This window comes from Pogona vitticeps, chromosome 4 (assembly GCF_051106095.1).
Source record: "Pogona vitticeps strain Pit_001003342236 chromosome 4, PviZW2.1, whole genome shotgun sequence".
NCBI lineage: Eukaryota > Metazoa > Chordata > Lepidosauria > Squamata > Agamidae > Pogona > Pogona vitticeps.
Window position 1 is genome coordinate 35,439,730 of NC_135786.1, and position 65,578 is coordinate 35,505,307.

At 39.7% G+C, this 65,578-nt stretch overlaps 2 protein-coding genes across 2 annotated transcripts; one reads left to right on the forward strand and one right to left on the reverse strand.

Annotated features, from left to right (window-relative positions):
- Positions 1 to 2,121: 2,121 nt before the first annotated feature.
- On the forward strand, positions 2,122 to 20,530 carry TLDC2 (TBC/LysM-associated domain containing 2). The gene is made up of 9 exons (XM_078393262.1): positions 2,122 to 2,183; positions 4,942 to 5,051; positions 5,886 to 6,001; positions 10,341 to 10,466; positions 15,905 to 16,069; positions 17,175 to 17,327; positions 18,380 to 18,475; positions 19,370 to 19,443; positions 19,881 to 20,530. Exons 3-9 carry the CDS (start codon positions 5,942 to 5,944, stop codon positions 20,014 to 20,016), a joined length of 810 nt encoding a protein of 269 aa, XP_078249388.1. The 5' UTR covers positions 2,122 to 2,183; positions 4,942 to 5,051; positions 5,886 to 5,941; the 3' UTR covers positions 20,017 to 20,530.
- A 5,244-nt stretch (positions 20,531 to 25,774) lies between these two features.
- Positions 25,775 to 49,012, reverse strand: SAMHD1 (SAM and HD domain containing deoxynucleoside triphosphate triphosphohydrolase 1). The gene is made up of 16 exons (XM_020782412.3): positions 48,708 to 49,012; positions 44,893 to 44,959; positions 43,255 to 43,327; positions 40,578 to 40,738; positions 40,211 to 40,326; positions 38,780 to 38,850; positions 38,374 to 38,529; positions 37,305 to 37,405; positions 35,115 to 35,223; positions 33,950 to 34,041; positions 32,864 to 32,979; positions 31,108 to 31,247; positions 30,146 to 30,256; positions 29,944 to 30,048; positions 29,242 to 29,379; positions 25,775 to 27,805 (listed from the first exon to the last, which is right to left on the reverse strand). Exons 1-16 carry the CDS (start codon positions 48,913 to 48,915, stop codon positions 27,677 to 27,679), a joined length of 1,893 nt encoding a protein of 630 aa, XP_020638071.2. The 5' UTR covers positions 48,916 to 49,012; the 3' UTR covers positions 25,775 to 27,676.
- Between the last annotated feature and the right edge of the window lie 16,566 nt (positions 49,013 to 65,578).

Sequence of the window (65,578 nt, forward strand, 5' to 3'; positions counted from 1 at the left end):
ACCAAACAATTCATAGCTGGTCAATTCATAAATTGTTGTAGTTTGGCTGCAAAGAATGAGGAGAAGGAACTATTACCAAACTTTGCGTCTGTTATTAGTTTTTGTCTGATAAAGCCATCCCGTTAGTGAAACCCTGGGATGAGGCAGCCCTGGTTACTATCAAATCAACTTTCTTCTTCCCTTTTTATTCCTTGACACCCTGTATCAATCCAGAGATTGCAAAGGTTTGGTAGTTAACAAACAAACAAACCGCAGACATTTCTCAATTTTATATTCATCTTTTACAGACATATTTTCTGAGTGACCACCCACTGAATTGTATGCATGTATGCATTGTGATATTTTATTTTCTATCACCCCTATTCACATTATGAAGCTATGAGATGATGATGTCATAATATAAAGTTGAGGAAGACTCTAACATAAACAGCTATTGCATGGTTACCACAAGGAGGATGAATTACAACCAGAACCAACATATGTTCATTTGTTTTATCGCTATAATTTCAAAGTTGTGTAGCTCAACATTTTGTAACATAGAATTTGGACTACCATAGTACAAATTGTTGTTGGTTCTGTTGTTATTAATCTTATGCATAATCCAGATAATATCCAGTAGCTCAATTAGAACTGATACTTGCTTGTTTTGAAACTATCCTTGGTGTTTTTCTCTGTCTGGGATATATACTGTAATTTTGTTTGGCAGAGGCAAAGAGCTGCTATCTCTGTAGAACAACTCTGTCTCAGGTGCAGGCGTGTAAAGAGCTCACCTGGGAGAAAATCAGCACTAACAAGAGAGGCCGCAGATGCAGTGCTCAGCAGCAGAAACATCAAGCCTGGGAGATCAGACATTGCCTAGACAGCCCACTTCCAAAGCATCTATGCTGATGGTTAGGCCAGTGTTCTTTTAGCCATCTCTTCTTGCAGACTGCCAGCAAACGGTTGATTTCAGATAAACCAACTAAGCTGTTTTAGGTGCAGAAAGGGCCTTCTCTCCCTCCCATCCCCATCACCAGAACCAGAAGTATACATTCTACAGCATCACCATCTCCTGATTATTCATTTTTATTTTTGACTGTCTATACTAAAGAGTCACTTTTATGATCTTCTAAGTGCAAAACAGTGGGGAATTTTGGTCTGTTTGCAGCCTTAGTAGGTGTAATAATCACACTCACACAAGGAACAAATGTGTTTGCTTAAGAAGCAATTAAGGTGTCTGAAGAAGTGGGTTTTCATCCATGAAAGCTCACACTTGAAAATGCCACAGTTTTGCCCTCCCCTCCTTTATCCCTGAATTTTAACTAATTTGTACAGGTTTGCTTGTTCAACTCGTGTTCCAAAGGGTGGAGGGAGTACTTTATCCCACCACGGCAGAATGTGTTGTATTCCCTAACTCAAAACACAGAGCACTGGTGTCCATTGGTTAGAGAAGACAGCTCTCTATCCAAAGGGGTATCTAAGGAGCACCCTGATTGTTCTTTGACAGTATCAGAGATATTGCTCCTTTGAAAAGACTGACCAGCCCAAGGCTGATCTCGGCATAAACAGCCATAAGAAAGGAGGATCATAGCCTTGAAATTGCCAGTCCCCACTGAGTACCTAGACAGCAGACTCAACCGACCTACAAGTCATCAGCTCACAGTCTTCCCATTCAAATGAAATGCACTACAACTTTGTTTAAATTATTAATATAATTTTAAAAGTTGCATCTGCACATATATATTAGCATATATATGTTTTATTCAAATTGGTGTCCCATTTTTTAAAAAATTCCTTTTTGGTGACATATATGTGGCCACCTGGTACTTTCCAAAGAGGACTGAAGATTTTAAGAACATTCTTAGGAACTGAACAATATTTTAGTTTTAAGGCCCTGAAGTCACAATATGTAACACAATTATAAACTGTACTATGAACCTAAATAGATATCTGCAAGCTAGCTGAGACTGTAACAATACAGTGGCTTTTCCTGGTAGTCTTGAAAGAGCTCTTCACTCTTGAAATTTCAGCTCTTCCCACCTCTCTTGATGCTGTTCCCCCATCTGTTGTGATGTCACTGTCTGCCTATGTTGAGTTTTCAGCTGAGTCACGAGCTTGCATTTATGCTCTCCCACCTTGCAATAACATCAGAAGACTAGATGGAGGTCCATGGAGCTGTGGGCTTTCTGGCTACTCTGACAAAGGTATGAGACTGACATCCACAGGACACAGGTCTAAGAAATTAGGAAAGTCTAATCTAAAGTCTGAGGCCAATAAGCATCTACATATGTAAAATTATATTACTGCTCCTTATGTATAGCAATACAGTGATGACCTGCAAGATGAATTTAATTCGTTCCACAGGTAATTATTTGCGAAAAATTAATCTTGTGAAATGCGTTTTTCCATAGGAATGCATTGAAATCTAATTAATGCATTCCTATGGGCAACAAAAGTCAGAACAAAGTCAAATTTGGTTTACAAAGGGTTTATTAAGTGCTCTTTAAAGCCATACATATTGTGCAAATGATTTCAAAAATTTCAATCAAAAAACTTTTACCTTTTTAAACATCACAGAAAAACATTTAAAAATCAGCAAACATGAGGCTGGAACAAAAAACGGAAAACATTCTTCTTGCGAGAAACATTTGTCTTGTGAGTCATCAACCCCATTGCCAAAGCCATTTGTCTTGTGAGTTTTTTGTCCTGCAAGGCATTTGTCTTGTGAGGCACCACTGTACATCGGAAGTTCCCTTCTACTGTTAGTGAGACTTTTGCTCCATTTAGCTCAGTGGTTCCCAACTATGGGTCCCCAGATGTTCTTAGACTAAAACTCCCAGAAGCCTTCACCACTAGCTGTGTTGGGCAGGATTTCTGGAAGTTGTAGTCCAAGAACCTCTGGGGACCCAAAGTTGGGAAGCACTGTTCTAGCCCTCCATATGTGTTTTTAGCCTACAATTCCCATCAGGCTGTAGTTAATACTACAAGATAATAGGAACTGTAGTCCAAAAATATTTGGAAGATCAGTTGTTTACTCCTAAGCTAACTAGTCAATATTCACTATTGTTTACTCTGAAAATGAAGAATATTTGGCTCTCCAGATCTTTAAAACTACAGTTCCCATCAGCTTCCCCCAGCATGTCTTATGGTAAGGTATTATGAGCAGTTGCAGGCCAAAACATCTGGATAGCAGAAAGTTCATCACTTATAGGCTGAAATCCTCTTGAGAAACAACATATGTGTAACTTGATGTTACACAAGCGGTAATACTCATCATGCCAGGGTGGAAGTACTATTCATTAAGCAGCAGGTGTATAGTTCAATCAGTCAAAGGAGGAACTGCACAGTCAATTGCATGATCAAATTGTGCAGTCTTCAATGCTTGGGCACACTTACACAGGCATAAAGTTATGCTGTGCCTAGACCAATGGTTCCCAACCTTGAGTCCCCAGATGTTCTTGGACTACAACTTCCATATATCCTGGCCAGAATAGCTAGTGGCGACAGCTTCTAGGAATTTTAGTCCAAGAACTAGGGACCCACAGTTGGGAACCATTGACCTAGATAAATAGGATCCTGGCCACAGTCTCTTTCAACTGGAAGCCAGTGGTCTTGGTCAGAGAACTTTGCTTGCTGTCTTGCCTATGATCTCATTATGACACCTTGCAAAATAGCAGCCTGTTGCTAGAAAAGGGCAGGCATATTTTGTTGTTCTTTTATAAAATGGGCCAGTAAACCACAACAATAACAATATGTATAATTTACGACATGCTTTACAATTCTTATCGTCATCTCCATTATGACCTTATCAGGCAAATCATTATTATGTACATTCTTAGGTCATCTCTTTCCAGGAGCTTAGGAACAGGCAACATATTTAACATCAAAACAGAATAATAAACTATAAAAAAGACGTACAAGCCCAGTAAGGTAGAAACTCGCATTATTCTTTGTATCTTGTCAACCAAATCTTTGTTCAACATTTTAGATTTAAGCTTTGCTTCTCATTTAACCATTTGAGTGAAAGTTAGTACTTTCACAAATTGCTCCTGTGTTTAAAAATGAGTTCAAATATTGGTCTGTGAATGAAAATTCTGGATTTTATCCCAGCTGAGTTGGCTGTCCATTAGTCCCTTTGAAATACATTGGCCTTCAGTTGGTCAGCCAGTGGGATATATTGCTTAAAGCACTGAAGCAGAAAAGGAAAAGGCCCAGTTCCCTTAGGCCATGAATCTCATGGTGTGACCATAGTCTATCCTTTAGCCTAAGGAGCTTCAAAGGATTGTTATAAGAATGTAAATGGGAGAAGAATTAGGCATGCTTTTTTAAGCTCTTTGAAAGAAAGGAAGGATATAACTGTGGTAAACAATTAAGAACTTTTTTTAAAAAAATGATTTCAAGTGAAATAAAGCAGGATTGGGCAATATGTGTTCTTCCAGTCTTTCTTGAGGCTTTTGGGGCTCCAGACTACCTCCAAACCCACCAGTATATCCCAGGATGTCCACTCACTTCCTGTTTCAATTCTATCCCCCTCCTTTTTCTCTCTCTCTCTAAAATTTTGGGACTGTGCATGTGACTCACAGTATGCCCTGAGGGAAAAAAACCATTTCTGGGTCACTTGAACCTTCCGACCCATGCACTAAAGCACAACAAATAGTCTAAATCCAACCTATTATTTAAACAGTTAGTCTTCAGCAAAATGTAAGTAAATCCTTAAGTGTCTGGATGCAAAACTCTCTGCCTATATGATTTTCCACCCACCTCCCAATGTATTTTTGTCCTATTATAAAATACTATAGAGGTTTAATTACTAGTGGTGCTCCTGAATATCAGCTTGGGACACAGCCAGGGTTGACATCCAGCAGCGCCAAGGGATTTTTAACAAAGCAATGCTGTATTCGTTATTCTTCCCAGCCTGTTTTTCCACCAGTCTTTCCATTCACTTACTCCACTGGTATATAGAAAATGCAAGATTCCTGCTGGGGAACAGGTGGGAAGAAGACAGGCAAGAAGACCAGGTGAAGAATAGAACAAGAGGCACAACTGCTGCAAACTTCTCAAAGCCCTTGAAGGTAGAGACACCACCAACTCTCAGACAACTTTAACAGTGAAAGAAACTTGCATTGTGGCATTGAGTAACTTGTTTATTTTTGTTTTCAGTTGTACAGACTTCTGCCTTCTGATATTGACCCAAACTGAGGCTTAATCCGTATTAATTCCATCATATTAAATATTTGCCACTTGGCTTACTCAGTAAGCCTATATACGTTGTCCTCTAGAGACAAGGGCAGAATCCTGTTGCTTAGTGTAGTAAATTGTGCTAGAAGAAGCCCATTGAATAAATGGGGATTTAATGAGCCAATTCCTCCATAATTTCCATTTATTCAAGTGGACCTACTCTAACTGCAACTTACTTTAACATATTATGTCACAGTTAGAGTAGGCCCATTTGAATCAAAGGAATTTACAGAGGGGTTGACTCACTAGATCTGCATTGATTCAATGGGCCCACTTGTGTGTCAGTTACTCCACCGAAGAACAAGTTTTTAGCTAAGTAATGACAGTGCATCCACAGAGGGTGGATTAAGAGGAGGAAATGTAGCGCCAGCCTTATCGTACCAAAACGTTTACAGACAATACATACATTGCAACATCATTGTTACAAATGCTAACATTTGAAGCAACCTGTGTGTTGATCCCCAAATAATGGGATCAGCTTGTTGCATGAATGGCAGATGGGGAAGCAAGCAGCCACCCTTCTGGTACAGGTGACAGATTTGACAGGTTGAGCTGGATAGAACTAGGCACAAGTTCATAAGGCATATGAATTTTGTGACTGTTCGGGGGCATTTTCTTTCCAGAGGAGTGAGATCACATAATCAGTAATGCTTTCCTGGAATTTGTAGGGGCTTCTGCAGCAACTCAGCACAGAACAAGCAAAGGCTACTGACTGCTGCTCCTTATGGGAGCATCCCATGTGTACTTTGGAAGAAAATTCCGAAGTAACCCTGTTCAGATAAATGTGAGTATTCTGTAAATATGTCATTTTATTTGAATGCCATGCAAACTGGAATCTTCTTGCAGAAGCATGAAGTTGTGCAGCTGGTCCTGCAGGTGGAATAGATGACTTGGGTCTTTGGTAGGAAAGCCTATAGAGAAAGAGGGGAACCTTCTGGGGACAAGGGCTGTATTTTGTAGGTCAGAAAGAGAGAAAATCATCTTCTTAATGAAAACAGATGCCAGTTTAGATCCTGTTGAATTATCTGCCAGGACAATCTTCCACACATATACAATATTCAGAAGTGAGCCATATTGTGTCCAAAAGAACTTATTCTCAGACAAATTCATGCACTTCAAATATATATGGATAACCATGCATTTACCAAGTTTAATTTTTTTAAGCCCAACATTTTATTAGACCTTTGCCCACTAGTATAATGAATATAGTCAAAGCTATTAACTATATAATATTAAATCCTACCTATAAATATACCATAAACTACTATTTTAACATTAAAAATCTTTATGCCAATTTTAAGAGAGATTGACAGAACAGATTTAAATGGATAAGTGATTTTTCAGCCATTGAACATAGGAGCTCAGATAAGTAGAATGGTTGATGTTATCCAACACAGTAAAGGGTACCTGGTGAGCAGGAGGTAAATTGTGATCTATTGATAGACCACTAGATGACCCTGCAGTACATCTTTTATTGTTTGTGACTCCCCATTGTTTAACAATAGCAACAGCTTTTCTCCCGCAGTCCCCTCATGTTGTTCTAAATGTATTTGCTAGCTTTAATATTTGGGAGGGGGTGACAATATTGTTTTAATATTCCCATTTCCCCTTGAATGATGCCCGTCTTTATCCAGACAGCAACATTGTAAAGTAGTTGGGCTGAGCGACAGAGGCCCAAGTTTACCCACTTGAGTTTCGTCACTCAGAGGGTGAGTCTCTGATCCAGCTTCACTCTCTAGCTATTATACTATGCTGGTGCTCCTTAAGAAAGGTACGGGGAGAAAAACCTGTAAACTAATGTTTGTCACTAAAAACAATTCCTGCACAGAGCATACCATCAGGAGCATCCTGGGTCTTAATTCATGTATCAGTTTGCACCTGGCTGTAGCTTGGTGGTCTTCAGGTTTCTAGTGAAGCAAAAAGTTCATCTTGGGAGCTGAAGGTCTGTTCTTCTCTGTTTGAGGGTAACTAGAGACCAAATGTTGCCTTGATATTCTAGTCAGTGCTCCATAAATAAGGAGGTGGTGGGGTAGAAAACATGAAGCATCACGGTGGCTCCCTAGCACCCCTGTGGCCCTCCAAAACTGCCACCTTTAAATTTCAACTTTTTGAAATATTAGATCGGAAAATCCTCTTGTGCTCCCCCACGGGGTGTGAAGCAAAATTTTGCTATGACTGTAATGCCTCCGGATCCCTCCATTTATTATTATTTTGTTTAAGTCATTAAAAAATGCTAAGACGTTTTTATTTTATTTTATTTTTTTAAAATCTCATTTTATATAAACATGTTACAGCCCTCAAAGGTCCAGAGATGTTCATGTGCAGCCCCAGGCCTCAGGAAATTGCTCTTCATGACTTTTGTTGTACAATGGCCCTATGCTAAATCTGTGTGTATTAGGTCTCTGATTGTCAGCTTTGGCTGTCCTTGCTAATGCCATCCTCTAAATTTAGCACAGTCTTCCCTGAAGGCAGATAGCTGATCTCTTGTTTGTGGAGAGGAAAACAGAATTTTGTTGATTGTCACATCTTGTTTTGGTAGTGGTAGAGCTTAGCAATGATAAATAACAATGATAAATACTCCCTGGAAAGAAAAGTACTCAATAATATTTACTTTAGACTTAATCCCAGTGCAATACAATGTATGTTTACTTAAGAATAGGAAACAATATATTCAGTGAACTTAGTCCTAGGCAAATATACATAGGATTGCAGTTAAATTGCACTGACTCCAAAGAAAGTGGGTATGGGAGTACAAACTCGCAAAATAATTCTATACATGACTGTTCAGGTGTGTGTCCCCTTCAACTCAATTAAACATACTGGCAGGAAATAATATTTGAATTAAGAAACATTTCAAAAGTAACGTGATTTACTTACAAAGTTGTTTTTTGATGTAACAAGTTAACTTTCAAATTACAAAAGTTGTTTGTAAAGGACATTTTCCAGCCTATTTAGGAGCATTTTGTAAAGGCATTTTCAAGTTTTATGCCATTTTCCTGACAATCCTAAGTAGCAAGGGAAATATTGTTTTGCTGGATCTGATATATTTTGGCAATTCCAGGATATCTTTTTGTAAGCGTTACCAGCTTCTGCCGCTGGAGGGCCACTATATTTCTCCACATTCCCCCTCCCCCCCATCTACTGGTAAGTCAATACAATGTGCCAGAAACATATACTGCAACAAATTGTTTTGTGAGTGAAATAGTACTAAGGGTAACAATACTCTGGGTGCCATGAAGTAATCAGTAATGCAGAGTTCTCCTTCATACAAAATGTTTCAGGCTCTGAGACTATCCTGGCTCATTTTTCGAAACTGGCCACAGCAGCATCCAGTCAATGTGAGCTACAGTGTAAAGGAAAATGGCTGCTCAGTACTAAGGAAACACCCAGTCTTAAATGCTAGTGGCACCCGACATGCAAAAATATCTAATTGAGATCTGACAGATTTCTTTAAAAACAAAACAAAAATATTTGGAGAAAGTAGAATTTAGCCCAGAGACGGGGAGATTCACTTCACTTTCTCCCATCCTATGGTCTCTCTCCTCCAAATTACACTCTCCCATGGTTTCTTTTCCAAAAGGATTAAACATACTTTGTGAACGCATGGGGTTGGCACAGGAGCAAGATCCATTCAGGGAGTGGGAAAAAAAGATGACAGGAAATACACTAAAAGCCAGAAGTAGGAACTGTTTCATAACTCAGGGCTATAGCACATGTTTAGCATGTCAAAAGCACCAAGTTCAGTTTCTGTTATCTCCAAGTGTGAAATGTTTCTGTCTGAAATCCGAGAAAGATGCTGTCAGTAACTGTTCAAAGTATTGAATTATATGGCCCATAGTCCAACTTGATATAAGGCGCTTTCCTATCCTCAAAGGGTCCTTCTGCCCCTTATACTCATCTAGTCTGAGTTCCCTTGAGTCTAGCACCTCTGTATTTTCAAACATGGAGACACGACTTAACTCTGTGTAATTGTATCTATCTGAATTCCAGAGTCATTTGTCAGAGGTCTTTCTCACTGTGTTTTGCCTAAGGACAGGGCCTTTTCAGTGATGGCACCATTGCTGTAAAATGTTCTCCCCTCCCCTGTAGGATTTCCTGGCACCTCTGCCATGTTACAGTGACATAAGAGGTTCTAGTACCAGAAGTGCAGGAAGGGGGAACACACTACATCCCCTGCCTGCAACTGGACAAGAGAGCTGTCAACTTTCTGGAAACATATGTCAACATCAAAATACAGCCAATAGAGCTCTCCAATGGGTAATTGATTGAGATTAATGCCTCATTCTGAAGGTTCCTTCCTCAGAGCAAGGTGTTATAAAAGGGACAGCCATGGAAATTGCTTGTGTTGTTTACCTTGATACAGGCTTACTTTCATTAAGCTGCTGATTTTGGCTTATGAAATAACTTTGTCCTACATATCCCTCAACAGTAACTAGTTAGGTTACTTGTAACTAGTTACTTTCGAGCTGTGGATGACCTAGTGAAAAGAAGACCTCTATTTAAATCCCCAGTTACATTCAAATGCCAGGCAACCTTTGTAAAAGGCATTTAGCTCAGCCTACTTTATGAAAATGAAAAATAGTGTTAAACCTCCTTAGAAAAAGGATCCCCTTAGAAAAAGAATGAGATAATGGGAAATAAATAACTAGATTGCTGCTCGGTTCCATATAGAGTTACTCCAGATAAATGTTCTGCTGTATTCAGCATGTGTAGGACAGCCTGTGGAACATTATTGTATCATAGCAAAGTTCCCTGTCCATTCCACACAACCTCCTTGCCAGAAACGAAGTCTGGCTAGTAGAAGACCTTTCTCTAGGAGTAGCTTATGACTGGAATGTGTAAATGTTGGGGTTGATATGGCTCACTTTTCTGGTCCACAAGCTAACCATGTCTTAAACTCCTACTTTCTTAAAAGTTAGGGTTTTGGCCACACTTTCTGTGCTGATCCTCTCTCTTTTTAGGATTTATATAAAGAGTGCAGGTAGACAGATCAATATGGTCTGGAGTACTCGGGTTTGTTTTGTGCTGGTATCTCAGATGACAGCCACTGTACTGCAATAAGAGAGCCTGTTTACAATGAAGGCATAAATTACGCAGTATTTATAGGGGCGTGTTCTTCACAGGCTACTGGCAGACACCTGCTCTCTACTCTTCCTGCCTTGCTATCGGGAAAGAGTGCTTCAATCGTGGACTTCTTTTGGAGGATCACAGAAAGGATGAAAACACCACGATGTGAGTACGTTCTTCTGGTAAGTAATATGGACTATGCTTCTGGGGAAGGGAACGGAAAGGAAGACAGGGATATTTCTAGTCCAGGTTCTACCCAATGGTAATTCTTATTCTAATAATCTATGCAGTTTTATCTATTTGCAGTTGTGGGAAAGGGGCTGTTTCAATCTATTGTCCCTGTGCAGAGCTGTCTGAGTAAAGTTTTTGCCTCCTAAGTGTTTTGGATTATTTCTGTATGAATTCTGCCTGTATCCTAAATCTAGTATTTGAAATGAATGGAACATACATTGCTAACATTAATGGAACTTAAGACCCATTGATTTCAAAACTCAGTAACAAGTCCTCTTCACTCTGGTAAGTCAAGCTCAGTGCTTATGACTGAGCCCAAGGTCACCCAGTAAGCTTAATGGCCAAGTGGGAATTTGAACTCCTGCCTACCAGTTCCTCATCCAACACTGTAATTACTACACCACACTTAGTCTTTCTGGATTTATTATTGAAAGTACAGTACAGTGGGGTCTTGACTTAAGAACGGCTTGAGTTAAGAACATTTTGACTTAAGAACCACTCTCATAGGAAAATATTGACTTGACTTAAGTACTTAGATTTGAGTTAAGAACTGAAAAAAAACCCATGTGGGAGGCAGGGAAAGTGCAAAAAGTGAACTTTCAGTTAACTGTTGGCCAGTGAAAAGGGTGCCTGTCTGCTTCCTCACTCCTCCCAGCGTTTAGAGAGTGGATTGGGAGACGGTCTTCGGACTGCCTGGTACTGTACTGCCTGGACTGTATTTTCCCTGCCTTCCCTGAACCTTTCTTGACCTAAGAAAAAAAGAAACAAAATATCCACCTCTAGTGGTCGAAGGCAGAATAGCAGCTTCCCATTAGTTTCTATGGATGGAAAAGAGCAGATACGGATTAAATGGTTTTCAATGCATTCCTATGGGAAATGCAGATTTGACTAGAGAACTTTTTGACTTGAGAACCGCCTTCCAATACGGATTAAGTTCTCAAGTCAAGACCCCACTGTACTGTATAGTGTGTTGTGATTTTACATTGCTGTGACCTGCAGATAAAGATACAGCTCATGAAAGGCTTAGAGGATGGAAGCCAGAAAGCTAAACAAGAAAGATTGGTTTCCTCCCACATACAACTAAGCGCAGCACCAACTTGTGATTAAACTGTACAGGGATACTATCCATATATACCTCACCACTACAGCCTGTCCACTTCACAGTAAGAGCAGGTGTTGTAAGAAAGAGGTGTGAGGATTACTTTGTGCATATGTATGTGTGTGTGAAATGGTGTGAAACATGAAAAGAATCATCAAAAGAGAAAGGGTCAGGATAGGTCTTCACCCCATACCAAACATTCAGAACTCCTGCCCGAACTTGGTTAATTAAGTTAATGTTAAATGAAATCTAAAGGTTCAGAGACTGGCAGACCCAGATTAAACAAATTGGGATGTTTCCTTGCAAACTTCCAGGCAGCACTGAGATAATGTGAAATCCTTATGCCAGTGTGTTAGCGCTGAATTAGATGTACCTTCTGTGCTGTCACAGTTCCCCACCCTCTTGCTCATCATAGCAAATTTGACAGTATTTGAACTACGCCCTGTAACATGAAACAAATCAGGAGGTCGTAGTCGCAAAGAACAAAATACTTGTTTTTATTTCCTTCTCCTAATATTGAAGGTATGAACTACATCAGATTCATAATGAAGATAATTTAGCAAAGAATAACTTAACTTCATTTGTGATACAACTGGAGCTTTTAAAATTATGGCAGTGTGACCTTACACACATGGACTGAGTGCCAACTTGCACTACATCACACTCTCTGCTGTGGACATTGCAATGATAATGAGGTGTGTGAGAAGAATGTGTTTTATATTACAGACCAGAAGCTTCTAGCACGCAGGTGGCCTGTTTGTTTATTCATTTAAAATATTTTTACACTGCCTTTCTCCTAAGAAAGGACTCAGGGCTTTCATATAACATTAAAACTGAATATTAAAGCTAAATCAGACCTCTCTAGGCATGGGCACAGTTGGTGAGCTAGTTTTAACTGTGTAAAAGCACTCCTGACTACCACTGAAACCTGGTCATCCAGACTCAGAGATAAATCCAGGGGTACAGCTAAACTGTGCACTTGTGTTTTCAGAGGGGGTGTAACGCTATCCAGCACAGGCTGCATCCTTGACCTGCCTTTTGACTAACCAAGAGTAACTCTCTTATCTAAATTAAGTTTCAGTTTATTTGCAATAGTAACTAATTTTTTTTAAAGAAACAAGCAAGTAATTTTATTTTAATGTAACCAATGGTAAGTAACTACTGTATTTTGGAGGCTTTGAAGTTATAACAATGAGCACCCGCACTTTATTCAGAGTATGGGAAGTTACTTTTTAATCAGTTCGAAAGAAAATCATAGATGGGATTATGTTGTACCATTCATACATTCGTATAATACGTTTTTAAAGCATTTTAGTTGTTGCCAGCTTCGATGCCTGTTTTGCCTTCAATCTGTAGTTGTTGTTTGTAAAACACTCAGTTTAACAAGGTGGTATATTGCCTTCGTGGGACGTGATGGCACTGAGGGTTAAACCACAGAAGCCTCTGTGCGGCAAGGTCAGAAGACCAGCAGTCATAAGATCGAATCCATGTGACGGGGTGAGCTCCTGTCGCTTGTCCCAGCTCCTGCCAACCTAGCAGTTTGAAAACATGTAAATGCGAGTAAATAAATAGGTACCACCACGGTGGGAAGGTAATGGCATTCCGTATCTAGTCGCGCTGGCCACATGACCACGGAAACTGTCTACGGACAAACACTGGCTCTATGGCTTGGAAACAGGGATGAGCACTGCGCCCTAGAGTCGGACACGACTGGACTAAATGTCAAGGGAAACCTTTACCTAACCTTTTTATACTACCTTCACAATATTTTTTGCAATTGATAAGGGAGAGACTTTGGAATTCAGGAAGCAGACAAGAATATTATTTTGATAAGGTGAACTAGAGGGCAAAGAGCAGCCTTGATACTGAGGTTTGTGCTGGTTTTCCTCCAGTGCCATTGTTCTTTCAAATTATGACTGGTATCTTTTTTTTCATGGGCCCAGGCAAGTTACCTCAACAAGCATATTACATCACAAACTTCACACTCTCTCTGTGTAATCTCAACCCATATATTCAAAGTGATTGTACTGAGTTTGAGTGAGGGCAATAAAAGCAACTACAAATGCCAACTCTCTGACAATTCCCAGCTGTACTTAAAACAAACACTCTTCCTGCTTTTGGGTGGGTGGAGCTAGGTCCCTAAGCATGTACATGCAGCTGGGATTGTGAGGACTTCTCTCATGTTTTTCTTGGATATTAGCTGGAGTGTCCATGCAGACACCATGTGAACAATTACTGCTCAACAAGACAATAGCTGCCACCAGGAAGTTTCCCTATCTGTTCACACATTGCTTGTCCAGGGGCCACGCAGCTTCGCTGCATCCTGGAAGTCCGCATCTGCTGTCCCAAATGCAGAAACAAGTTGAGTGAGTCCCTTCTTTCCAGAGAACATCATCAAGGCTGTAAAAACCAAATTGTGAATTGTAATGATTTGGGGGAAGTTTTACAGTAGCCAACCCCAGCCTCTCTGCATTTAATTTAGGACAAAGCTATCCGTAGCCACACACTGAAAAATGCATAATGTGGAGAATTTCAATTTTATTTAAGAATAAAGGTAAAGGTTCCCCTTGACAATTTTTTGTCCAGTCTTGTTCGACTCTATTTAAGAATAGGAAAGCCCATTTACTAAAGAAGCAAGAATCCTTTTAGGTAAACCAGTAAGACAATACTAATAAATGAAGGAAAATCCAAACGGCAATAATTCCCAAAAACAAGGACAAGTAAAGACCAAGTAAAAGAACACTTACATGAGAAAATAAGAAAACTAGCTAGACTATTCTATTTACACGGAGGGTGTAAGAACAGACATAGTTAAGTCTCTGAGCTTATGCAAGGTGTCACACAGTCCCCCTTTGCTTAGGGATTCTGCTGTTTTTATACCTTTCTTAATTTTTGGTGGGGTGACAGCTACAGTATTAATTAATCAAGATGGAACTTCCCAGAAGGTGGTCAATTTACAGCTCCCATTTGAAATGCTTAAAAGAATGACCTTGGGCACCTCCTTATCTCTCACAATACCCAGATGACTCATTCTGCAAGCTATCGACTTCCTCTCCTGTCAGTCTTCTTTGTACCCAAGATGGATGAAGACTGGTTTCCTGGCAGAGATGCCATAATTTATATCTCTGTGTTATTAGGCATCTTTGATCTTCTTCATTACCCAATAGTTTGAAGACAGGAGAGAGCACAACCATAGGCTGCCATTACAGTTTACTAAGTTTTGTTCTTAGAAGTCTATCTTTCTTACTTTAGGTTTGATATACCAAACACTAAAAAGGTTAATTGTCATCACACTTAAAGGAGCCAATCTAGAGTATATCTGCAATGCTTCTGAAAAGGATTTTACTGCCTAAAAGATAAAATCCATTGGCCAGCCTACAGTTTGGGTAAAATCAAAGAAAGAGCTTATCTCATAATGGATACACATAACAATTTACATACAGATAAGATCATTATAATTGACAGTTTACATATACATGTTTCTTGGACAAAGTGGATTGGAGGACATGGCTATGGGGGGGTAAAACTCATTAGTTTGGCTGTGTATTATCTTCAGTATCAGAAACAATATGTCTCTGATTAACTGGGGAATATATCAAGAGATATGCTATTATATATGTGTCCTGTTAATGGCTTTCCATAAGCCCCTGACTGGCTACCTTGTGAACAGAACACTGTAAGAGACTAGCCTTTTGTCTGATCCAACAAGGGTCTTCTTACATTCGTAACACACTGAAAACCATCAAACAGCCCACAGATTAACTACATGGTACTAACACTGGGAAGAAGATTCAGCCTTCCCATTTTTGCAAGACAGAAAAATAGAATAAGACACAGGCAAGAGAATATTCTTCTTTTAATCAATAGAACTCTCCAAGCCTTACATTTAGTCCCTACTTGTAGGGTGGCCCTGAAAACATTACCAAGATGTTTTCTAATGGCCCCAAATTACATTGGTGGAGGTTTTAATGAATCACAAACTACAGCCAGTTTGTCCTTTTTGTTAAACTGTTGAAGATTTACTACAACAAAAGATGAAGAGAGGGCTTAGGCTAATTGACTGATCAATTGTATTTCCAACATTTAGGGGGAAGGCTTTGTTCTAGAGAAGACTAATACTCCTTTTAGCAGATTCCTTTATACATCATTTCCTTATCTTTTTACTTTGATGCCTGTCTGTCTTGTAACAACAGGATAGAAGCCCTGGACAATGAGGATTATTCTGTTGCTTCAATAGGAAAGTTGAGTTGTCACATTATTCCTGTTTAACCATGTGCATTCTTATACCAGCCCAGCCTGCTGGAGGAAACCCTGTCGCTTGAGCCCAAGGAAGTTGCTGAGCAGGAGGACCCTGTCAGGCCACCTATAGATGATCCAACTTTGTTCACAGAAGAGTCTCACCTGCCTGTGTTGAATGGGCAAAGCAACATCATGCACTTGGAAGAAATCCAGAAGGTAAATATAGGGCATATCACAGGGGGTCTGGATTTGATGCCTGTCATATGGACTCCTCTGGGTGAGCTTTTTGCCATCGTGCCTCCATGGGCAAGCAATGACAAGGAGCAGCTCAAAACATTTTCCTGTCTTTGTCGAAGGGCTACATGGGGTCTCATTCTGCTTTGAGCCCACGTATAAAAACAGTTGACTGAGTGTTGAATCATATTTCAACACTGGCCTTTCTTTCTTTGTTCATGTCAGAAGCACCACAGTACAATTAATAATATCACCTAATGATGGGCAACATCAAGAGCATTTGGGACAGGTAACTTCAAGTCTTCCTTAGTACATGTTGAGAGGCATAGAATAGATTGACATATGTGTGAATTTATCTGTTCTTCTCTGCACCCACAAATGATTGGTGCAAAATCCCTATTTTTTTAGGTTCACTTTGGTTCTGCCAGTTCTGGTCCACAGACTATTATTTGACTTCCAAGTAATCCAGTTCTTGCGTTACTGGAGCTGGGATTATCTTTCCCCCCACCACCCCATTTTAAGAGGTGGATAATTCTCTCTTTCCACATTATTTTCCTTGCATTCTCTGCTTTTCCTTCAAGATTCACATTGTGGGGGAAAATGTTTCTTTGATTTTAATGTGGGAGAGGCAGAATGATAGGTCAGTATCTTCTCCTGCATCTTGTGGCAACAACACAGCTTAGGAGGCCTAGGTCAGATCCTATGGTACAAGCAGTCCTATCCATTGTGTACATTTCAGCACCTAGAGGTGACTGCTTCACTGTGCCCATTTGTAGGACTGGCCCTGTCAATGACAGAGGTTTTCAATAGGACATGTCCTGACCTACAAATCAGAAGCAGTACCAATGATGTAGTGAAGCTTCCTAAGCTGAAGTCCCTCAGATGTTTTTGAAGGACAACTCCCAGAAGTCCTGGCCAACATAGCTAGTGGTGAAAGCTTCTGGGAGTTTCAGCACATCTGGGGACCAAAGGTAAGGAGCCATTGATGTAGTGGAATAAATATGACTAATTCCTGTGATGAGCAGTTCTAGATAAACTATCAAAGGAGGTGAGGTAAAGATTGACTTTCTCTATATGGTCTCTTTAGCTTGCTCCACATCTGCCTCTGCGAGTGACTGGACACTCATGGAACCTCATCTACTATACAGCAAGAGATGGATTTAGCTTGAAGTCTATGTATCGAAGCATGAGTGACTTGGTCTCTCCTGTATTGTTAGTTATCAGAGACACTGATGGCCAGGTAAACAGAGAGAGATGTAAAAGACAGTAAATCATACCTTATAGCTAGGTAAGTGAGATGTTTATGGGAAATGAGAATGGGAGTTTACTGAGGGTCTGACTATACTTTAAGAAGAATGTGTATTCCTTGTAATTGGACAATTTTTCTCCCACAATTTGTTCTCCTCAGTAATGCATGTTTTGGGAGTCAGCTTTTCAAATTCAGCCTGTTTTTAGCTCTAGTACCCAGTTAGAAAACATACTCTATCCCAGATACACAGCTGAGAAAAACTATGTGATATGACAAACAGGCATATTTCACCACTTGAAATGCATGCCTTTAGTTTGATTGCTGAACACATATGGCTCACACTTACAATTAGAGGAATTGGGCAGAGAAAACTTTTTCCTTTCCAAAACTTTTGATTTTGGCAGTTCATGAGATCCTGCCTACATGAACTTTAGATTTTGGCATCTGGAGATTACAGCAGATTGCAAGGGGGAAATGAGGAGAAAGGAAATATCCACAATGAAAAGGAAATGTTTATGCTGTGAGCTGCGTTCTGTGAGTGCAACTAGTATAACTCCTTGACCTGTAGTAGTGGTAAAGTTGTTTTTCCAGATGCAACTCATCCTAGTGTATGATTCAGAGGCTGCAGTAGGTCTCTGCCACAGAGATTGCCCTGCCAGCTGAGCCAACATTTTGCCCAACACATTTGTTCATCCTTGAGTTACTATTTTATATCTAGATTGATCTTGGGGTCTTAGTATGCATCAGCACATTTCTGATGTCTATTCATGCCTGTGCTAAGCTGAGCAGTCACAAACGTAACAAAAGTTAGATCCCTGCCTGAAATCCTAGACCACTTTATAATCTTTGCAATAGAATGGTACTCTCAGAAAGACCCCCAGGTTTCAATTATAACTTGGAAAGAGATTCTGTAACACCTCTGATGCTTGTACTAAAGGTAATAATAATAATATAAAATATGGGTGGTCACATGTGAACAGACCACTATCTAGCCATGCTTTGTTGCTGTTTAAAACAATTTTCTTTTTTCACATATTTTTCAGATATTTGGTGCCTTTTCTTCCACATCTATCCATCTCAGCAGCTGTTTTTATGGCAATGGGGAAACATTTCTCTTTTCCTTCACTCCACAACTAAAGGTGATTTAAAAATATGTGTGAGCAAACAGTAAGGCAGCTAAACCAAGCACTATAAAAGGCTGCCTTCCTGGACAAACATTCCCGGGAGTAAGTACTACTAAACTCAGCAAAAAAAATACACCTGCATATGTATACATATATATGCTGATGATAGCACTAAAACAACTTGCATCTTTCTTACTTTAGATTTTTGTCCTAATCCTAAACCAGATTGTATTTTCAGTTGTACACAAGTTAATATAATTGCCTTGAGGGCCAAATTCTAACTTGCAAAGGATCTCAAGAACTGCATTCCAGCAGTAGGTGAAGATAAGACCACAGGGCATGGCCAATGCAAAGTGGCAGGACTAAATATAAAGGTTAGCAATTTAGACATTTCCTTACTAATCAAAGGATAGCTCAATTTGATTACATGCTTAATAATTGTTAAATAACAAAATGTTAGGCAGCAAAGCTGAGCTCAGTTCCATGCAACACCTTCCTGGCATTTAAATATCCTCTTACAACAAAGAACCTTCTGGGCCAGATAGAGAAAACAGCTTCCCAGGCTGTACTTAGCTCACAAAGCAGAGGTTCCCCATTCCTGGTTTCATGTGCATAGGAGGTACTAAGAAAATGTTTAGTAAGAGGAACCGGGTTGAAAAGGACAGAACAAACACTGAATAAAGAAACACAACAATGTGTGCTTCTGCACATCAGCTGCTAAAGAACTGGGAATGGAAAAGTGTAGTTGAAACTTAAGTCATGAAGGTAGCCTTCTCATCAGCAATTGGGTAAACAGAAGGTTGTTCTAGGTGGGCTTTTCATCTGATTCACCATGGCTCTTCTTTTTTTACTGCACCTTTTATTACAAAAAGCTTATGTCTACAATATTTTTTTTCTATCCCACTCTAGGTATTTAAATGGACAGGTAAAAATACCTTCTTCATGAAAGGAGATGCAGATGCCCTAGCGATTGGTGGAGGCAGGTGTGTAGCTATGAAAGGTGACAAAGTTTTGACAAAGTGCCTGCACACAACATGCAACACATTCCTTCTTCCAAAGGCATCTGGACCGTGTAAGACAAAATCAGATGTTCACCTTTGCCATAGATACCTCCATGGTATTTCTCAGTTTCATAATATCACACTGAAAGCAGCTACCTACTGTTCTTATCCCTAGCCCACTCTTTGATGGATATACAAGTTGACTCCACATATAACAGGTTGATACTTTCATATGGATCAAGTGAGCATTGAAAAAGCCATTTGTTGTAAACATGACCATTTTTCCTGGATCAGGACTGCTCATCTTCCACAGTAATGCTTTTCAGTTGACTCAAGTAAAAACGCATACTATATCACTATATCATTTTAAGTGTTGCTAATCTCACCACCATCATTGCTGTCTTTTTGTTTATTTACAGTGGCAGGTTTGGCTTGTGGCTAGATGGAGACCTGAACCATGGAGGAAGTCATCCCTGTGAGACATTCAACAATGAGGCATTATCCTTTAAAGAGGAATTTGTCATCCAAGATTTGGAAGTCTGGGCACTCTCTTGAGCCAAAAGGACAGAAATATATTGGATTTCTCATTGTGTGCACATTACAAATGCAAGGCGCAACATCAGCTAGTAGTCTCCTGCAGTGACTTCAGAAATTTTCTTCAAATGACCATAAACTTGTTATGGATTCTTTGTGTGCCCAGAGATTAGCAGAGAAGGAAAAAAAATGATGGATTAACCTACTAGCTTTCACATATTCCAGTCCTCTTCCCTACCATACTATCCATTCCTCCATTTAGTAGTTTTGCCCCCTGCTTCTGAACCTATAATGATGAGTTAAGGGTTTCAATCCTTTCTTAATCATTTTGCTGTTTAAAGCATGGAGTATTTGCTGCCATTTATCTGAAGAGAACCGCCATGATCCTTCATTGCCAAAAGAGGCATCTGCCTTATAGATCCAGTTACTGTCCTAGCTGGAAATCCCATTGTTCTCCTAATTCCCATAGCTGTTACCAGGAGAAGAATATTTGTACAGCCATTAAAATGGGGAAATTAAAGATTCATTCATAGCACTGCATCTTAGTTGTGAGATGACAGACCCCTCTGATGCTCCCTAATGCAACCATACATTTATACAGCAATCTTATTAGCCTTTGATCATATCACCATATATCCCGTGTAAGAATAGATCCATGAGTATGTGAAACACGGAAACATCTCAAGACTAGTCTTGACAGCCCAAATAGACTCACGAGTGGTTGTTTAAAAGAAAAAACAAGCTCTCTCATGTCTAAAACAATAGGATATTTATTGGTGTCATCAGTATTTTGTTTTATGATTCAGATTGGCATACTGCATATACAAACATAGGTTGTTAAACTAGTAATCAGTCTTTCTCTCCCCCCCCCCCTTGCCCCATAAAAACATTTGGGAACATTTAAAGTAATTGTTCTGTTACATGTGAAATTGTTTACTAAGTGTTTAAATGAGACTGAATAATATTTCCCCTTCGTTTTTGTGGGAAACTACATTTTTCTAGCACTTCCTTCGCAATGTTTTGTGTAGAGTAACTACACTCCTTAGCTAACATGCTTTGAATTTGTAATAGAATATGGTGTCATTACTGTAAATCCTTTTGGCACTGCACATGACATCAAAGATAACTGACAAAGAAATCAAGTGCTCCTCACTATGCCACTCCAGCATGGGAGCATTTAAAATGATTTTAAATATAAATTCAATAAAACAATTTTTTAATGATTGGCTCAAGGCCAGCCAGCTAGCCAGCATTGCTTGCCATTGAATGAATACCTCCTTTTATATTCATAGAATATAATATAAAGTGAAGTTAGAAGGGGCCTACAAAGCCATCAAGTTCAACCCCCTGCTCAATGCATGAATACAATCATAGCATATCTGCCAGGTGATTATCCAAGTTTGAATGCCTCCAGTGTTGGAACACTCACCAGCTCCCAAGGTAACTGGGTTCCACTGTCGTACTGCTCCAACAGTTAGGAAGATTTTCCTGATATTCATCCGAAATCTGGCTTCCTTTAACTTAAGTCCATTGTTGCATGTCCTGCACTCTGGGATGATCAAGAACTGTATAACAGATAGCCTTTCAAATATTTGAAATGTGCTATCGTATCACCCCTCAGCCTTCTTTTCTCAAGGCTAAACATCCCCAATTCCTTCAGCCTTTCCTCATAAGGCTTGGTTTCCAACCCCCTGATCATCCTTGTTGCCCTCCTCTGAACTTGTTCCCATTTGTTAGCATCCTTCTTGAAGTGTGGTGTCCAGAACTGGACACAATACTCAAGGTGAGGCCTAACCAGTGCTGAATAGAGTGGGACTAGTACAAACTGTACATCTGTTAATGCAGCCTAAAATAGCATTTGCCTTTTTTGTAACCACATCACAGTGTTGGCTCATATTTAGCTTGTGATCTATGAGAATTCCAAGAGCCTTTTTGCTTGTAGTTTTGCTGAGCCAGGTATCCTCCATCCTGTTACTGTGCAATTGGTTTCTTTTTCCGAGGTGCAGTACTTTGCACTTATCCCTGTTGAATTTCATTCGGTTGTTTTCAGCCCAGTGCGCCATCCTATCAAAGTCATTTTGAACGTTGTTTCTGTCTTAATCTAGGGTATTTGCTATTCCGCCGAACTTGGTGTATCATCTGCAAATTTGACAAGCATTCCCTGCACTCCCTCATCCAAGTAATTAATAAAAATATTGAAGAGCATGGGCCCAGGACTTGTTACCTCCTCCCAGTTAGAGAAGGACCCATTAATCATCTGAGTACAATTCTGTAGCCAGTTGTGTATCCACCTGACACTTGAGCTATACAGCCCACACCTAGTTAGCTTGCTCATCAGTATATCATTGGGCACTTTGTCAAAAGCTTTGCTGATGTCAAGATATACTATGTCTACAGCATTCCCTCTATCTGGGAAGTGGCCTGATCAAAAAAAAATGAGATCAAATTAGTTTGGCAAGATTTGTTCCTGACAAATCCGTGTTGGCTTCTAGATATTACTGCATTGTTTTCAAGGTGCTTGCACAATGACTGCTTTATGATCTGTTCCAGAATTTTGCATGGGATTGATGTCAGGCTGACTAGTCTGTAGTTCCCAGGTTCCTCTTTTTTGACCTTTTTGAAGATAGGGACAACATTGGCCCTCCTCCAGTCCTCTGGCACCTCCCGTTTCCCATGATTTCAAGGAAATAATGGATAGCAGTTCTGAGAGTTCTTCAGCCAGTTCCTTCAGTACTCTCGGATGCAGCTTTTCCGGCCCTGGAGATTTGAATTTGTTCAAGGTGGTAAAGTATTCCTTGACTATTTGTTTATCTATCTCCAGCTGCAATCCTGCCCCCCTCTTACTTGCACTTCCAATTTGTTTGGAAGTTCATAGTCTGTCTTACGGGAAGAGATGGAACTAAAATAGGAACTGAGCACCTGCCTTTTCTTTGTCCTGTTATTTTTCCATCTCCATTGCGGAGCTGCGCCACTATGTCTCATGTTTGTCTTTTGCTACTCACATACCTGAACCCTAACCCTTTTAATTAGCTTGCATTTGTATCAACTTTTAAGTTTTCATCTTGGTTCTTGTCAGTGTGCTTCCCTTTCCTGAGAATGAAAGGACCTGACTTCCCTGTTTGGGGACACTAGAAGGAAGGGGCTATATAAAAAACACCTCCTTATCACTTCACAGGCCTCCTTATCACTTCACAGGGACAGGATGCTGCAATACAGATCCTTGATAACAGCAATGATTAGCAAAGCACTTAAAAATATCTACAGATTGTGACATATTAGAAATCTAGTAGAGATAGCCAAGAATTATTCTTTCAAAAATGTCTCTGAACTGTGTTCAGAAGATAAGCATTATGGTTTTTAATTAATATATGTGTAAATCATTAGGGTGGTTTTTTGTGGGGGATACTGTTAGATTTGTAACTAAAAACAAAAACGAGTATTTAGATTGTACCAGTAGAAAAAGGCTGAACAACAACAAAGCTGCATACTGCCCATAGCCCTCAAACACTTTAAGGCCTCTTTAAAATGGAATAAATATTTTCTCAGCAGAATTGTGCTCTCAACCAGCTTATGAAAAATACAGAACCACTTTTGGTCGTTGTGCTGCTTGCTACAGCAGGGTGCTGGCAGCAAATACAGCACTAGCAACTGCAGAAGGATTCCATGGGTGTGAGATAGTTGCTGTAGTGTGAAAACTGTTCTTTAAGCAGAATGTCAGAAGTGAGCCCAGCTGATAATTTAAAAAGCCTTAGACATTTCAGTAGTCTTTGAAATGGCAGCTTGGTCAAGTCTTAGAAATTTGTCATAGTGAAACTCTAGATTCTTATTAAAATAAAATATGACTACAGTGGTACCTCACTAGATGATGATAATCCGTTCCATTGAAATCGCTGTTTAGCGAAATCATTGTCTTGCGAAAAGCATTTCCCAATTGTAATGCACTGAAACCTGTTTAATGCGTTCCAATGGGGAAGAATCGTCGTTGTCTAGTGAAGATCGGCCATAGGAAAGCCGCTTTGCGAACTGCCGATCAGCTGTTTAAATCACTGTCTTGCGAAGCTTAGGTCCCAAAACATTTGTTTTGCAAGCGCAGAGGAAGCTGTCAAAATCATCTAGCGAAAATCGGTTTGCGAAGCAGGGACCAAACATTGTCCAGCGAAATTCCCCCATAGGAATCACTGTTTTGCAAATTGCTATAGCGATCGCAAAAAGTCAATGTCTAGCGAAAAAGCTGTCATGCGGGGTAACTGTCTAGCGAGGCACCACTTTACTTTTTAAAGTATGATACTGTACTTAGAACTGGCTGTACTGTGTTAAATAAAACATATGAAGACGAATGCAAAAGGGGTCGGAACAGAAGAAAACAGTGTGATGCTTAACAGTGTGACCACACTAGATATATACAGGCAAGGTCCTGTTGCTGATCGCTGTAGCTGCATGATTCAACTGGCTTTTGCATTGAGGTCAATTTGATGATTGTGCTGACAACTGACTACAGTAGTCAAAATGTCATTTGGCTGATGAAATTTTTAAAAGCCCAAGTAATCCCTGAATAGAGGTTTTACTTTGGAGGCATGTCTTAATGTTACATTTAAGGGACTTCTGAAATGGCACTGTACATGGCTTGGCTGTCAGCAAAGACATCTCAGAGGCTTAAGTCTTCTAAGAAATAAGGCTATTTAATGAAATGGCAAAACACGCCCAAGAACTATTGTTCCTACAGTTCTTTAGTGAGAGACTCTAGTTAGAGCTGCCTAACACTAGCAAGTTGCAACTAGAGTAAGCCCACTGCATCAGTGGAGATTTGGCAAGTCAACACCTATGTAAATTCTACCAATTCAGCAGACCTATTCTAGGTGTGACTTGTGATTGGATTTTCTTTGTAATGTACATGTGTTATTCATGTAGAGATATAAAAGCCCTGCTTCTGCAAGCTTGATTCTGGCAAAAACTACCTGAATATTTTCAAAGCTCTCTATTCATCTTAGAGGTATGCGAAGCTGGAGTGTCCTCTCCAGGGCACGAAGCCTGGGTAAAATAATATGGAGAATAGGCTGTCACCCAAGCATCAAATCCCCACTCTCCATGTCACTGAAATAGCCCAATAGAAAGGCAAGAGCCAATACAACTGGTTCCAGCGACGTCGCAGGAGTTGACAGAACACGAACTGCCTCCGGGACTCTGGCTCCGGATTCTTCCTCGAGGTTGATTCCTGAAGCCTTTTCCATCAGTGGATACAGCCACAAGGCAGTGGAGGTTTGAAATCAGAGTTTTCCTTCTCCTAGATGGGCTGCCTCCCAAGGCTGATGAGTCCCATCCACCCGGACTATGTGAATTATTGCTTAAAATACAGTATACCTGTTTAAAAGGATAGTTTTTACCTAATTTTTCAAAGTCATGAGTGACATTCTAAAAATAAGCTTAACATGCATTTAGAGCACGTGTCACCTAAAGTAGTTAAAGACTTCTGTTTGCAAGCATATTTTGCATACCTTTTACTGCAGCTGGTAACTGAAAGGTAAATATGGGCTTAGTTTGCAAGTCTACTGTTTAAGAGTAGATCTCTGAGGAAATTGCCTAACTGCAAGAAGTAAACATTTCCCTTAACATTAAATTGGACATTCACATTCTATAGAATTCTGCACATTCCCAGAGTCTGAGCAGACATCATACATTAAATAGATTTTGCCATTTCTTCCATTATGTTCCAATTGGTTAAGACCAAACATTTGCTTTACCTAAATTAGTTTGTTACAGTAGATTTGGAAGGTAAGTCAAGTTAAACATCAAGGTAAGTTTTTATTACTAAGTCAAAATGAATATAGAGAAAGATTCACACTCAGATATGCAAAATACAGTATTTGTAACATTTACAAGTTTGGAAATTCAGTATTACTTTAGAGATGGGGTGTGTGCGTGGCCTTGTCCCTCTTTATAGTAAAGTGTAACTTAAAGATAGCATTCTGAAAATCTCGGCTGGAAGAGAATGAAACTTTCTCCAAGGATGAAATCCAAGTTCTCACAATTAGCAGCACATTTCTCATATACGAATCATATTTTTTCAGTATAAATTGCACATCATATAATTCAAACAAACAATAAACTATTCTTATCTATGGAAATGTAAGATATTGGCCAAAATCCTGCACTTAGTGTAATAAATCAACTAGAGCAGGCCCACTGAGTTAATGGGGATTTAGTGGGTCACCTCTTCTGTAAATTCCATTGATTCAAAGGGGCATATTCTAACTACGACTTACTATGCTAAAATAAGTTACAGTCAGAGTAGGCCCATTTAAATTCATGGAACCTATGGAGGAGTTGGCTCACTTAAACCCCATTAATTTAATGGGAGTAACATTACTGTGTTTTACTACTAAGAAACAGGATTTTGGCCACTAACTCTGCAATCCTATGGTGGTACAGCAAATACCATCAGAATGTTTGGATCACTCACAGACAAAGGTCTCATCTTGGAAGGGAATATCTAAGAGTCGGATGGTTTCTCTGCACTTGCAAAAATGTTCACAACCTTTGGCTTTTGAACCCCAGTTCTGATAGTATGGAGGGGGGGAGAGAAAGAAAGAAAAAGGAATGGCTCATAGTGCCCAGAGCAGATCATTCCTAGTCCCCAGAAAGGAAACTGAATATGGGTCCACTAATTCAGGAACTGATAAAATGACTTCCTTCGTATCCATTCCAACAGGACTGAAACCATTAAAACAAAAGACACATACATTCCAGAACAGGAAAACAAAAGGTACATGCTGTACAAAATGCTGTACATAAGCCTGGCAAGAAACTGAAAATCTTACGTTTACGTTCTTTACCATTTCCCCACCAGAGTGCTCTGCATCTATTCATTCTAGTTAATTTGAAACATAGGGAGGCAAAATCCCCTTGTAACATGTACATCTTCCTTTAAGATTCTAAACAACTTCTTGCATCTTACATTCAAAGGCTACCATGTACTTAGTAGCTTTACCACTGCCAATATTTCTAATAGTTAATAAAAAAATAAGCAGCAATATTTCAAAATACTTAAAAATATAGTATCTTTGAGTTAATGCACATTCAGCTGTCTCATGACTGAAGGGAATGATGGAGGGTTTTCTAAAATGATCATGTACATTTTCTAATAAAATATAAGGAAAGTGGCATGAGTTCTAGTCTTCCCCCTGCCGAATATTGGTGTTTGTGTCAAGTTTGTGCAACTTGTTGTGCTGAGGTGTGCTGCAATGCACCATCAATTAGCCATGGCAAATTACACAAATCTTAAATGAACAACAAAAGGATTCTGGCCATTTTTATATAGTGTTTTCTCCTGGTAAGTATAGCATGTTGCTGATTTTATGAAATGTGTTAAAACAATAGGCCGGTCTCTCTTTTTAAATTCTATGTATTAAAGATTTTCAGAAGTCAATTCTTACTTCTCTAACGCAACAAGGGGGTATTCAGCTAGTGATGAACGGTGTCTTGGCAATTCGAGAGATTAGGCTGCAAAAGCCACAGCTTTACAATATGTACACTAAGTCATTTTGCCACTGCAGTTTTCCAGAATGAACGGTGCAGACTGATTCTATTATTTTACAAAATACTCTTATTTGAAAACAAAACATGATAAAAATTTATCTGTATTGTTTACATGTTGTGCATATGTTTAAAAAATCATTTTCATAACTCAGTCATTAAAAAGTTTTTTGCATGTTGATGTATTACTGGCTTCCTTTGCACCATTCCTTTCATCATCTTCAATTGTATTCCACCCTGGCTTCATTGGAGTAAGTTCAGGAGCAACCACATCGCCATCCTATCAAAACATCAAATTGAAGAAACTTAGGATTCTGCTGGAAGCCAACTGTTCAATTCTTTCTTTTATCATATCTTATGACGGGCAGAATAAGACATCAAGATGTTTGTTCACACTAAGGTATGCAGACTTTTTTTCTGGACTTCCTTACAGGCTCTCCTGCCTGGGAAATTCTTGGAGCTGTAGTCCAAAAACCACAAATCTATACACTTCTACTTTACATGCTATGTTCCAAGAAGAATCCGCAACTGTGTATCTGTGTCCAAAATACTGTATTTGATGTTTGTGTATGCATTAGAGCATTCATAGACATATTTGCAGCTAACTGATGAAAGTGCTGGTTGTATGGCTAATCCTGTGCACAGGCAGGCACCTGGTATGCACCTAGCAACTATTTGCAATTGGCTGCAATAATTTCTGGAACTGCTCTTAAACATGCACGAACATCTAATAAGATTCTGGACAGTTACACACTATCCTTCCATTCTAAAATGGGAAGAAAGTACAGTGGTGCCCCGCAAGGGGAATGTAATTCATTCTGCGAGAATCGCTGTCTTGCAAAAAATAAAAAAACCACTTGGTAAGCATGGTCATAGAAGAAACCGTCTTGCGAAGCACCATAGCGATCACAAAAACCAATTGTCTTGCGGGGTTTTCCTCCCCCGAGGCAATCGTCTTGCGAGTCACCACTGTAGTGGGTGAATAATGCTGTTCCACATTTATTTGTGATGATATTCCCTCCTTCCTTGAAGGATATATCATAATGTAATTGTATATAGTTAATATCTTCATTTGAAAATTGTGCCATTCACAAAACACAGTAGATGTAAAACTGGTGATAATGTTGTTACAGTTGTTTTTATAATGCAGCTATTGTCGTTCCTAAATTTCTGGGATTGTTAGGGTTCTAAACAGGTCTAACAGCTTGTACTAATCTCTTGTACAGTACTTTAAAGAAATATGGAATTATTCAAGATTCATATGAACATTTTAATAATAGTTTTTAAAAAATCAAGTCTCTTGGGTTGCAACATCTAAATATCATAAATACTTAAAATATGTATAAAAACAGAAACATGTGTTCCCTTCCCACCTACATCCTCCACCTGGGTGGGCAACTGTGGCTCTCTACGTGTTGTCAGATTCTAATTCGCTGTAGCTGACAAAATCAACAATGAAATATGCGCTGACTTGGAAGTTAACAACATCTGAAGGGACACATTTGCTCACCCCTACTTTAAAACAATCTATGGAAAAGTCCATCAGAATGCATAAGAAATAACAGGTACAGGACAAAAGAGATCTCACAAAATCAACTAGATTAGTACCTGTACACACATATTCAGAATCGATTGGCACTCTGTTGTCAATGTTTTTCAAATCTGGAGACAACACACTTCAAATATAAAACCCGTAGTCAGCTAAGGTTTTCTTACCTGTGGTTTAGTGAAATCATTGTTTATGCACCACTGAATGAAATGTTTTGTAGCAAGACAAATAATCTTTTCATCAGTTTTCTTACAATACACTCTGATTAGTTGTTCTGCAAATTTTTCTGGAAGAAGCTTTGAAACCTTAAGACAGAAGGTAAAGAGAATTAAGACAGAAACACCCCTCTCACTTTATAATTTTTTTCAGAGTAAATTCTAGCAGTGAGAATCTTAATGGTGATTTCCATGCCTGTAAATGGCATCATGTAATTTGTGGTGGGCACTGCCACTTATTAACAAGGTGCTGGCTGTATTCCTTTTCATGCACCTGGTCGTATGAGTAGCCCACAACCAGGAACATGACTGGCATCTTGTTAATTAGCAGCAATTCGTTGCAGCAACTTACACTGTTTGATGTATGCATGCCACCAGCTTTCTGGCCAAAGAACTACTTACTATACCACCTTTATTCACGCAGCACTCCAAAATGACATAAAAACAACAATGCTCATTTAAAAGGATGCTAAAGTTTGATGTACAGAAATTTTACTTTAAAGCTAAGTTACAGTCAGCAGTAATAACACAGCTTATGTAGGAATTGTGTTGCTAACTTGCATACCATTTTTCAGACATTTCCACACAGGGTTAGATCATTCTCTGAAAAGCCAGCATAAACTTGTGAGAAATGCCATCTAATCCTCTACTTACTTGTTCTTTTGTAATTTTGACTGCATGATTGATGTCAGATTTACAATAGAAGTGTACGTTATTGACAGGGTTCTTCTCTTTCATTCCATAATCCATATTGATAACCTTCACATAGGCAAATTTAAAAAAATACTTAAGTAAGTTGTGCTTAGTTTGATTTCTTAGAATATATTAAATATTTTCTTAAAAAACACATACTTACATCAACAATAAAGTCTTCAGCTTTCAACGGAACAGCTTGCAATTCAACATCTTCAGGAAGTATTTTTGGCTTAGCCTCAACTATTTCAGCAGATAGTTTATCATACTGCTCCTGGATAGAGGAGAGCTTTTTCACTTTTTGCCTGACATGGAGTGTTACAATCTTTTGATAGTTTTATTCATGGAATTATATGATTTTATTGCTAAGACAGTACAGTATTACTATGATAAAATACTTGTGACTGAAGAGTGAGGTATTCAATATCTTAAATATTAAAGATTCCAATGAGTGGCTTGAGGGATTTGAGATCACTCAAGCAGCCTCAGCCAAATATATCCCCAACAATCACTAAGCAGTCAGCCAGAACACAGTGTGAGCAAACTCTATGCCAGTGGTTCTTAACCTTTGTTACTCGGATGCTTTGGAACTGCAGCTCCCAGAAACCCCAGTCAGGATAGCTGGTGGTGAAGGCTTCTGGGAGTTGCAGTCCAAAACTCCTGAGTAACCCAAGGTTAAGAACCAGTGCTCTATGCTGGTGCTTCCCAACATTGGGTCCCCAGATGTTCTTGGACTAAAACTTCTAGAACCATTCACCACTAGCTATACCGGCCAGGGTTTCTGGGAGTTGCAGTCCTGCTTATTTAACTTATATGCAGAATACATAATGCAAAAGGCAGGACTGGATGAATCCCAAACCAGAATTAAGATTGCCGGAAGAAATATCAACAACCTCCGATATGCAGTGCCACCATGTCCCACTTTTTCATAGCCAGTACTATATGCTAATCTATCATCAAAATTGCCTTCTGTTACTGGATGCTCTGAAATGGAAAGAGCTAGGAAGCTTTTTTTAAGTACCAGCAGTACAACCAAAGTCAGGAATACATTACCCTATGACTGCAGCCAAACAGGTTGGTAACACAGTAAGAATGGAACAATATACTATAGGAAACTGTACCCACCTTTGGGATTTCCTTGCCCTCTGGAGGCTGAGTCTGCCCAAGGTACTTATAGAGATCACGTCTCTCTATTTTACGCAAAATTTCCCGTGCTTCGTTCAGCTCTGGTTTATCAGAGTGGAGGATTGTTAGAAAGATCTCATCTGCCAATATTAAGCAAAAAAATGAGAAGTCACTGAAGCTAGCTGGGCACTGGATTTTACATACTTGAAAAATACAATCTGTGATTTCCCAGATTTGTGTTTTATACATCTGTAATTAGAGCCTAATCCGAATTTTCCCTTGTATATTCATAGAATTCAACCCACAAATAAAACCCACATTCTGTCCTGTTCCAACTATAGGAAACCAAAGTTGATGTCTTTGAATGGTGTCAAGACCGAGACTAAGTGGACCTTCTTCCTCTGACATTAATTTGGAATTAAACAAAGGCCCTTCTTTGGGTCCATCTGCTGAGTAAAAGATACAGACTTTAAGATAGAATGAGTGATGTTTCAGGTTTTCAACATAGAATACTCTATTGCAAAAAATATTGTTCTTAATACTTGCAGGAGTATAAACTCACAAAAATTTGAAATTTTATTTATTTGCATCCCACCCTTCTCCCAGAAACTGAGAATGAGGTAGCCTTTAAAACAAATTATATATATATAGAAAAGAAAATTAAATTAAGACCATTTAAAACATCTAAGTCAAACTAACATTAGTACAGTGGTGCCTCACACAGCGAGGTTAATCCGTTTTGGATTAACCCTCGCTGTGTGAAAGCATCGTTGAACGGGGCAGGAAAAGCCATTGGAACGCATTAAACATGGTTTAATGTGTTCCAACTGGGCCGAATACTCACCGTTCAGCGATGCTTCCCTATGGCCGGCAGCCATTTTAGCGCCCTCCCCTCGCTTAACGAAGGCGCGAAAACGCTGTGCGCGGCCATTTTGGGGCTTCCGGCGGCCATTTTGGACCCGCCGAACCGCTTACCGACCTTTGCTCTGCGATTTTCGCCCTATGTGGGCACCGTTTTGCGATCGCAAAACCGCCCTCGTAGAGCGAATTCATCGCTCTACGAGGCGCCCGTTGTGCAAGGCACCACTGTACATTATAATTTATAATAATAATAATCTTAGCAACTGCAAAGCTGGAAAGGATTCTATGGATCATTGAGCCCAACCCGTCAGGGAGGCCCAGTGGGGAATCGAATTCCCAACCTCTGACTCCACAGCCAGGGACCCAAACCACTGAGTTATCCAGCAGTTCTCTATAATGCAAATAATTAATAAACTAATACATACGGTACAAAACTATCTTTGCCTCCTGGGAACTGAAGGGGTCATTCATCAATAAAGATTCTAATCCTGTGGACCAACCCACTTGCCCGAATGTTTAACCATACAGATGTTTAACCACTTTTCCTCTCCTTGTAGCCCTCCCTCTGTGTACTCCAAAGACTTGGGGCAACGATCCACTGCAATAGGAGATGGTACCAGGAGCTGCTGAAGTTAACAAGATCATGCACACCTTTCTTGCCAGCAGAAACATTCTACAAGGAACTCCCACTACTACCATAAGTGGAATCAAATCTTGGATCCAACCTGTGGTTTCAAACAAAGTATTTCTAATGCATTACTTCAGTGTTAAAGAACCTAGAACGACAGAGTAAATACTTTTAATACCTCCCAAACAGCTGTGATTAGTATATAGGGTGTCAAACCAATGTCTGATACGATCACTACCCATTAATGACTGTAACCATGGCCCATACCTGTTAGCTTAGTGTAGGCTTCCATATCTTGAAGTGCTGTAGAGATCTTGTATTCTTTTCCCCCAGAGCCTTTTATTGTGATATGCGGATCAGCTTTTAACAAGGCATCTGTAATCCTGGTTGAAAACATGAAACAAACAGATATTAATTCATAACTTCAGAATACCTCAAAATCAGGCACTCCAGATTATTTTTGAAAACTGATGTTTCCAAACTAAAATAACCAGAAATTAGCAGAAAGTAGCAATGCTAAACAAAGATTAGTGAAACTCAAACCAAATTTAATTCACACTTTTTGTCAGCAAAAGTATTTATTTTACATCTACTAAAATATATTAAATATTTATTCTAACACTGTCTCTGGTGTACAATGAGCCAGTATATCATATAACAATGAAATCAAGCATTAATAATCAACAGATAACAAAATATAATAAAAATACTAAGAACAAGTGTCATAATAACCTCTGCTAAATGAAGACAGTGATTAAGTAGAAGAGCAGAGTGTCACTCACTTCACCCACTAAGAATAAAAAAAAACTGAGCTACAGACTTGAATTTTAGGGTAGATCAGTTTTGATAATTTGATACAGTAGAAGAGCACATCTGACTAAAACTTAAAGAATAATTTTTAATATAAACACAAATTCTGATGATGCACAACACAGCAGAGAAGGCACCCTTTGTCTTTACAGACACAAACAGCTAAACTACGTGTACAGTGATGCCTTGCAAGATGAAATTAATTCGTTCCGCAAGTAGTATCGTATTGTGAAAAATTTCATCTTGTGAAGCGCGGTACTAACGGTTGTGCGATTTAAGCCAAACCAAAAAAAAGGGAGGGGATTGTCTTGCGAAGCACGGCCACAGAAAAATTCGTCTTGCGAGTCACCAAAATAAATAAATAAATAAAAATTGCAAAATGCTCTCGTCTTGAGTTTTTCATTCCGTGAGGCATTCGTCTTGCGAAGCATCACTGTATCTTCTAAAAGCTAGTTACTAGCAAAAAAATTCACATCTAATCTATTAAAACTCCTATAATTTAAATGACAGCTAGGAATTATTTCATCAGTGACACATACTTACATGGTTTCAATGATGTTGCCAACTTTGTGCTGGTAGGCTCTGCGGTGAAGGCAGTTCCGTGTATGGAACATGTCATACAAATTCCCAACCTCCTAAATTCCAAAATAAAATAGATTAAAACATATAGATGAGAACTAACATACTTATAGCATTTTAAAACATTTCTGGAACAAGTGGTTTAAGTTTAATAAAGTGAAAGGTAAGAAACAAAAAAAGCTGATTAAAACCTGAATCATAAATACCATTTCAAACTAAAGCATGGGAATTATGAATGTTCCATGTACCTTTATAGCTGTTTGCATAATGAGTAAACAAATACCATTTACGAAAAAACAGATGACACGTCTGTAGGTTTCTTAGATTCTGGTTCTAGGAAGACAATTTTTTCAGATTCATGAAATAATTCATGTTGCTTTCAGTACAATAGCTAAAGTTTCAAAGAACAATAGAAGTGCCAGTAATTTCTGGACAGCAGTTAAGCTTACAACCAGATTCAGAAGAAATGTCATGGTTTCCACAGGCTTCAATTTACAAAAACTGAACTGATGAGGACAGGACATTTTGCTTTCTAACCTCTAGGAATAAATGGGACTCCAAATATTAAGAATTATTGTTACAGATATTTAGAACAATCAGATTTGGAAATATTCAGAATTATCTGAATATGGCATTATTTGGTGAATTCTAAATATTTCTGAATCTGAATGCATATCCCTGCTTTAGAGTTGTGTTTCTCAATTTGATAAAGACAGGCAGAGAAGGTTGTTGTAGGTTTTTTGGGCTGTTTGGCTGTGTTCTGGATGCTAAACAGGTCACAAATATCCACAGCATGTCCGAACAGCCCGGAAAACCTACAACAACCATCGGATCCCAGCCGTAAAAGCCTTTGAGAATACACAGGCAGAGACGTTTAGCTGGAATTCAGATTCACAAGAGCCCCATGTACACGGTCATGAAGCTCAATGGGTAGTTTGGACAAGCCACTGCCTTACAGTTTAACCCACCTCATAGCAAGTGATCGACGTGCAAAGTAAGGTAATACTTCCTATTCTGGCTGGAAAGAACAGTAGGAATTAAGTGACTTAACAATAATTGGCAGAATTTTCCAAAATGCCACTGAAAAGATGACTCCACTCTCACTCAAATTTTCCTCAAGGAAGCATACCTTGTCACGGGTACAAATATGTTTTTGCTTTTTCACTTGACAGACCCGGGCAAATTTGATGAATCGTTCATAATCAAAATTATTCTGAATTCCAAGGTGATGACAATCCCTAAACATTCCAAAACCAGAGAAAGTCATTCAGTTATGAATCTGATTCAGTTTTCCAAAATTTGTTATTATAAATACAGAAGAAACATCTTCATATTCATGAGACTGTTTAAAAAACAATTAAAATAGATTAATTAATGCACCAAGAATACTCTTCTGCCAGAAATATATTTTTCAGTAAAAAGTTACAAATATTTTAGTTGCTGTTATCAAGTTGGTGATCATTTCAAGTGTCAATCTGTCATATTCATGACTTATACCAAAAACATCTAAAAGGACTCCCTGGCAATTATATGGAATTTTATGACCAACAATTTGTTCTATATAATATGAAAGCAAATGTCTAAATCAATTGCCAAAATGTATCAATTAACTCTGTTTCAATACATTCCCTAAAAATATGTAGAGTGGTGCCTCGCACGATGTTAATTGGTAAAAAAAAAAAACGTTCTGTGAAACATCGTTCTGTGAAACACCCTTTCCCATAGGAATGCATTGAAAACCGGTTAATCCGTTCCAATTGGAACGGATTGCCGTCCTTAAGCCAAAATCCCCATAGGAAACATCGTTGAGGGAAACGCGGTTCCCCAATTGAAATGCATTGAAGCCGACTCAATGCATTTGAATGGGTTTGCGAAGTCCATTTTCGCTCCTGTTAAAGTGCCTTAAACTGTTTGAAAAGTGTTTTAAATGCTTGCTATCGTTAGCCCACCTCCTGAAACCTATGCAAACTTAATTTGGTGTTGTTCTGAGGCGTCCTTAATTTTTGGTGATTTTTTGTTTTCTCCATTGAAAGCCATTGGACGGACTGTCCAATGGCTTTCAATGGAGAAAACAAAAAATCACCAAAAATTAAGGACGCCTCAGAACAACACCAAATTAAGTTTGCATACATTTCACAAGCTGGACTATCGATGCCAAGCATTTAAAACAGGTTTCAAACAGTTTAAGGCACTTTTACAGGGGCGAAAAGGGACATCGTTGTGCGAAAATTCCCCATAGGAAACATCGTTGTGTGAGGCGGCAAATTTTTCAGGAAAAGCCATCGTTGTGTGAATTTATCGTTGTGTGAGGCACTCGTTGTGCGAGGCACACTGTATTTAATTTGTTAGTACAAATATTGTGCAATGCTTTTAATTTACTTATAAATATTAGTCAATAAAAATTCATGAAGGACATTCAATTATTACTATATATCCCATTCACTTTAAATTTGAACAAACAGAAGTTAATAAAAAAAAATCAAAGCAGCAGAGATGGATATTTTAACTGAAGTATTAAAAGACAAAGAAATTGCTGAAGCTAGAAAAAAGTGGTAACCTTTGTATAATTGGATGAGAGATGAGAACATGAATGGGTTAAAATTATAAGACAGTAGATATGTTATAATTGTAGAGTTTAAAGGCTTAGAAAAAAATGGCAAGGTAAGTGTGAAGCATTTTTATATTTACCCCAGTACCCTGTTCCAAACCCCCTTCGCTGTATTTCCTTACCCGATTGAAAATGGGGGGAAAAAAGAAAAAAATTAACCTTAACAACAAAAACAATAATGTGTCAATATTTAACAAATACTTAGGGTTTTGGTTAAAACTTGTATGTTACATAACACAAGTCAATGTTTTTAATTTTGATTGCCTGTGCCTGGTGTTTATTATTATTACCGTTGTTGTTGTTATGTTAAAACTCGTATGCTACATACTTCCAGTCGATGTTCTATAATTTTGATTGACTGTGCCTAGTGTTTTTGGACGACAACAACAACAACAACAGTATGCTGTTGAGTCACTTTTGACTTATAGGAATCCTTTACAGGGTTTTCTAGGTACGGATCACTTAGAAGTGGTTTACCATTCCCTTCTTCAATGGGCATCCTGGGACTGTGCAGCTTACTCAAGGCCACACAACCTGGCTCTTCTGGGATACATAGTGGGGAACTGAATAGCCAGATACTTAAACCATGAGCTACCCAGCCACTGCTTAATACCTTCGATTAATTGAAAGAAGGTTTGCAAGCACTAGTACACCATGTATTTGCAGCAAAGGCCTTTCAACTGTTTCAAATGACCACCGAAATCTTTGTACCTGGCAAAATAATCCCATTTATCAACATCAATACCATTCCTTTTGTTAGCCACTATCTCATAAAGAAAGCTCTTTTCTTCAGGTCGCCCACGGTAAGGCCACTGGACAAAAAAGAAAAAGAAAAAGGTCAAGTAAATACCACATTGAAATGAACCAGTCCACCATGGCACCAAATTGGTACCGAAGAAAGGTTTTTAGGCAGTAGTTTTCATGTAATGGAACTAATCACATTGCCAATTCTGAGGGTTAAAATATGACTCTGATGATTAAAATCACTTTTTTCAAAATACATACATAATTGTAAATTAAACACTTTTTTCCTGTCCCAGCATATAGGATGACCTATTATGGTGCTATTTGCATGTAACTTTCAGTTAGCACCTAAAAGATCTATGGAGGCAGGCCTCTGCTTGTTCTAGCAGCTGAGCTCAAAGCCATTACATTACAGATTTCAGAAAACCTTGAGAAAAGTTATCTTTTTAACTTACTACTACCAGTGTTCCCTGGCCACCTTGGTTAGAGGCTGAGGGATTCTGGGAACAGCAGTTGAAAAAAAGAAAACTTCACCACAGAACTGGATTTCAGTCTCTTTAATGACTAGTCATATTTTCAGTACTGCAATCCTTCACCCCCGTCTGAGAAGAAGCTGCACCAATCTCAATGGTACTTGCAACATTTTTTTGAGTATGAACTGCTACGACCATGCACCTCTTAACTCAGTACTATCTACTCTGCTCCAGAGTCATAGGTAAACTTTAACATCTCTATTAACCTTTCTCTCCCTGGGACATTTTCTATGCAATGTGTATGCTCTGCTTCTAACCTGGGCCTCTTCCTGCCTTCTCACTTTCCATGTAATCCTCAATATGCAACAGGGCTTAATTTTCCATGCTCCATGCTAGCATTTCAAAAATATGTACACAACCCACCTAAATGAATAAACAGTATTTCATGTATCTTCCATTTTTGGCTCCTGTCTCTTCTGCTGGCCATCCCTAGCCTTTCACAAGGATAACAGCACTTTGCTAACATTTAAACAACATCTGGAGAGGTAGAGAATGAGACTCACCGAAAAATTCTCTCTTTCTGTATCAATGGGTCCTGCTATTTGTTCTTTGATGAAGTCCATATCTTCATTCAGATCAAGGCCATAATATTCCATGACTTGACCCAGCTTGTTGGAAGAGATCAAGTGCTCAAACATATCAACGGAAGTCTTTTCATGCTGTTAAAAATGAGTTTTAGTAGTCTTATCCAGTTAATAACTAACAATAAACATGCACTCAAACACAGTTCCATCAATCCCACCTAATGCAAGCATAGAAACATGTTAAGAATCTTCACTTAGTCTCCCAGTTTATGTCTGGGAACTATAAGAAATTGCTCACAAACAGGCCATAATTCAAACCTAGCAGTTTTTAGAATACTAATTGAATACTATTCACTGTCTATTATTTGGCATGTAGCACACGCACCTTCCATTTGAAGTCTGGACGAGCAAGTGGAATGAATCTTCCATCAAACATATGGGAGAATGGTCCATGACCTAAAAGTAAGAAGCGTGCTGGTCATCCACACAGCTGAGGGAAGTATATATACACTTGTCATATGTATTTGTTTTGGTACTTCTTTCAACAATGGTAATGTGAAACATACGATAAATTTTCAGCCAATTTGATCAAACTCTTCTTTTATTCCCCAGAATGGTTAATAATTTGTTTACTTATTTAAAATATTTTTATCCACCTTAAAAAGGACCTAAGGTAACTTGCAACATTAAAAGATAATATAATAATTATAATGCTGGAAAAATATTATTTAATAATAATAAAAGGCAAGATAATAATCACAATGAAATATCTAACCATAAAACAAAATAACATTTAGCTAAATATAAGTTGCAGCAAGATATCCTGGAAAGGGCAGAATTAAAATAGAATGCTACACAACCACTTATTGAGATGTATTTCACGGTCTTTAGGGAATTCTGGATCTCCCGGGCAGCACCACTGGGAAGGCCCGTTATTTGCATCCACCTCACTTCAGCTCACCTGTAGACATAACATGGAGCAGGACCACCCTAATGCTTGAACTACTACGAAACTAGAATATGTCTAGAACTGGTGGATAGCTCAGTGGCTTAGGACTCTGGCTTGCAGAGCCAGAGGTTGGGAGTTTAATTCCCCACTGTGCCTCCTTGAGAGAGGCTGGACTATATGATTCATAGGGTCCCTTCCAGCTCTGCAGTTCAAAAGTTATTAAAATTCTTATTATTTTATCTGGGCAAATCTTCAGTTTATGAACTCATGATGAGTCGTCAACTGCTATCAAGCAGCTAATATTCTCATCAGGAACATGGAAGTATGCAAGCCTTCTGTCCCAGACACACTGGAGAGGGATGGTCCAGGAAGAAGCTGATCATAGCAATCTGCCGCTGTGGCAGCTGGCATTTTACAGGCAACAACTTAGACATACACAGTCCTCATTTTCTTAACAACTGTATAGCGCATCAAGATCTATTTTCAGTTTTCATTTATACTTAAGTAAAATGAGTGAGAAATGATTAACAAAGTATGCAGATATATCTGTCAAAACATTTTACAACAGTATATATAATACACAACATCAATTCTTATTTGTGGCAACCCTCTCAGATTTTTCTAGCTATAAAGTACTCAGAAGTCCCTCATTCTGGTGGCAATCCAGAACTATTTAGCTAACCCAAGGCCATATACATGTCACGGTACACAACCCCAACACCACACATGTTTCAGGTAATCTCCACTGGATCATCTTGCAGAAACTGGGAATTTTAACTCCCAGCTCTGGGCTCTGCAATCAGATGTTCCAACTCTCTAATCTATACAACCTAGACATACAATTTTGATAACAGAGAAGCAGCTTACCCAAATCATGACAAAGACCAGCAATCTGGACACACAAAATATCCCGCTGATTTATATTCAGTTCTGGTTGCCGCTCTTGCAGGGCCCGAACCAAACAGCCTGCCAGGTGACCAACTCTGTTGAAAGAAGGCAAGAGATGTGCTCAATTTCTTGAATGCTGCATTTACAAAATAAAACACACATCTGCCAGTTCATCATTGCAATACAACAGCAAAACGCTACCAGGTTTATTCAAACTGCTATGCAATTCATGGGACTGTAGTTATTAAAATTCCTAAAATTCACCAACTGTAGAGAGCGAAAGTTGCATATTGCAGTTCAATTAAAAAACACAGAGAAGATCAACAGAGAAGAGTGTACTCTTTACCCAAGAGAATGTTCAAAGCGGTTGTGTGATGCTCCTGGGAAAACATAATAGGTACCACCTAATTGTTTAATGTATCGTAGACGCTGAAATTGAGGTGTGTCAATGATTTTAACAAGAAGAGGATGCATTTCAATGTGACCATGGATTGGGTCATTAAATACCTGAAAAACAAAGAAAATTTAGAACATATGTAATATGTGACCTATGAACACTAACAACATGAACATGTTACAAAAATAAGTCTCTGAAATAGAAAAAAAACTTTACGTTTCTCAAATTTTATGCTGAAATACGGAGACGGTGATGATAGAATGAAAAAAGGTTTTAATCACTTACCAAGTGAGATCAATGCTGCGACTCATACAAAGCTTGGGAAAGTTATTTTGATTACAATGCCCAGAATACCCCAGCCAGAACAATCACTAGGCATATGCACAGTGTGAGGGTTCATTTTCAGGAGCTGTCGGCACCTCCAATAAAGGACGAGACGGTGGTAACAAATCAAACGGTTCTGTGTTTATTGCTACATCAACATTAAGAGGATGGGGGTTCAAAAAGGGGTTCAAAGACTCTTGTAATTCCAAACTCGGTTTCAAAGGTGTCCACAAACTGTTTATGAACGGATTAGTGCTCTCCATGTTCCATGGTCCTGTTAAGGGTTTCACAGCACCAGGAATGGGATTCAGTTCTTCTTCTAAAACAATTAGGAGAACTGTTTCTTCATCCCCGCTCGTCCCCCCAAGATGACCCCTCTCCATCGTCGGCCATCCATGGCCCGGGAAACCCCCCAGCTTCTGTAACTCGGCTATACACCATGCCTTTTTCCTCTCCAACTCACGGGCTATGGCTTCTCTCTCTTCCCTCAGCTTTCGTCTGCACTCCTTGGTCTCCGTCTCTCCCCAATACGAGGGACGAGGCTTGAGACCCAGCTGACGTCTCTTCTCAGCCTCCTCGTGTGGGACCCACACCTGCTCCCACTTGTGGGTCCACAGATCTTCCATCCAGATCCATTCCCAACCGCCTCGTATCTCTTCCCTCTTTTCCCTTATATCTCCTACCGCCGCTTCGATCTCCTCCCTCTTTTTTCCCGCCAAAGTTCCCCCGGACCTGGGGGCAATGTTTAACTCTTTCAGGGCTGACACGAGGTCGCTAGTGTCTACCCCTTTATTCTTCGTAGGGGGTTCTGAGGTTTCTTTCCCCCAATCAGGGGTCTCCACTCCCTTCTCTTCCCGACGCGGTGGTGTAGGAGGTGGAGATGTTTGAGTGTGTTGGGACCTCGACAGGAGCGACGGCACTCCTACCAGGGCCTCCATCTTGGGGGCCTCACACACAGTGCTATAGTCTCAAAAGACCTATACCAATGCAAAATACAAAAACAGGATAGAGAATTCTCAGGTTTCTAACAGAACTGGAAGCTTATTTGAGTAAACTAGCAAATGATGGAATAGCTAACAATCTAAACATGCCTTTTCCTTCTTTCTGTCCTCAAACTATATCTGTATTTTGTCTCATGTACAAGTGAGAGTTTTCAAAAATTTGTTACATTTACAACTCACACATCATCCATGGTCAAGTTAGTGCATGGAGCTCTCCCCTTCTCTACCTTATTCACAACAGCATTCTGAGATAGGTCAGGCCAAGACTGTGACTGCCCCACAAAATCATGCAATGAGTTTCATGGGGAAACAGGGATGTAAACCAGGTTTCTTGCCTCAAAGCCCAGTTAACCACTACACTACACTAGCTCTATTCCCAAGTCTTATTTTATAGATGTTGGTCCAGATTTGTCCATCCACAAACAAAAGGGATGCTTCTACTCTCTGAAATAACCATGATACAACCAAAAGGCTCCTAGCAAATAATTTTTGCCAGTTTCACTGCAGCCCCAGAGCTATGTCTGAAGCTGACCTGGAGGCTTCCCCATGCTTGCAATAACCCTTGCTGGCTTCCCATGTAAGCTGCACGCAGTCACCAAAACTGTCTCGGTGAGCACTTGATTACTCACATCATTCCTCACACAACATCTTTCACAGCAGACCACAATCCAAGCATCTGTTGGGTGGACATGGAGGAGCATGACCCTCTTCTGGAGGTGGAGCGAGGTCTGACCTTCTCCACACAAGCAAGAAAAGCCTTGAAACGTTGAGAACATGTTGGTACTATCTGGAACAATCACCTCTTCTGAAGACATCTCACTGTGCAGGGATGGTAGTGTAAACCTTCCCATGCTTGTACATGGCTAAGAAAAAGTGCCTGTATGTGTAGCTGTTTATATAAGGCAGTGACAGAGCGTGTACAGTCTGTTGTTTTTAGAGCAGGTACAGTACAACGTCAGGGAAGACTAAATGTCTGGCGCCCAACCCACTGCCACATGTAGCCTTCAGGAGCAAAGAAGTTGCCAACCCTATATCTACTGGCTGTTACTCTCCTACCACACTCCTTTATAATACTTGCCAGACTCTTACATGGGAGGGGAGCTTCTGTCATTGCTGCACACCAATAACTGTAGCATATCAGCTTATCTCCTAAGCAGTATCTAGAAAGGCAACTTTTATTCCCTTCTGGGTTTATTTTGTTTAGCTGGCATCACAGTTCGAGAAGAAAAAGATCAGTAAAGACTATGTCCAAAAACAGACACCAACCAATCTTTCAAATTAATGTAAACTTTTTCTCTCACCTTCATTATGTCAGCATGACTTAATGTTAGTTTGTTCAGACAATCCAGAAGCTTCACTCTCACTCCTATATGACTGAAAAAAATCAAGCAGATTATCAGGTTAAATTAACAGTTCAATATTTTATTTAACATGGAACTTAACTTTAAATATAACTATTGCAACTATAAATGTTTCCACACCAGTTTGCAAAAGATTTTCAAAAAAGGAAGAAATTATTTTTTACAAACTGCAGCAATTGTGAAAAATAGTGGATTTACAAACAATTCCTTTATTTATATTTTCCACATTAACTATAGTAAAGATAAAGACATATGCATATTTCCGCATCCTCTAGGTATAAACTGTGCCAACAGTCTACCATAATGAGAAAACCAAATATAAGCATATGCTATATTCATGTTAATACCCAGTTAAAAAGACAATCAAATAAAATTTCAACATTTCATTTAACAGTTTCATATTAGCTATAATAAAGAAAAAAGTATATGGATTTTCCAGCTCCTCTAGCTATAATCTGTGCCAACTGTTTGCCATCATAAGAGAATACATATAAGCATATACAGTGGGGTCTCGACTTACGAACTTAATCCGTATTGGAAGGCAGTTCTCAGGTCGAAAAGTTCTTAAGTCGAATCTGCATTTCCCATAGGAATGCATTGAAAACCATTTAATCCGTATCTGCTCTTTTCGTCCATAGAAACTAATGGGAAGCTGCTATTCCGCCTTCTGCCACTAGAGGGGGATATTTTTTTCTTTTTTTCCTTTTAACCTAAGATGACTTAGCTTAAAAAAAAGGAAAAAAAGAGTTCGTAACTCGAATCTAAGTTCGTAAGTCGAGTCCATATATTCCTATGAGAGCGGTTCATAAGTCGAAACGTTCGTATGTCGAGCTGTTCGTAAGTCGAGACCCCACTGTACCATATTCATGCTGATGCTGTTAAAAAGATAATCAAATATGATTACAATATTACACTTAAACTTTTTAATAATAATAATAATAATAATAATAATAATAATAATAATAATAATAATAATAATAATAATAATAATAATAATATATTGTCATTGTAAGTACAGTGGTGCCTCGCACAACGATGTTAATTGATTAAAAAAAAACGTTCTGTGAAACATCGTTCTGTGAAACACCATTTCCCATAGGAATGCATTGAAAACCAGTTAATCCGTTCCAATTGGAACGGATTGCCGTCCTTAAGCAAAAATCCCCATAGGAAACATCGTTGAGGGAAACGCGGTTCCCCAATTGAAATGCATTGAAGCCGACTCAATGCATTTGAATGGGTTTGCAAAGTCCATTTTCGCTCCTGTAAAAGTGCCTTAAACTGTTTGAAAAGTGTTTTAAATGCTTGCTATCGTTAGGCCACCTCCTGAAACCTACGCAAACTTAATTTGGTGTTGTTCTGAGGCGTCCTTAATTTTTGGTGATTTTTTGTTTTCTCCATTGAAAGCCACTGGACGGTCCGTCTAAAGCTCTTTGCCTTTGTTTACTTAGCAGCAGCACTGTTAAGAGATCAACATCATGATCACATCTGTTTTTGTTTAACAATCATACAAAGACTGAATCAGCTGTTAAAAGCAGAATTACTCATTTTGGAACTAAAATACAAATTTACCCTTACCTAATTCCCATTTCGGTAAGATGAGATTCTGTGAGGAAAAGCACTGAGGAACCACTGATTTGATTTTCTAAGGAATATAAGAAAGAGTTGTTAACTTCTTAAATACATTCCTGAAATTATATCTCAAAATTAATTGGACAAATATTATACAAAAACCAAGAAAAATATTAAGCATAAGAATGTTGTACAACATTAATATATCATTCTAAATTACTGTACTGTATCTGAAGTACACCGTTGACCAGTGGCCTTACAGCTTTTGTTGCACTTTCACTTCCCACCAGTCTCAGCTAGCTTTGCCAATAGTAAGCGAAAAGAGAAAGAGAGTATGTCACAATCCGAGGAGTCCTAAGGTCCCTCAATCCCACACCATACTCTCATTTTGTTATGAAAAAGTTCTACTCCTAAAAGAGTAAGTAACATTGACAAAATTGTATTTAAAGGACAATAACTGAGGCCTCTAATTCTGAAATGTACAATACTGTAGTCCTCAAAGAGAAAACATTAATGTTTAGGACACAGGTGTTTCATAACAGCAGTTTACCTATTTACTTACTTACTCGGATTTTAACCCAAGGCTACCTATTCTATTAAGCATAGTGAGATGTCTACCTCATATAGCCAATTCCCAAAGCTGACATAATTATGCCTCCTTCCATGCCAGGAAAACACCAGATATTACTCTACGGAGATTCTCTGAGCCGAAGGGGGAGGACAAGAATTTATTTATGTAGTACAGAAATAAAAATATCTTAAAATAGAGGAAAATGTGCTTTTAAGGCCTAAAACAGGCCAACTTCTTTCAACTCTCTCTCTACAAACACACACACACACACACACCTCTGTAGGAAAGACAAGACAATAGAAGAAAATGAACCACACTGTTAAAGGCCCTAACGTCTTTTAAAAATGTTATGTGCCATCAAGTCATTTCCAACTACTGTAATGGCAACCGTAACAGGGTTTTCAAGGCATGCGAGATATCCAGGGAGTGTTACTCCATTGGCATACCTCACTGAGTAGGATTTAAACCCACTCCTTGTCCAACACTCTCCACAACACTGGCTCTCAATAATATCAGTGGGACAACAGTAAGTTTAATAGGAAGGGACGATTTTTGCAAAGTTAAACGACTTCCTCTGCATTGCAATGGAATGTTACAGGAAGAAGGAAAAGAAATAAATGTTCCTGTTTTCTAGACACTACCCTCCATACCATGCCAAGTTACAGGAAAATTATCAGAGCATTTTGGAATGGGGAAGGTAAAGAAGAATTATTTCTCTGCACAAATATACCCTAAAACATTTCTTCCTTACTTCTGCAGTCCCTGCAAAGATTATTGTAAGATTCCAGTAATATTAAGAGCTCAGACCAGATTACTACTACTCCCAACACAATGTTGAGGTTGCCTCTGGATTCGTTCATTCAGAAACTTAATTCCACCTCACTCTGGTTTAACACAAACTCTGATAAGGAATTCAAAAGAAATCTGAAGTTAGTTCACTGCTTTATGGTTTTTAATTGATCCAAGTAAAATGAATTACTACATTTTTCTGTTTGGGTTCCTCCTCACAGAACAGAACAGCACAAGACATTCCAAGAATGTCAAGATAAGGAAGTAGTACTCCCCTCACTTTTTAAACTCTGAAACTGATTCTATTCCTCAGCTCAGCAAACAGAAAAATACTGCATTTCTACACCCTATTCCCTTTGGATGATCAACTGGGATATCTGGAAATGACAGTTTTTTACTCCCTGTAGTTCATTTCCAAATTTTGTTCTTATACACTATACACCTCCAGGTTCTTGTCTCAGATTTTGAACTAAAGATATAGTAGTAGTCATAAAAGGTAGCCCAGCCAAGAATATTTGCATACACCCTCTGAAAAGCCCTTTTCCAAGTATCTTATAAAAATCAAGACTGGAAATACTATCCCCAATGACTGGAAGTTGAGTCATAGTAACTAGATTTCTTTCTTATTAGGCTCAAATGTTTTGCTACTCATCCAAGCAGCTTCTTCAGTTCCAACCTAAGAAAGAAGTCTAATTGCCACGACTCAAACTTCCAGATAACTTCTGGAACTTCTCAGTCATCACCTTATCTTCACAGATAATTTAATAAACAAAAGTGATATGAAAACAGCTTATCAATAGGTGCAATATCAAACTTATCTCCTAGCCACTCAAAGCTTGTAATGTTACAGGTTACTGGCTCAATTTACACATGCAGACCCCTTGTTCCATAAAGATTAAAGAGAGAAATGATCAACAAACATTGCGTTTGGTAACAAAAATTATAGCACTTTCTCTCGGCTAGATAAAGAAGGAAAGAATTCATCATTAGAGAATTTGAAATCTAATTACATGCTGTAATTAGGAAACTGACAATGAGCAACAAGGACTGCCAAGCAGGAAATTCAACAGAAGAATTCCTTTATCAAAAACTACACAATGTGTCCAGAACTCTGGGCAATTTTTCAAGATCTCTAAATCACCTCATCTAGTAAAAAAGAGGTGGGGATCAACTGGGTTACCCACTCTTCAGTGACTCAACACAATATTTTTTTTCAGAGGAATTACTAGTGAGCACAGTGGCTTTGTTTCTGAGTAATCATGAGCAAGATTGCAGTTTTAGAATCTCATGCTGTAAAAAATTTGCTTTGTGTTTTAACCTGCCACAGGAACTCTTTCTTCTCTTTTATTCTGTATCCAACACAGGAAGGAAACCAGCAACCTTCAAGGTCTACCAGGGAGATTTTTTTTCTTAAAGGGAAAACAACTGCATGAGTATAATAAAAACAATTAACAATCCTATGACACCTTTAACTAGTTTCACTTGGCATCAGTTTTTATAATCCTTACTCAGTGCCTTCCCTCAGCTGTAACATGGTCCATGATAAAAAGCATCTGCTCTGAGAGCTTTGAGATGAAGGCATCACTTCGATTTCTCAGTCAAAACCAAAACAGTTCTTATCCAGGAAAGCTCGCACTAAAATCTAGCTGTTCGAGTCTTTAAGGTGCTATAATATCTGTAAAGATTCTCAGTCATCCAGGTGAGATTATCTGGAAGTTGAGTTATGGCAACTGGACTTCTTTCTTGTTAGGCTGAAACGTTTCACTATTCATCCAAGTAGCTTCTTTAGTCCGAAGAAGCGACTTGGATGAGCAGTGAAATGTTTCAACCTAACAAGGAAGAACTCCAGTTGCCATGACTCAACTTCCATTTAAGGTGCCATGTTTTTGTCTCTATTTTTTTTCAATTTTGTTTTGATTTTCTCAACAGACTACTTGCAGGGGATGGGTATAATTATTTGGTTTAATTTGAGATTATCCCGAGGAGCCCAACGGTATTCAAATTCCGTGCAGTTTTGGGACAACTCAGCGACCTGGACCACGAGGCTGCAAGTTCAATTCCCACCTGCTGCTCCCAGCAGAAAGGCCGACTTTATGTACCCTTGGCGACGGTGCAGGTCTCACAAATATCTCTGGAAGAAGGGATTAATAAACCACTTTTTTGTGTACTTCAGGCCTAGAAACCGGAATCAACTGGACCGCACGTTATCTTCTATTTTTCCCCCACTACTCTGACTTAAGCAGCCAACTCCAGCCTCGTGGAGCTGCACAGGATCCCGTCTACCGACTCCTTCGCCTCCCCTCGAACCCTTCACAAAGTAAAATGAAAGAAAGAGCAAACGGGAGCGTCCCCTCCGCGCCTGCTAATTCGGCGGCAGCAAAAGTTGAAATTCCCGGCGAGCGTTCCCGTAACGTGGCAGCGGCGGGGCCCCGCCTTCCCTTCGATTCCTTTTCCCGCTCACCTTGCAGGCAGCGCAACAACGCCGGGTCGTTGAATCCTTTGCTGCGGAGGAAATCACACAGCTGGTCGGTGTCCCATTCTCGGGGATGGAGCCCGCCGGGATCAGCAACCGGCCCTAAAACACCGCGTTTTTCCGGTGTGTGCAACCCCTCGGCCGGGCTTGCCGGCCGAGCGCGCTTCAGAGCCGCTTCCCCCTTACGGTTCCACATTGTGTGGGCGGCGATTTTTAAGGCACCAGTGCGCAGGCTCCCTCACCACCCGTCCGCTCCAGCGAGCCGACTGACCTGACTGACGCCTGGCTTCGTCGCTGTGCCGCTAGAAACCGACCTCCTGCCGGCAGCGGGGGGGGGGGGGGTCATGTGACACCAATCCTCCTATCAAGGGAACGGTGGGGAGGGGGACAGGCGGCCGAAAAGATTTGCTGCCGTCCCTGCTGTCTCTGCGGGAGGAAGATGGCCTTGCGAATAGCTGGGTTCCTTTGGTGGACCAGCCGCGTGGTTTGAGCGGGCTTTAATGGTTGAGGCTGGAAATAAGCTGAGAATGGGGCTGAGCTGACTGGACTGAGACGATATAACAACAAAACCAGCAGCGAAGCAACACCTTTTTAGTGATGACTACAATTCTACCAAAAAATGTGAAAGACAGTTTTATACAGATGTTTAAAAGATAATGTGGCGTACAAAATTAGAGGGGAAATCCGGGCCTCATACCTCTGAAGTTATCCTTTGGGGTTTCTTTCCTTCATGAAGATGTTTAAGGCTGACCATTGAGATGTTCAATAAAATTATGGTCACTGTGTGAACAACAATGGTTTCTGGGAGGGCAGCCCTGCTAGTTTCTTGCAGCAAAATCAAGAGTTTGTTTGGTATGAGTTTTCATGGAATAAATAAGCAAAAACAGTTCGTCTGCTGAAAATAGATCAAGCTTTGTGCATTAACGGGGTTGCCAGTTCTCAGGGTTCCAACGGAAATAAGAGAATGTTAGCCTGCTTCTGAGGTACAGTGTTTAAAACAAGGGTAAATCTTCAGAATGAGGGACCAAACGTCTGACATTCAGACCATTCTTATCAGAAGGCACAGACTTGGTATCTTGGCACTTATTCCTTCATATAAGGAGCAGTTCCATATTTAGTACAGTATTTAAAGTACTGTAGGTTTATTTTCAAGAATAAATGGAACATAATTACAAAAAGCAATTTTACAACAACAATGTGTGTTAATGAAGTACTTGTACTCTATTAAGTCACTTCACAATATTGCCAAATCAAAAAAAAGGAAAGCTTTTGGTTCATTCCCAGCAATCACATGAGTTCAAAGTGGTCCAAAAGAGAATGATCTTGTCCACACTAAAAAGAATAAGAAAAAGAAGCAGCCCGTGCCAGGGCCCAGAATGGTACAGGGAGGACTACACTGGGGGCGGGTGGTTGGTTGGGGGGCTAGTTTGCTCCAAAAAAGATGGTCTGATCACTATCTTTAGGAGTTACCCAGTCAGTTCCTGCAATGGACCAGAGAGTAGGCTAAATGCCCATGCAGTCAGCTGCGTAGATTGAACATGATACCACCCAACACCTAATGGAACATTAGTCTTTACAGTATTTGCAATGGGTAAATACAATATCTGCCCTTGAATAGTAAAAAATACATTATTATTGTACAGAGAATAACCGTATTTCATAGGCTGATACTTATATAGCAGTGGCCTTCCTTCTGTATTTTGCCATATTGACCAAAATCCTCTTGTGTAAAGTTACAGCCACACAGATGATATCATCAGCCAGAAGCTTTTATCACTTATTTCTTATTCCACTCCCCCCAGGTTCTGAGGTTCCCTTGGAATCCCATTTAACGTGGGGAAGTATTTATGGGCCTCAGCAGTGTGAGGAAGTTTAATACACATATAAAAAGCCCTTTAATATATATCTAAAAAGTGGAACCAGCAGGACTGATTTTTTTCATATTGCAGCTCCCTCCACCATCCTGTGGCTCTCAAAGGCTTGCCTAGGTCAAAATAGATTAGAGAGCCTTGGAACCCTGGGTGGAGACAGGAAACTTTAAATTAAATTAAAGCATATTTGTGAGTGGTGACATCATTGTCATTTACACCTGTGTAGCTGCTGTACAGGATTTCTGCCACTGATTTAAACCAGGTATATAGTGAGATAAGTGCAAAAAAAAACAGAGATATTTCAGAAAGCATAGTGACTATTTTGTTTATGCATAGCAGCAGTAATAACACCAACAACAATTTTTGTTGTAATTTTTATATTTGTTTTACTAAAGCAAGAGTTTTTAAAGTTGAAATTCTCACATTTCACTTATACCATTATATGTAATTTTAAAAGTTTTAAAGTCATGTAGGTGCTATATGAAATCTGCCTTTTCTTGTGCTGTAACAGACTAACATGGCTACCTGCTAAATTACTGAAAAAGCATGACAAACATTAGGGGTGGTGGTACAATTTGCATAATTCATTCATGAAGAAAGAATAACTAAAATTAAAATACAATATATCTCACCAGAATGGAGAAGAATCCAGGCCTATATGACTGCTCAGTCTGATAGCTCAGCCAAATACCAAATGCTGGTAACATCAAGATTCTCACTCTCATTTTTGTTTTTAAATTTTTATTTTATACTAGTCTTGGTCTGGACTGTCCTTCAAATACAGAGTAGACTTGCACGAAGAAGAGCAAATGGTTTCCCTAATACATACTTACTTTTTCAAGTTCTATATCTCCAGAGCTAAATGGGTAAGAATGTTTAATAATTTCACTCATTTTGAAACATCACCATAATTTGTCTCCAACACCAAATTCAGACTCCTCTAAGTGATAATAAACCTGGCAGAACAGGCCACTGAAAAACAAAAGGATAATAAATAAGATAAAAAAACATGATATAGGAGTCAGTTTGTATGCTTGAGCCCATTACAACTTATATTATGATGAAGCATGGATTGTTGGCTTTACTAAAACTTGTGAACAAATCAGTCTTAGAATCTATGTTCAAATTGTTACATCAGTTGACAGAAAGTCTGGTTTCGGATTTATTTATTTAAGTTTCACTATCCTTCCTCTTCATTGAAGAAACAGAATTATCCTGTAAAAGCATAAAAATTAAGTTCTGTCTTGCAGTGAAGGTCAATACACAATGTCATATTCTCCCTGATAAAGAGGTCAAATATGTTCCAGGAGGACCCTGTACCACTATAAGATATGCACTTTCCCCATTTCTTTTGTGAGAAAAAGTTAAAAGGCATGCATAGACACCATTTCATTATGGTATCTCCCATCACTTCTTCCCAGAGTTAAGTATGTGCAACTTAAATACTGTATTACTTATACATATGTCCATAAATATAGCAGATACCAGAGTTTATTGTTCCACAGTGCACCCATAATAGCCATCTTCCCTTCCCTCATAATTATTTCTTAGGATTCTAGCATCTGGGAGCATTAACCCTCCTGGATTAAGGCTTCTAGGAATTGACACCGACTGGCAGTTGCACTTCAGGGCTTTATGCATATGTTTTTCCAACCTTCAGAGGTATGGGGCAGAAGAGAAGACTCCAGATGCTGTGAGACAGGTTTTTTCCCCCACTCTTGTCTTGGACTGTGGCGTGTTCTCCATGCAAAACGTTATTTACCAGTGATCAAAAGTGTCTCCCTAAAACAATGCTCTGAAGAGTGATCTTGATCAGCCATTTTCAGCAGGGGGACATATGCCTGTAGGCTGTAGCACATAGTTTAGGGACAATAGACCGGAACCTATTATTTACACAGCACCTTAACAAGGTTCATTATGTGATTTATCCTGATTCGGCCTATATTTCTTTCATGTTGTGTTTATGGCTATGGTCAAAAAAGGTTGGGCTGATCTAGATTACAAATATGGTACAAAAGGGATATTGAAAGTCAGACCCTAGTGTTTGCATAGGAAAATTTGAGTCTTTGTGAGAAATGCATAAAAGTCTTACAAACTGCATGCATTCTAGAGGTCCCAGTTCTGAACTACAGATTATTTAACCTAAATATAAAAAGCTTGGTCATCTAAGGATTCCTTACCTTTGGTGTTAATAAACTTTTCAATCGATTGACAGAGATCATGTTTAACTATATTTATAATCTCTTCATTCCTTTTTTTACATTAGATTCTAATCCATTGTTCTTCAAAATGTCTTGGTACAATCAGTGAAACCTTAAGAACAAAGCCAATTAAGTGTACATATTTTGCATGACAAAGTAAACATTTGGGTTAATGTTCTCAATTCCAGTCCTTCAGTCAAGAATCCTATAGGCTAGCATAGAGAAATTATACTTTTAAGATTACCTATCCAGACAGCATAAATACAGTGGATATGTCAGTAGTATTTTAAAGGAATCAGAGAATTTGTACATACATCCAGACTACATATATCTTGTGAGAAAGGCATGGCACTAGCTCACCCATTGTCCAGAGCAGTGGTTCTTAACCTGGGCAATAATGCCCCCCAGGGGGCGATTTCATTTTTCAGGGGCACAGTAGAACAAAAAGGGTGGCGTGAGGGCGCTGGAGCAGAAGGGGGGCAGTAGGGGGGCGCTGGAGCAAGCCAAACCTGTGAAGATGGCTGCAGCCTTTTTACAGTGTGAATGAATATATATTTTCCTCCAATTTTAATTTAGTTTCAGACTTTTTGTCTTGAAATTTTTAGTTCCTGCTTTTGCTTTTATGCCCTTTTTATATTTCTTTTTGTGTCTTAAAATTCACTTGCAACTAAATCATTAAATGTTACTTTTTTGGGGGCATTTCATTTTCTTGGAATTTAATTTTGTTTTCAGGGGTCATTGGATTTAAGTGTCTTAAATAAATAAATAAATAAATAAATAAATAAATAAATAAATAAATAAATAAATAAATAAATAAATAAATAAATAAATAAATATCATCACCGCGGGGAGGGGGGTGATGATAACTTCCTCAATGGCTCAAGGGGGTGTTTCTTTCAAAAAGGTTAAGAACCACTGGTCCAGAGCACAGGTCCTGCCCAGCTCAGCACCACTCCCACAGCCTGACTGAGCCAGCAACATGTTCATTCCACTCAAATCTTGCTGGGTATTGGAAGGCAATGAAAAACCCCAAAATTAAATCAGCCTGCAAGTAGAATCTGCTTTTTCAGTTATCATATCAATGTCAACTACATTATCAGTTTTTTTAAAAAACAAGAGAAGTCCATATGGAGGGTGGCTGGAAGGGAGGGATGGGGAAAGAGTGGTGTTAATAGGATGGGAAGCTATAATTCCGATGAAAATTTTATTATTGAAAGGTGGGGTATGGCATGCTACAGCAAGATAGGTAAATATTTCCATGTGAATGACAAAAACGATTCCAACTGTGGAAACTGCTGGAGAATGGTATGGCACATGTGGAATCAACCCAATCAACCCAGTACATCCTCCCTGGGTAGTGGAGCCCATAGTAAATGGGGGGGGGAAGCACCATCAAACATTCTACTTACTGTTTTTTCCGTCAATTTACTGTAGTTGCCTGAGTGCAGTCAGATTTAGAGTAAAAATAAACCTTAGTTTATGTGAGGCTGGGAGTACACTAGGGCAGGTGTTCCCAACCCCTGGTCCACAGTCCGGTGCCAGTCCGTGGGCTTCCTGGAACTGGGCTGCGGAGACGGATCAATGTCCCCCCACCCACACACATGGTGGGAGTGCCACGCTTGCAGAGGGGTGTGTTGCACTTATGGAGGGGCGTGTCATGCTCTCGCGCATGTGCATGAGCATGACATCCCTCTCTGTGAGCATGACACACCCACCCACAAGCTCGACACACCCCTCCATGAGCACAACACGCCCACCTGTGAGCGTGACACAACCACCCGTGAGCCCCTGCACCCCCCAACCGGTTCACAGTCCCAAAAAGGTTGAGGACCGCTGCCCTAGGGCAGTGGTCCCCAACCTTTTTAGCTCAACAGACTGGTTGAGGAAGGTGGAGGAGCCCCCACACACATGCACATGTGCAAAGGGTGGTGTGGCACTTGGGGGCATTCGTGCACATGCGTGATAGGGTGGGGGAGCACTCATGCAGGTGCAGGCGCACGCGTGCATGCTCAAAGGGGGTTGGGGGGAGGTCTGTCTCTGTGGCCAGATGTGGCTCAGGCCACAGACCAGCACTGGGCTGCGGACCAGGGGTTGGGGGCCTCTGCCCTAGGGGGCACTCCTCAGAGTGTGCCATCCACCTCCTCAATTGAAGACACTATGGGAAAGGTTACTGCCCTGGAAGAGACCTTAAAGGAACTGTGCTGCAGTGAGGAGGGACAGAGAGATCCAGATAAGAAGGAACCACCAGAGGGTGACATTTTGGTGGGAAAAGAGGAAGGAATAAATGGGAGGGGGGGATAGGAGGGGGCAGTTGGAGTTGGGTGAGGCAGAACCTTGTTGGGTGACAGAAGAAGCAGATAAACAGGAGAAAGATTGGGTAGAAATAGTGCAAGAGGATCCATGGACTGGGAAATTAACTGACATTAAAGTGCCTAGGGAATATGCAGAGAAGGAGTGGAAAAGAAAGATACTGTATATCGCAAGCCACGTTATTGGGGTGAACCTGAGGAAAGAGAGAAACGGAAGAAATTCAGAGAGTGACAAAAAAGAAAGGCTCAGAAATACGAGAGTAAGTCAGGCTCTGACACTCTTGGGAAAGTCCATGGGGGTGAGTCCCTTCCAACCCAGATTACAGTGAAACCCGGGCAAGAAGATTTGGGAGCCTCAGGTGGGACGGAATTTTCACCTTTCCCAGTGAAGATAAGCGCTAGTTTAACCGAAGAACTGGACATCCCACATAAGAGGCAGTATAAAGAGCTCAGTGCAACACCTCTACATATTGAGAAGGATTTGTTGTGGTTTGATACCTCAGAAGCAAGAAGCAGAGTCTGTTACCAATGTTAAATATAACAAGTTGTCAAAAAATAAAGAAAAAGGCAGTATCATTAAAAAAATTTTTAAAATCATACAATGGTTCTGGCCCCCATATAGTTAACGGTTGATGAGAAGCTTCCTTCTTCTCTCCTCCATAGAAACTAACTGTGGAGACCGTGTTTAGAATGGCAGTTAAGGTGCAGGAAAATATCTCTTATGAGAATCTACTGTTTTGTGCCTTACACTTGGAAACAAAACAGGTTGATGCAACACTTTGATAACATGTTATATAGCCTGTTCACATAATTAGTTAAAGAATACTAATTGTTTACTGTGGATGTGTACATTGCTGATGATTTGCTTGTGATGAAGTACTTTAGAAATGAAATACACATTTATCTACTTGCTTAGTTCATTAGATATGTTTGAAGGAATGCTTACCCAAATCATGACAAAGGCCAGCAATCTGGACACACAAAACATCCTTGTCACTGATATTCAGCTCTGTCTGTTGTGCTTTCAGTGCCTTGACCAAGCGGGCTGCCAGATGGCAAGCACTATTCCAAGAAGTTTGGCTTTCCATTAGTAGGCCTTAGGTTGTTTCAGAACCACGCCCCCTCCAAAAGTACCCTTTTCATTCTCTCCTAATGTTTTATGCACACCCCATTTTCCCTAGTGGTGGGAAATTCTAAGAGCACATTACCCATATTTAGCTTCCATTTGGAGCAGAGAGGACTGGAGACCAATTTAAAGTGATAGGTCTAATTGAGGGAGAACAGGTCTATTACTGGCTATAAATCACGGTAACTTGTAAATCAAGCAGGGACACATCTCACCCCAGAATTTGAGGAGGGTGCCATTCTGTTGTGGCAGTAAACAAGCTGCAATATTGATCATGATGGTCCTTTGGAACTTTTAAATAGGAAATGGTGCGCAACTTATTTGTTTGTTTCAGTACAGTGTGGGTGGATGTACAGATTACTGCTGTGGGTATGTTGGGGCTGGGTGCAATGAGACATAATGGGAATGTCATGCTCCATTCTCAGCTCCCTTTTATTTTTTATTTTATTTTATTAAGGTTTAGATGCATCTGTGGATGTGTGATTTTAATTACAGACTTTTCAAAAAAGGAATTGCACATCTCTATGTGCAGATGGCATCACAAAGGAGAGAGAAAATGAAGACATAATGGCAGTTGGGGGAGAATGAAGGAGGATGGAAGGGACAGGTAGACAATTGTGGGTGGGTGGGGGAGGTTGATTCTCTACCATCCCAAACTATGGTGCACCTGTAAAATCTGGAGGAGAAAAAAATGGACCAGGCACCATTTTATACCACTGTAAGGTTTTGCATTGTGTGCTATGGCAGGACTCGCTGTGGATTTGATTTGGAGTTTTTGGACAGTGTAGTTCCAGCTGGAGTCTGCCTTAGACTGCCTTAGAAACAGTGTACTGTGTTTCTTTACAATTTTTTGAACATTGACTAGATGGCCACCTGTCCTGCATCAGCTGCAGGCTGAACTAGATGACATTTGAGGAACCTTCTAAATCTGTGATCCTACCTGTCTGGCCACTTTTGGACTGGACTCAATATTACATGATAATATCTATCAAGATCCTTTTTAAAGCCAGCATATTGTCTGCTGCAAAATGTCTTCATTAACTAGCCTTTTCCTAAGCAAATTTTGGCCTATATTGCTGTGATAAATCTTTGTCCCATTTTGAAATCAAAGGGGAAACTCTTCAAGCTGCACTTCAAACATGACAAAAACCACTACACTAATACAAATCAAAACCACTGTGCCAGACATTAAATGTAAGAATGGGGAAATAAATATGCATGTTGCTTATAAACTTTACAAATAGAATTCCTTGAGAAGCTCAAAGAATATTCAGAGAACAGCTGCTAGTTCTGCAGTAATAAGACAGTGGTAGCCAAGAATAAGGGTTTTGTAAAAACAAAGACAATCTTAGCAAAGGAGGAGTACGCTCTTTACCCAAGGGAATGTTCTAAGCGATTGTATGCTGCTCCAGGATAAACGTAGTAAGCGCCACCTAATTGCTTAATATGTCGTAGATGCTGAAATTGAGGTGTGTCAATGATTTTTAACAAGGAGTGGATGCATTTCAATGTGACCGTGAACTGAATCATTAAATACCTGGAAAACATAATAGAAATGTAGAAAATATACTGTAATTTACGACCTATCAAAAGGATGCATAATTTCAGTGTGTGATCCTATGAATTAATGATATCCAAATAGCTGTGCTTAGGTCTACAAGGCTCTGGCTTCCTTTACTGAGGCAATCCATTTCATGTTAAGACTTCTTTTCCTATTCTGTAAAAACAAACTTGCTAGAACTCTTTCTTGCTAGAACTTGCTAGTTCTGCTTTCTTCCCCCCCCCCTTCTTTAACAATGCCTAGGATGCCTAGGTATTAATCTGAATTACTTTCGTTGTCCTATTGACACGAGTCTTATTTTCATAGATTTAACTAATAAGATTTATATGTTTTATCTATGACATTCAGTGGATGTGAAGGTGCAGTTCAGAGCCTGGGCGTCGTCGTGAGAATGAGTTCATTGTGAGAATTAACAATGTAACATGCAATATCCTGCAAACATTTCAAATGTTTTTTTTTCCTATCTAATAGATACTGCAGTTCCAAATCTGTGAAATTTAGGAATCTGAAACCGAGAGAAGGACTTGCCAGCTGGTTACAGAGGAGGGAAAGAAAAAAGTGGGAGGACGAGAAATAGTAGAGGGAAGAGAAAGAACACTGGTGTGATATGGAGGGAATTAAATATCTTGGATAGATAAATGAGGCTGTGTTTGGATGGCCAAAACTGCAGGATCTGCTGCAGGTGTAGAATGGATGAATTTGCTTTATATACTGTATATATATACTGATCACACAATGCGAAGGCCAATTCAAACCAATCCTGCCTGTTTTGCTCCTGACATGGATTTTTCCCCTCTGCTACTGTGGGCTTCTATTTTTTCCAAGATGGAATGATTTGAACCAACTTGAATTGAATCTGCCTTGAACTTCATGCAGGCAGTAAAGAAATATATTAAATCCAGTTGCTGGATTCTAGTTGCTCAGCTAATGGTTGTGCAAACACAAGAAGATCACTACTACCACCTTTTGTACATTTTGCACCAGTGTTCAGAGACTAACTTTACCTCACAACAAATAACTGCTCCAGTTCCCCCACCCTCAACTGCCCACCTGTGAAATATAACTCCTCTTTCCTGATTTAGGCAACTGGAGGAGGAGACAAAGGTTGAGAGTTCAATTCCCCACTGTGCCTCTTTGACATGGGCTGGAATCAATGATCCATAGAATCCCTTCCAACTCTGTTCATAAAAGATTATAATTAGGTGGAAAAGGCAAAGAAAAGTAATAGAAAAAGGAATAGTAGATTTTTTTTAAAAAGTAGTAAATATTAAGCAGTTTAGATTAACATCTGTCACCTTTCCAACATCGTTTTTTGTTTTCTTCTTCTGTACATCTTTCCATGGTATCATCTTTCTTTTCTGACTCATTTGCAGACCTACAGATCTGAAAATTATAAAGCCCATAATTTCATTAGCTGGTTAATTTTCACACTCAAGTGTACTTGATATTAAAATTAACTTAACTTACAATTGTAATATTTATATTGGAGTTTATGGTAAAAGATGTTTGAGACATCCCCCCAAAAGTAAGGAAGCTGATTAATTTCTGCCAAATAATTTTGTTTGATAAATCTATTTTTCTACACAAATATGTATGGTCTGGTCTATGAGCTGTACCAAATATTTACTAACATGGATAAAGACAAATATCTACCATGTACATGTAGGTAACCTTATAAAAATGAACTTCCCTCTTCCCTCTCCTACCCTTATTTAACAGGCAGTTGTTTAGTTTAACAAGATTTATACTATGTAATCTAATAATACATTAAAAGTAAAATTCATCTGTCACTCTACTAGAAGAAAGCTCTTTTAAATAAAAATATTCCAATTAAATTTGCTGTAGTTAGTTACCTTGAATTGTTTTCAAGGCTTGACCAGCTAAACTAGTTTCTCCATCTATAAGTGACTACTTTTATGCATGCATACCTGATAATTTTGCACCCCGCCTGATGACACGTCATTTGGTCATAGATCCATTTTACATCATTATGAACTGGTTGGGAGGACCAGGTTTTGTGTCACCGGTGTCATAAAATAGATTAAGTGGATATAAATCAAATATTTATGTGTGTACAGACATGCAAGAGTAGAGCATGTCATATTTGACATTTGAGAACATGTTGAAAGATTTTGGGATGGTCAGTAGTCTTGTCAACAATCAGTGCAAGGGAGGATAAGGGGAAATATATCGTAGTTGCTTCATGATAAACTAATTTTTATTATTCAACTTAAATAAAATTCTGCTAGTTTTCAAAAACTTTACTGAGCTTTTGCTTTGCTATCAAGACAGCTAGAGGCTAACAGCTGGTGACTGGTGTTCTGAGCCTCTGTCACCAAAAAGAAGAGGTAAGACAAAGTGGAGCCCGAAACAAGAAGTACTCCAGTGTCACCTTGCCTCATAAAGAAGCAAAGAGAAAAGCTTCTCCCAACTCTCTCTTCATTCTTCTGTTTTGTGGCTAATTGATTGTTCCCAGAAAAAGAGGCTCCCTTATGGATTTGGGAAAGACAAAGGAGAAGTTTGTGCCATTACTGGAATTCAGAAACTGAGAACTCAGAAAAGGCAGGACAAGGAGAGACCTCAGGTCATCGCCCCTCTCTGTTACTTACTGTATTGACCTATAAGCACACCTCCTGAATAATACCTGCAAATATGTAAATTATGCATGGGTGCCAGGTCCAGAGATGAATGTAATATAAATACAGTAGGATCCCTGTATCCGAAGGATCTGTGTGGAAATTGGGTTATGTAGTCCTTGCCTAGTCTTCTGCAGGAGACATTTATCAGCATGTGAAAGAGGACTTGTTTTTGCTGTGTGCCCAGCCGTCTCAAGGTCATGCTAAGAGGAGACAATACACCACATTCCATCTTAATCGCATGTTAGCAGAAGCCCTCATGAGAAAGAAGAGACTGAGGAAGAGTTACATCTTGGATATGAAGTTACTGAACAAAGAACTTTAATTTGGTTGGTTAAGACTACATTGGAGGGACATTGATTTAAGATCGGGCAGTCAGCTATTGAAGGAGAAGGTGGAAGGCTGCTTACCTATCGGCCTGGTTGCCTGTCTGTCTGTTTTAGGTTTTGGAGGCAATTAAGTTATTAAGTTATTAGGCAATAAGCTTTTATTGTTTTATTGGAGTTGCTTTACTGTACTGTTCACTTGGTTATCTAAATATGTATTGCTTGATGATTTTGCATTGCTTTAAAACTGTATAACTGCCTTTTAAAATTAATTTATTTTTTAAAATAACTTTTAATAAGCTTTTTAATATTTTACCAAGGTGTGATCCTTGGGAGAAAAAAGGGATGTAGTGCCTAAAGAAAGTGCCTTGGCGAAGAGGCTATGCTTGCTAATGTTGTTACTTGGGTTGCAAAGTCTGGTTGATGTACTAGTCTCAAAGTACACAATTAGGAGATTTTATCTCCCAGGAAACCGTGACAGGTAAAAAGCTAGTCTTTGCTAATTCACACACCCTCTAGTTTCCACCCAGCCTAGGTTCAAAAGGTGGTGGAAGGTAGTGACTGAAGTGATTCCTTTGCTTAGTGGTGTAGGGTGCCATCTGTCAGACACCCCATTTCCCTGTTTGGGCTGTTAGGTAGCCAATAAACCCCCAATAAGTTTTAGTCTCTTTATTCAGCTGAGCAAAGTGACCAGGCCGGCAGTTCCCTGCACACAGGCAAGGAGTGACGCCCCCAGCAATTCCATTTCAGACATACTTATACCCTTAACATTGCTCTCTGCCCTTGCACCCATTCCCCACCACCAGTCTGTGGTTTTCCTGTTTATTTTCACTCCTGCAACCACGTGCGACTTGTCTTTCCTGTGTATGTGTTGTTCAGCTCATGCGTCCTGTTACTGTTGTCTCTGCAAGCTCAAGCAGATAAGGTTATACAAAATGATAGTGTGATAAAAATGGTAGCACACCTGTTATACCCTTCATTCCTCCCTTTTCAAGCAATCTTGGACCGTGGTCCATGGTTGTCTGACAGGGGCTGCCGTGTACCCATCAAATTAGCACAACACTGTAGAAAGCATAGCATGAATATACAAAAAGCAAAAAGTAACACAACTCCTATTACCAGTTCTGCAAATAAACTTTTCAGCCATCTCCTTTCCGGTAGCCAGAATGTCAACCACTCCCACCATGAATTGTCAGTATGTGTGTGTGTGTAGGTTTTCCTAATGTCTGCAGCAATCTGGTGCAACTTCACTATATTTGTCTCAGTGAGCCCACTCTGATTAATATAATGGCAACAAGTTGTGTTTAACCAAAAGCACAAGTCACCCTTCTTGCTGAGCAGGTAATCTAAAGCCAATTTATGCTGCATGAGCATTCCCGCAAGGGATTCAACTTCCGCCTGCAAAGCCTGAACTCCCTGGGCAGTGACCTTCCACCTGGTAGGAGAGTCGACTGAGCTGGCACACATTCAAGGCTACACCAAACGCTGGCAGCATAATGACACCAAATATCTGGGGTTCTGTCAAGTAGCTGTTCTCTGGATCATATCCGAGACTCACGTCATAAGTTCTCTTACTGAGTCATAGTCAGCGGAAGTGGAGATCCCAGGTCGACAGGGTTTGAATTTTCCCGTGCACCTGAATCCCAGCGGGAGCCAGCATTCCGATGGTACAAGTGTCATTCCAGAATGGGAGAAGGACCTTCCCTGCCCACTCCCTGAAAAAGGCCCAGCCCTAACCTTTGCACCCCTAGCCTGTAATCCAAACTAGTGGCATGCATTTGCAAGTGTATGACTGCAATGGACCCATGAAACATGGGATTGTTGTAATCAGACTTATTAAAGAGTAGCCATCGGCATTCCATCTGGTTCTACCACTAGTGCTGGGGATCTATTGTTCCCTTCTCTGTTGTATTTAAAACCAGGGTGGTCTCACAAAAGGGATAATTGCAAGCTAGATCCACACCTTTTTCTCAGTGTGGGTTCCCTTTCCATACGTCTGGAGGGTCAGACCTTTAGTGGGCTTATCCTGGGAAGTTATAATTCCTGTACGGTTATTGCTATACCACCCGACACACAGGGAGGCGTTTGGTCATGGCAGGGCTGTGACCTGGTCAGGGTCTAACAGGGACCTGGCCATGACCGATGATGTTAGCCGGGGCATGTTCCACCTGTGTACAGACAGTGTGCTGGTAGGGATAAGAGGCCATCCTTGGCTCTGATGGGTCAGCCCCTTCGAACACACCTAGCAGAAAGTGGCATTCAGATTTGACATAATATTATGCATGAGCATTGATAATATTAGTTTGAATGTCTATCTGGTGCTTAACAGCTATGCAGTTCCTAGTAGTGGAAAGGGTTGTCCAAAAGCGGGGATGGCTCTAATGTTCGCTACTGCTTTGGAGGCTAGGGTCAAATGGCTTCCACTTTGTGACAAAATTGCAATGGCCGCCTTACTTGTAATCAGGTCAAGCGCTTATTTGATTATCAATTCTTATATTCCTCCATTGTCTGGATTGAGTAGGAAGATATCTTAGGGAATGAAGAGGCTGGTTTTAGGAAGAACCACTCCACTTTTGATCACTGTATATTTCTGAATCACCCTGCAGAGAAGTATATGTTCTGTCATGGGAATGGCCTCTTTGCAGCTTCTATAGATTTAAAATCTGCCTTCGACTCAATACCCAGAGGAAATTTATGGGAAAACTCTACTTTTCCTCGATTTATAAGAGGCTGTTATATCTTATCAGAAGCCTCTACCAACAGACCACAATTAGGGTAAGATGTGGAGTAGATGGGAATCCATCAAACTCCATTCAGGCAGAGAGAGGGGTTCGCCAAGGTTGTATTCTGGCACCTACATTATTTAATCTGTACCTAAATTACCTTCCTAAAAGCTGCACAGCACCTGAATTTCACCCCCCCCAATGGGCTAAAATCAATGTGCCGCTACTGCTATTCACAGATGACGCAGGTATCATGTCACTATCGGAAGTTGGTCTTAAACGAATTCTATGTGCATTTATGAGATACTGCAGGAACAACCTATTAACCAATTAACTTCAAGAAAACCAAAATGATGGTTTTCTCTAGGAATAGTAAAGTTAAAGAATGGGTTATTGAGGGCCAGTGTATAGAGCAACTTAAAACATTTAAATAAGTGGGAATGGTTTTCTCACGTACACTCTCCTGGTCTCACCATAGACAAGCTGCAGTGCAGGCGGCTAACAACACAAGCAGAGTTCTTAGACGATACCACTATGTCCAGGGTGGGCAGTTCATCCCTGCTGCTCTACAGATAGTTAAGTACAAAATTCTTGCACATCTGTTGAAGGTGATATATGCTCCTACAACCAGTGGGTATTTATACTATGTACAAAAAGATGTCTTTGCCAGCTCATGGCATAAGGGATTTACTGACAAATTACATCTTTTAGGATTCTCTATGGACGTCTTTCTGAGTCAGCCTTATGACAGTATCAAGTCAATGCTTGTACAACACATTAAAGACACAGATCTCCAGTATTCACTAACATGAGCAGACAGGACCCGCTCACCAATGTATTTTGGTTTAAATTTTAACTTTCCCAAGTTAGCAAATTATCTATATCAAATTACAGTACCAAGGTATTGTTTTGTCTTCTCAAGGGCTAAGTTTAATTGTTTTCCCTCAGATTTGTTAAAAGGGCACTTTAATAACAGAAAGTATATGCCCCAAACAGTTGAGTCCTTGGCACACATCATTCTAGAATGGCTTATATCAGTCTGAACGTATCAGTTACTTCTACCCAATAATGTGTAAATGTACTAGTATATCTTCCACAGACTGCCTGAAGTTTCTGCTGTCTGGAGAGAACCAATTAATAACACAGTCAGTGGCTACGTTTTTATTCTCAGTTTGCCCCCAGGAACTTGTTAGGGTACAAACATCACTCTATGCAACCATTTGCGACTTGTCTTTCCTGTGTATGTGTTGTTCAGCTCATGCATCCCTGTTACTGATATTATCTCTACAAGGTCAGGTAGACAAGGTTATACAAAATGATAAGTGTGATACAAATGGGGCCGCTAGACCGTGCAGAGGTCCCCAACCTTGGGCCTCCAGATGTTCCTGGACTACAACTCCCAGAAGCTTTCACCACCACGTCTGCTGGCTAGGATTTCTGGGAGTTGAAGTCCAAGCACATCTGGAGGCCCAAGGTTGGGGACCACTGCGCTAGAGAACACATCATGCCGATTCTGTTTAAGTTACATTGGTTGGCAGTTGCTGCCCGGGCCCAATTCAAAGTGCTTGTTTTGACATATAAAGCCCTAAACGGCTTGGGACCTGGATACCTGAAGGACCGCCTTCTTCCATATGAGCCTACCTGGCAGTTAAGATCTAGCCAGGGGGGCCTTTTGAAAAAGCCATCCCTCAAGGAGGTAAGAGGGACGGCTTGTAGACAAAGGGCCTTTTCGGCAGCTGCCCCCAGACTATGGAATGCTCTCCTGACTGAAATTCGTCTGGTGCCGACGTTGATGACATTTTGGCGCCAGGTCAAAACCTTCCTGTTCCAGAAGGCTTTTAATTGAAATAACATCAACTATGGGTCCTGATGGCAATTTTAATTGTATTTTAATCATTTTATCTTTTATTATATTTTAATTGAATTTTAATTTTTGTAAGCCACCCAGAGACCTTTGGGTAGGGTGGGCGGCATATAAGTTAAATCAATCAATCAATCAATCAATCAATCAATCAATCAATCAATCAATCAATCAATCAATCAATCAATAAAAGGGTAGCACACCTGTTATACCCTTCCATGGAATATCTCTTTTGGGGGGGGGAA

Bases quoted from the DNA above. Each gene is read 5' to 3' on its own strand.
- TLDC2 (XM_078393262.1), top strand. From the start codon at position 5,942: ATGGGAGCATCCCATGTGTACTTTGGAAGAAAATTCCGAAGTAACCCT. The intron at 6,002-10,340 runs GTGAGTATTCTG...TGTTCTTCACAG, and splicing joins GTAACCCTGTTCAGATAAAT to GCTACTGGCAGACACCTGCT. The intron at 19,444-19,880 runs GTGTGTAGCTAT...GTTTATTTACAG, and splicing joins CTAGCGATTGGTGGAGGCAG to TGGCAGGTTTGGCTTGTGGC.
- SAMHD1 (XM_020782412.3), bottom strand. From the start codon at position 48,915: ATGTGGAACCGTAAGGGGGAAGCGGCTCTGAAGCGCGCTCGGCCGGCA. The intron at 43,328-44,892 runs GTAAGGGTAAAT...GATTTTTTTCAG, and splicing joins CTTACCGAAATGGGAATTAG to TCATATAGGAGTGAGAGTGA. The intron at 38,530-38,779 runs GTGCGTGTGCTA...CATTTTTAACAG, and splicing joins GTCCAGACTTCAAATGGAAG to CATGAAAAGACTTCCGTTGA.